We start from the raw sequence: 72,089 nt of genomic DNA on the forward strand, positions 1-72,089 counted from the left end.
GAAAATGCATTTCTCTAATTTTTCATCAAGTTTAGAACGTATATTAACCAAAGCATAAGCTACACAACCAAGGACTCTCAAGTGGATTACTCGTGGTTTCTGTCCCCTCCATGCTTCATATGGAGTTCAATCCAAAACAACTTTTGTTTGAGGAATGTTCAAGAGGTACATAGTAGCAGTCACTACTTCTCCCCAAAAGTGAACTGGAAGTCCCCTTCCTTTAAGTTGGCTACAGGCCATCTCAACTACTGTGCAAATTTTTTGCTGAGCGACTCTATTTTACTGTAGTGAGTATGGTGTTGTAAGATCCTTGAGAATTCCATTATCTTCACCACCATGATCAGTGAAAAAAGATTTTATGTTGTAGCCTGATTCTTCTCCACGAGGGCTTTGAACTTCCTGATATTCTCAAATGCTTCAGATATGAACTGTAGAAAGAAAGCCTAGCTCATACAGCTATAACCATCAGTAAATAGAAGAAAGTACCAACTCCCACCTAACAACTTAGTTTTCATCGAACCATACAAGTCAGCATGTACAAGCTTAAGACAAATACTAGCCCTCCATGATTTTCCTATAGGGAAAGATTCTTTACTTTGTTTTTCAAATATGAACCATTCACATAACTCAAGATCATCCACTTTTGGTGAACCAACCACCATGTTCTTTCTAGTCAATAATTTCAACCCATTAATGTTTAAATAATGATACCAAAGATGCCAAAGTTTAGTTTTATTAACATATTTAGCAACTAATGGTAACACCCCGATTCTGTACCCCAGATGCTACACGGTGCTAGTGATCCCGAAGGACCCCCATCTAATCCATGACTGGTACCTGCTGTGAGCGTTGAATAATAATAACACTAGAATAACAATATAATTTAGATAAATGCAGAAGTTTGGTTGTAAACACCATAAGGTTCATAACTGAAAATCAATACTAATTACTTATAACTGAATACTAAAACATCTATCTGAAATCCTCTAACTATATAAACATAGAGTTGAACGGACAAGCCCCCAAGTAACTCCGACTACTGAACTACTAATAAACTAAAATAATAATTCTGTCCTTAATCTATAAGGACTCACCACTAAGTGTTCTACTGATAGGTTGGGCTGCTAAGTACGGTCAGGAGCCCATGCATCTGAACCTATGACATAAGATAGTATAGCATAAAAAAAGTATGTGTGAGTACTTTAAATGTACTGGTATGCTAAGGTTAGATTATATGCATGGTTTCATATGCATAAACAATATCAAATTGAGTAATGTGAGCATAACTGAATGAGTATACATGCATGAATACGTAACTGTAACTGAGATCATAATAATACTGGATACTGAGTTTTGGTTATTGATTAAGTAATATTTAGATTTACTGATACTGTATTACTGATAACTGGATGCTTGTTTTTGACAATCCTAATTTTGAAGAACTGATCTTAATTCTATACTGAGATGGATGACTGTGTCCGACAGTCCTGAATCTGTGGAACAGAACTGAGTTCTATACTAAGACTGAAACTAAAACTGTGAGAGGTAGTTATTTAACTGACATGCCCCTCTCCTTTTGGATTAGGGTCCAACCTGTAACCCAGTTGGAAGGGTGTTAAATATGTTCCATGAGTAAAGACAAGTTGTGAGTAAACCCTCCCTGACAGGAAGCACTTTTGTCAACCCTCGCTGGTAGGAAAACTCATGTGAGATATATCAACCTTAGTCTAAAAGAAAGATATCTCAAGCTATGCTAGCTACATAGTTTTGTAACACAGGGATTGATACTAAGGGTCAAATCCTATACTGGCAGGAATGCCCCCATCCCTGGGTTCGCTCGGTGCTGATTCCTGCTCCTAACTAAATAGACATTGAACTGATTTCTAGACTATGCTAGGATTGACTGAACTATTACTGATCCTGATATTTAACTGAACTGGACTAGGTTCACTGATTTCTATTAACTGGCTTAATACAAATGAGTTCTGAACTGAATAATGAATTGAGACAATGACTTATTGTTGATTACTACTATTTGTAACATAACTGAAACTATTCTAAAACTACTGTAGCTCTAGGTAAATAGCTAGATTTTTTGGGTATTGAATACCCCCAGGACTCGACAGAATGAAAGTAAAACACTGCATGACTTTAGTAGCATAATAACACCTGCATACTAATAATGCATTCATTTACACCTCTTGTCAAGCACTTGATGTACATGAGCTTGTGCATGAATGAAATCACATAATAATATGTCATGCTCGTACTATTCAATTCACATAAGCATTTTTGTCCAACACTTGGGGAGCATGTGTGTTTCTCATATCAATTAACACGTAATAATGTCATGGATACTACATTCAACTTGTAATTAAAGAGTTCAACATGAAGTTCACATAATTCAATGCATAATTAACTAGTTTTCATGAAATTTGTGATAAAGCATAGAATTGAAAATGCATTTAACATCATAATCAAGATTACATTCAAATCCAACATGAAATCTTTGAAATCATCTAACTTTTAATTTAAAAGAGTTTTTTGAACTCCAAGGATTGAAGGAAACACTTGGATGAACACTTCAGATACCTTGGTGCTTGAATTAATGAAGTTTGATAGTGAGTTCTTGAATCTTGAATTTGAAATTAGATCTCCTAGGGTTTTTGTTATTGAGTATTTTGAGAGAGAATGAGTGAAATTAGCTTATTGAGGGATGAATTTTGTATTTTTGGGGATGAACAGACGTGGGAGAATGACTTAAATAGCCTGAAGGATGTGGAGTTTTAATGACTGAAAACTAACCGAGTGATGCACAGCCCGACATGACATGTCGATAGGGTCTATTCTATGGCCGTGTGCTTCATTGAGTCTGAATCGTTAATTGGTACTGAGAGCTGGAAAAAATGTTTAACGACGCGATAGGCAACATGGTGCGTCGATATCGCGTTGATCCACTAGTTTTAACTTCCAAACATATTGCATACAATGTTTGAAAAATCTGAAACTTGTCCAAGAACACCCACTGGCATGCATGATCATGATTCATCCTAAAAATAAATACTTTAAGGTCATAAGGGTCATGAAATAAGATTGCCAACTTATGAGGAAAAAATAATTCTAAGTATAGGACCTTAGCTGAAATTTTCTAAGTATGGTACCCCTTTTCAAGCTCTAAGGGGTGATTTAAGCTTAGAATTTTGCGAGATCTTACAATATCTCTCCCTTGGGAACATTCATCCTCGAATAAGACTAACTAAGTTGAGAACACTTATAGACTCAAATTACTTATTGAGCATGCATAACTGAAGTGTGATTTCATGACTGAACTGCTGATAGACTAAATTTTTTTCATACTGAACATGCATGACAGAATTCTGAGGGCATGACACATGACTAGGTATTTCGTGAGAGTATACATGATATGATAATGCTATGCAACTAAACTGATATTGAACTCATACAGGAAATCATAATATGGAACTGAATAAATTTAAGAAAGACTATTACCTTGAGCTGAGTCTGGGTTTTTGAAGAAGAGGTGAGGATACTTGGTTTATATATCTACTTCTGCTTTCCAAATATCTCTCTCAATGGACTAATTCCACCAAAGAACTTTTACTAGAGGGACTTCTTTGTTCCTCAGTTTGTGAATGTGATAGTCATGGATTTCGATTAGAACCTCTTTGTAAGAAAGACTATTCTGAACAACTATACCCTCTATAGGGAATACAAATGCTGGGTCACCTATGTATTTTCTCAGCAAAGATACATGAAACACTGGATGGAGTGAAGCTAAGAATGAAGGCAAATTAAGCTCCTAGGATACCTTTCCAAAATTGCTGAGAATTGTTTAAGGACTGACATACCGAGGACTGAGCTTAACCTTCTTGCCAAACGTCTTCACTCCTATCATTAGAGAGATTTTTCAAATACACATAATCCCCAATATCAAACTCAAGATCCTTTTTCTCACATCTGTGTATGACTTCTGTTGGCTCTAAGCCATCTTAAGCCTTTCCATGATCAATTGGACCTTTTCAAAGGTGTCAAATACCAAGTCAGGACCTACTACTGTGGCCTCAGAAACTTTAAACCAACCAATGGGAGATCTACATCTTCTCCCATAGACTGCCTCAAATGGGGCCATCCGAATGTTGGAATGGCGACTGTTATTATACATAAACTCAATTAAAGGCAAGTGGTCATCCCAACTACCCCTAAAGTAAATGGAATATGTCTTAACATATCTTCCAAAGTCGGAATGATCCTTTCTACTTGACCATTTGTCTGAGGATGAAAGGTTGTACTGAGGTGAACTTAGGTACCAAGACCCTTTTTGAAGGCCTTACAGAAATAAGAGGTGAACTGCATACCTCTATCTAAAATGATGTCTATAAAACTCCATATAACCTGACCAACTCTCTAACATAGAGCTTGGCATAATCCTCAACTGAATAAGTGGTATGGAGTTGTACGAAATGATCTGATTTGGTCATCCTGTCTATCATAACTAAAAATGAATCATTTTGATGATGAGTACGAGGAAAACCCATTTCAAAGTCCATGTTCACATCTTCCCATTTCCATGTGGGAATACTGAACTCCTTGATGGACCTACTAGGTTTCAAGTGATCAATCTTAACCTGCTGAAATGTAGAGCACTTAGCAACAAACTTTTTGATATCTCTCTTCATCCCACTCCACCAATAGATTTCCCGTAAGTCGCGGTACATTTAAGTGGACCCTGAATAAGTAAATTAGTGCACACCATGCGCTTCTGCAAGAATTCATTGCCTCAAGACGTCTATCCCTAGACCCTGGCAATTCAACACACCATCTCACTCTTAAGAGAAAACCTCTACTTTCTGATCTCTGACTGCCTCTTTTAACCTAGCTAAACTGGGATCTCTATCCTGCTTCTCCTTTACTTTGAAAATTAGAGATGATTTTGAACTGTTCTGAACCCACACACTACCCTCTACTGAATTGAATAAGAGGACACCTATTTGGGCAAGTTGATGGACTTCTTGAACTAACTTTTTCTTACCATCCTCCACGTGAGAAACATTATCCATAGACATCCTATTAAGAGCATCAACCACTAAATTGGCCTTGCCCGAATGATACAGAATACTCATGTCATAGTCTTTTAATAACTCCAGCCACTTTACCTGATGGAGGTTTAGGTATTTTTAAGAGAACACATACTGCAGGATCTTATGGTCAATGAACATATCAACTTGTACTCGATACATATAATGCCTCTGAATCTTTAAGGCAAATACTACAGTCGCTAACTCAAGATCATGAGTAGGGCAATTCATCTCATGGCACTTAAGATGTCTAGAAGCATAGGCTATGACCTTACCTCTCTTCATCAAAACTCACCCAAACCAATTCTAGAAGCATCGCAATATACCATAAACCTATCAGAACTATCTAGTAGAGTCAAACCTGGGATTGTGGTGAGTTGAGTCTTCAACTGCTGAAAACTCTTCTCATAAGAATTTGACAGCTGGAATTTTACTTTCTTCTGAGTAAATTTGGACATAGGAGATTCAAGAGACAAAAATCCCTCAGTAAACCATCGGTAATAGCTGGCCAAGCCCAAGAAGCTCCTGATATCTGATGGAGAGATCGTTCTGGGCTAGTTTATCACTACTTTAGTCTTTTGGGGATCACCAAAAATGATATGACCAAGGAAAGCAACTGACCTTGGCCAAAATTCATACTTACTGAATTTTGCGAATAGCTAATGGGCTCTAATGGTCTGCAATATTATTCTAAGGTGGTTTGCATGATCGTGCTCACTGCGGGAGTAGAAAAGAGTGTCATCTATGAAGACTATGATGAATATGTCTAAGTACTGCTTGAACACATGGTTTATTAGGTCCATGAAAGCTGCTGGAGCATTGGTAAGACCAAATGATATGACTAAGAATTCGAAGTAACCATACCAAGTTTTGTAAGCTATCTTCGAATTGTCAAACTGGAACCCTAAAGTTGGTCAAAAAAGTCATTGATTCTGGGAAGTGGAAACTTGTTCTTGATCGTGACTTTATTTAATAGATGGTAGTCTATACATATTCTGAGAGAACTTTCTTTATTACGAACAAATAGAACTGGTGCACCCCACAGGGATATGTTAGGTCTGATGAATCCCTTATCTTGGAGATCCTTCAACTATTCTTTTAACTCCTTGAGTTCAGCTGGAGCTATTTAGTATCGTAGAATAGATATGGGATGAGTATCTGAAAGAAGGTTTATTCCGAAGTCAATCTCTCCTTTGGGATGAACTTTAATAAGATCTTTCGGAAATACATCAAGGAATCCGCATGCTACTAACACTGATTAAAGATTATAGGTTTCTGATCTAGAGTATTGAACTCAAACAAGATGATAGACACATCCCTTAGATATTATATTTCTTTCCCTAGGTGAGAAATAAGTTGACCCCTGAGTTCTGAAGTACTACCCCTCCACTCTAGGATAGGTTCCTTTGGGAACTGGAATTGATCAATTCTATTTCTGCAGTCAACAGACACATAGGATAAATAAAACCAATCCATGCTGAGAATAATATCAAAATCTTTCATCTCTAGCTTTACTAAGTCTGTTGATGTAACTTTTTAAGATACCATAACTGGCAATTCCTGTATACCCACCGGGCTATGATAGATTTACCTGCTAGGGTAGATACTAAAAAATGCTCTGCTAGGATTTCAGGACCAACTCCAAATTTAACAGCTATATAAGGAGATACAAAGGACAAACAATCTCTTTGATATAGCAAAGAATAAACATGAAAATACTAAAATTGTAATGTACCAGTGACCACATCAAGAGAACTTTCCTGATCCTATCATGATTGAAGTGCGTAGAGACTATTTGAACATTGACCACTAGTGGTACTGGAAGTGGCACCTACTGGTTCGGGTGGCCAGACTGCACTGGAGAATGATTATGCTGAATCCCAGAACCCTTTTTAGAACACTATTTGTTCCTATGGCCTGGCTTTCCATATTCGAATCACATATCACTGCCAGCTCTGCAAACACCCTGATGGTTTCTACCATATTTCTGGAAAAGAGGATTTGTTCGTGCACTGCTAACACTACCCTAGGGTTTAGGGCCTGATGCGCTATCTCTATTACCATCACTAAATTTCGGTACTAAAGCACTGGCTGAGGATGGATATGGAGTGAAAGATTTTGAATAGAACTAAGAATGATTTCCACCCTCTGACTTAGGCTAAGCGCAGTTGAAGCTACCTATTTTAGCTCTTTTATTCTCTCTCTCTTCTTTTTTTATGCTTAGCCTCTTCTATTTACTGAGCATGAACCATGAGCCTGGATATGTCTATCTTCTTGATCAACATTACAGTCTTACACTTCTTGACCATACTGTTAGACACACCTGACATAAACTTACTCATCTTGGATCTGTTGTCTGCTACCACATGACGAGTATATCTGTCTAACTGAGTAAACTTGATAGAATACTCTTATACTATCATGTTACCCTATTTTAGATTTATATACTCAAAAACCTTAGCTTCCCTCAACTACAGGGGAAAAAACCTATCAAGGAAAGTAGTGGCAAACTCTTCCCATTCTATGGGATCGGCATCTACGGCCCTCTCTTCCTTACACTACTTGAACATTGGGTGATCTACATCCTATAACTGATATGTATATAACTCAACACTCTTACTAGTAGTCACCCCATAATATCTATGACTTTATGTACCTGATCAAGGTATTCCTATGGGTCCTCATCTGGCTTAGACCCGATAAATAATGGAGTGTTCATTCGAGTGAAGTCCCAAATTCTAGCTGCAGCAGTATTAGCCACTGGGTTGGCTAGAACGACATTTGAGTGTTCATTCTAGGCTACTACTGAATTTTCTAGAGTGGTAAATACAACCCTAAATTCTGCATGGGAGACATGCTCATCTAGAGGATCTACCTGGATGGGCTGAGTGGCTAGCTGATTTCCTGTTCTTCTTTTATTATTCTTGGAAGGCATGTTCTATAAATTAAATGAAATAAATGATTAGGCTAAGAGTTTAACTTGAGATCATGCTCACTCACACGACATCAATACTGGAAGAAGAGAAACTTTTCCTAAAATATCTTGTGTCCTCCTATCCATAAGTGTAGCGCGCTACACACCTATGCAAAAGACTCTATTTGATATGGCTTTCAGACATCCTAGGACTCTATTAAATATTAGGCTCTGATACTAAGTTGGTAATACCCCAAGTTAACACCCCCAGATGATACACGATGCTAGTAACCCCGAAGGACCCCCAGCTAACCCCTGTCTGGTACCTACTGTGAGTATTGAATAATAATAACACAGGAATAACAATATAACTGAGAAAAATATGGAAGTTAGTCTATAAATGCCATAAGATTCAAAACTGAAAATGAATACTGAAATATCTATTTGAAATACTTTAGTCGGAAAGCCTCTAACTGTCAGAACATGAAGTTGATGGGACAAGCCCCCAACTAACTTCGACTACTAAAATACTAATAAAATGAACTAATAATTCTTTCCTCAATCTATGAGGACTCATCGCTAAGTCTTCTGCTGATAGGCTGGGTTGCTAAGTACGGTCAGGAGCTTGTGCATCTGAACCTATGATATAAGACATCATAGAGCAAAGAAAAGTATGTGTTAGTACTTTGAATGTACTATTATGCTAAGTGAGGTAGGCTGATATGCATGCATTCATATGCATAAACAATAACTAACTGAGTAACATGAGCAAAACAAATAAGTGTACATGCATGAATACATAACTATAATTGAGATCTTGATAAAACTAGATACTAAGTTTTTGTTACTGATTAGTTGATATTTGAATTTACTGATACTGTATTTCTGATAACTGAGTGACTATTTCTAACAGTCCTGATTTTGAAGAACTAATTTGAGTTCTTACTGAGTTGGATAACTGTGTCTGATAGTCCTAAATCTGTAGAAATTTATTGAGTTCTATACTGAGACTGAAACTGAAACTGTGGGAGATAGTTATTTAACTGACATTCCCCTCTCTGATTAGATTGGGGTCAAACCTATAACCCTAGTTAGAAGGGTGTCAATACTATTCCCTGAGTAAAGACAAGTTGTGAGTAAACCCTTTCTCACAGGAAGCACTTTTGTCAACCCTCGCTGGTAAGAAAACTCATATGAGATGAATCAACCCTAGTCTGGTAAGAAGATATCACAACCTTCGTTGGCTATGTAGTTCTATAACACAGGTATTTCTACTAAGGGCCAAACCCTATATTAGAAGGAATGTCCCCATCCTTGGATTCGCTAAGTGTTGATTCCTGCTCCCAACTGAATAGATACTGAACTGATTTCTAGACTATGCTAGGCTTGACTGAACTATTACAGATCATGATGTTTAAATTAACTGGACAAGGTTCACTAATTTTTGTTAACTAACATAATACTAATGAGTTTTGAACTAAATACTCAACTGAGACTATGACTTATTACTGAGTACTATTATTCATGACACAACTAAAACTGTTCTAAAACTAATGTAGCTCTAGGTAAGCAGCTAGATTTTTTGGGTATTGAATACCCCCAGGACTCGATAGCATGGAAGTAAAACATTGCATGACTTTAGTAGCATAATAACACTTTCATACTAATAATCCATTCATTTAGGCCTCTTGTAAAGCACTTGATGTATATGAGCTTGTGCATGAATGAATTCACATAATAACATGTCATGCTTTGTACTAGTCAATTTACATAAGAATTTTTGTCAAACAATTGTGGAGCATGGGTGTTTCTCATATCAATTAACCTATAATAATTTCATGGATACGACATTCAACTTGTAATTTAAGAGTTCAACATGAAGTTCACATAATTCAACCATAATTAGCTAGTTTTCATGAAATTTATGATAAATCATGGAAATAATAACCCATTTATCATCATAATTAGGATTACATTCAAATCCATCTTGAAATCTATGGAATCATATTACTTGTAATTTAAAAGAGTTTTTTGAACTCCAAGGGTGGAAGGAAACACTTGGATGAACGCTTCACATACCTTGAAGCTTGAATTAATGAAGGTTGATGGTGAGTTCTTGAATCTTGAATTTAAAATTAGATCTCTTAGGGTTTTTTCTTCTTGAGTAACATTAGAGAGAATGAGTGAAATTTACTTATTGAGGGATGAATTTCATGTTTAGGGGCTGTACAAACATTGGAAAATGACCTAAATACCCTTAAGGACGCAGAGTTTTAATGACTAAAAACTGACCCAGTGACGCGCAGCCCGTCGTACCATAACGATGGGGTTGATTCTATTGTCAACGCTCTGCGTCGAGTCCACGTTGGTATACTAGAAATTGGCACTGGGAGTGGTAAAAATATTTACCAATGTGATAGGCGATGCGGTGTGTCGAGATCACGTTGAACCAGTGGTCTAAACTTTTAAACGTGTTTCAAACGATGTTCGAAAAATCTAAAACATGTTCGAGAACACCCACTGACATGCCTGTTCATGATTAAACCTAAAAATCAATACTTTAAGGTCATAGGGGTCACGAAATAAGATTTCTAACTTATTAGGATAAAATAATCCTAAGTATAATCACCGAGCTGAAATTTTCTAAATATGGGACCCCTTTTCAAGCTCTAAGGGGTGATTTAAGCTTAGAATTTTGCAGGGTCTTACAACATCACCCCCTTAAGAACATTCGTCCTTGAATGAGACTGACTAAGCTGAGAATACTGATAGACTGAATTTGCTTACTGAGCATACATAACCGAAGCGTGATTTTATAACTGAACTACTGATAGACTAAATTTTTTTCATACTGAACATGCATGACTGAATTAAGAGGACATGACACATGACTAAGCTATTTCGTGAGAGTATACATGATATGAGAATGCTATGCAACTGAACTGATAGTTAACTCATATAGGAAATATAAATATGGAACTAAATAAATTTAATAAAGACTATTACCTTAAGCTAAGTCTGGGTTTGCAGAGAAGAGGCAAGGATAGTTGGTCCGCATAACTGCATCTATTTCCCAAGTAGCTCCCTCAACGAACTAATTCTGCAAAAGAACTTTGACTAGAGGAACTTCTTTGTTCCTTAGTCTGTGAATCTGATAGTCAAGGATTTCAACTGGAACCTCTGTATAAGAGAGACTATTCTAAACATCTATACCCTCTATAGGGACTACAACTGCTGGGTCACCTATATATTTCCTCATCAAGGAGACATGAAACACTGGATGGACTGAAGCTAAGTCTGAAGGCAACTCAAGCTCGTAGGCTACCTTTCCAAAATGGCTGAGAATTCTATAAGGTCTAACTTATCAGGGACTGAGCTTCACCTTCTTGTCAAACCTCTTCACTCCTTTCATAGGAAAGGTTTTTCAACTATAAATAATTTCCAATATCAAACTCAAGATCCTTTTTTCGCACATCTACGTACAACTTCTGTCGTCTCTGAGCTGTCTTAAGCCTTTTCCTGATAAACTGGACCTTTTCTAAGGTGTCAAATACCAAGTCAGGACCTACTACTATGGCCTCATAAACTTCAAACCAACCAATGGGAGATATACATCTTCTCCCATAGACCGCCTCAAATGGGGCCATCTAAATGCTGGGATGGTAACTGTTATTATACGTAAACTCAATCAAAGGAAAGTGGTCATCCTAACTACCCCTAAAGTCATTGGAATATGCTCTTAACATATCTTCCAAAGTATGAATGGTCCTTTCTACTTGACCATCTATCTGAGGATGAAAGCTTATACTGAGGTGAACTTGGGTACCAAAACTATTTTGGAAGGCTTTCCAAAAATGGGAGGTGAGCTGCGCACCTCTATTTGAAATGATGGTCTATGAAACTCTATGTAACTTGAACAGCTCTCTAGTACAGATCTTGGCATGATACTCAACTGAATAAGAGGTATGGACTGTAGGAAATAAGCCAATTTGGTCATCCTGTCTACGATAACCAAAACTAAATCATGATGATGACGAGTACGAGGCAAACCTATTTCAAAGTCCATGTTCACTTCTTCCCATTTCCATGTGGGAATACTTAACTCCTTCATGGATCCACTAGGCTTCTATTGCTCAATCTTAACCTACTGATATGTAGAGCACTTAGCTACAAACTCTACGATATCTCTCTTCATCTCAGTCCACCAATAGATTTCCCATAAGTTGTGGTATATCTTAGTAGCCCCTGAATGAATAGAGTAGCACGCACCATCCACTTTTGCAAAAAATCATTTCCTCAAGTTGTCTATCCTTTGAACACATAGCCGACCTTGGAAATGCAATACACCATCTCTCCCTTGAGAGAAAAGCTCTACTTTTTGATCTCTGACTGCCTTTTTTAACCTAGCTAAACTAGGATCTCTATCCTGCTTCTCCTTCACTTTGGAAACTAGAGATGATTTTGAACTATTCTAAACCCACCCACTACCCTCTGCTGAATCGACTAAGAAGACACCTAGTCGGGAAAGTTGATGGACTTCCTGAACAAACTTTTTCTTACCATCGTCCACATGAGCAACACTACCTATAGACATCGTACTGAGAGAATCAACCACTATATTGGCCTTGTCCAAATGATACGGAACACTCATATCATAGTCTTTCAACAACTCCAACCACCTTCTTTGATGGAGGTTTAGATCTTTCTGAGAGAACACATACTGCAGTCTCTTATGGTCAGTGAACATATCATTATGTACTCCATACAAATAATGCCTCTAAATCTTTAAGGCAAATACTACAGGCGCTAACTCGAGATCATGAGTGGGGTAATGGTTTTCATGGGGATTAAGCTTTCAAGAGGCGTAGGATATGACCTTACCTCTCTGCATCAAAATACACCCCAAATAACATCTGAAAGAATCCCAATATACCACAAACCCATCTGAACCATCTGGTAGAGTCAAAACTAGGGTTGTGGTAAATCGAGTTTTCAACTCCTGAAAACTCTTCTCACAAGAATTTGACCACTACAATTTGACTTTATTATGAGTAAACTGGACATAGGGAATTGTAACGCCCCAATTTATTGAACCGAAATGCTACACGGTGCTCATGACCCTGAAGGACCACAAGTTAACCCATGACTGATATCTATACCTATAAACTGCATAATATCTCATAAAATATACGGAAACATGAACTGTAAAACCACAAGGTTCAATACTGATACATGTCTGAAAAACATGGTATAACAATACCAAAAAAAACATAAATACTGAAGTCTGAACATCTAATCTGACATCTAGTCCAAAAGCCTCTAACTGAACTGAATAAGGAGTTGAAGGAACATGTCTCCAACTAACTCCATGAACTGAAAAACTAATCTAAAATATGTAATAAAGTAATAATAAAATTTTCCTCGAATGATGAGGAGCACTGACTACTGAAATCTACAATGCTACTGTTGCTCTAAAACTTGTTCCTCTGTACCTATGGCATCAAATAAAACACCATAGTGAGAATGTATTAGTACGACTGAATATACTGAGTATACGAGTGAGGTAGGCTAAATGCAAAGGGTTTTATATGCATGAACAATGCTGACTGATATGAACGTGAGAATACATATGTAATTGCAACTAAACCCGAGGTGAGACTGACTACTGAGTCTGAATACTGATAACATGAGTTTACTGATCCTAAGATACTGAATGACTGAGTTTACTGATATTGAGATACTGAATGACTGAGTTTGCTGATATTAATATATAATTCAGAAATAAGTGAGGAACAGATACTGTATGACTGAATACTAGGAGACTGATTTTGTATTACTAATAAAGGAATGATTGTTTCTAATAGTTTTGATTATGAAGAATTGATTTGATTGACCGTATATAACAGACCTAAAATTGGGATCGTGATAACATTACTACTGAGTATGAATACTGATGACATGTATTTACTGATAAAATATCATGAATGATAACTAAATTCTGATAAGTTATATATCTGATAACATGAGTTCTGATAACTGATAGCATAAATGACTATATCTGACAGTCCTAAATTTGATGGAACTAGTTAAGTTCTGTACTGTATCTGAGTTGACTGTATCGATAGTCCTGATATCCGGAAGAACTATCTGAGTTCTATTACTGAGACTGATACTGAAACTGTGGGAAGTAGTTATCTAACCGACATGCCCTAAATATGCTATAATAGCTAAGCTAGGGTCCAATCTTTTCCCTGATTGGAAGGATGTCAATACCGCGCCACTGGTAAGGACAAACTGTGAGTGACCGTCATCTGGCAGGTACTCTAATGAGAATGGTAGAACCCTCATCTGAAAGTTTAAGCCACCCTATCTACCCTCAACTGACAGGTATTGATGTCTCAACTTAGGTTGGCTACATAGTTCAAGAATGCAAGGACTGCTTCTATGAATTACACCCTTTACTGGCAGGTGAGTTCCCATCCTTGGGTTCACTCGGTGCTGAATCCTACTCCCAACTTAATGACACTAAACTAACTATATTGAACTGATTTTCTAGTTCATACTAGAATTAACTAAACTATTACTAATTGTTCTATTTAACTGAACTAAACATGGATTGAGTTTATTGAGTTCCGATGACTAGCGGAACACAACAGAATTCTGTTAACTAACAAAATACTACTGAGTTCTATTAGCTGTCTGAGTTTACTTATGTCTGAACTGAATACTGAACTGAATTGTACTGATACTAAGATTTACTGAATTCCATAGACTAATGGAATATTACTGAGATTGCATAGATTACTGAGTACTGAGTAAAACTAAACTGATACTGCTTTTATATATCTTTTCCTGAGTTATGAGAATGACTGAAGTCTACTGAACATGGCTTGATTGAGAGTATCATAAAAACATAACATGGCTCTAGGAACACAGCTATATTTTTCAGGTACAAGTACCCCCAGGAATCAATTGAAGGAAACTGACACACATGACTAACTTGATCATAAGAGTAGAGTCCATAATTTATAATATCATAAGTAGGGATCTCATACTAAGCATGGTTATCAAAAATGTATTACATGGAAAGTATTTCATATCACATGGAAGTACTTGGACAATCTTAATATCATGTTCATTGCATAATCACATTGGCAACACAAACCAATAGCATAGAAGTTCATGTGGATTGCATGGTTATCATACATCTTGTTCATAAGTAGGATTTACAAGTAAACATAGAATAATACCATAAGAATAGTTCATGAGTATTTCAACAACATTTAGAAGGAACATTATCAATATAGAAGTCATTGGAACGTAAGGGCATATCATGAATCCTTCACTTAGTCACAATTTAGCTATATTACATAATTTCTAGTTTCTTAGGTATTTTATCAAACACCTTACATGCACATATTAAGAATAGGTGAAATCATCAAATTATACATCATGAACAACCAAATTTACATGTTTCCAACTCATATGATATCATGAATTCATAAAAACATATAAAGATTCCATCTTGAGAATCACCCAATATCGACAACATGATCATCAACAACCAACAATATATAAATCATACTGTATAGTGAATAATAGGGTTTTTGAGCTTTATGGATGAAAGAGTTCTATAAATCAACACAACACATACCTTAGTTCTTGATTTTTGGAAGATTGATGGGGAGATTCTTGGATTTGAGTCTTGAATTTGGATTCACTATTGAAACCCTAGCGTTGTTCTTGAGAGGTTTTTGAGAGAGGAGAGTATATTTTGTGTAATTTAGCAAAAATCCCATGTTTGTGGTATATATAGGGGTGGAAGATGACCAAAATAGCCCTAGGGAAACAAATAAGGTCAAATCTGTCCCTAATTGACTATCTGATAGGCTGAAGTAAATCAATAATAACTTTTTACTCATATTTCTAAATTGGATGAAACTAATTGAATTATAAAGAATCCTCAAATATATTTCCATTTATATATAGAAGTTCTCCCAGTTCATTATTTACAGGAAGTTATGATCATTTGCACTTGACCCATAAATGCTAAAAAAACTGGGTACAAAGGCTATAAGAGGGCTCTGCGGCTCAAATGCCTTTAGCTACTGGTTCGGGCAACCAAACATGCCCTTACAGTACTATAAAAATTCCTAAACTCACCCGGGATGTACTAAGAGTTTGACCAATCATAACGCAATTTGAAAATTAAAAAATGGAAGTCGAAAAGGTCGCCAAAGAAATCTTCAAAGTTTGGAAGTATAAAAATGAGACTAAGTCTTGAGAACTTAGCAAAATATTCTAAGTGTTAGAGATTGTAAAGCTTAATGAGAAGAATTTTACACTTAGGATTTTACGGGGTCTTACAATATCTTCCCCTTGGGAACATTTGTCCTAGAATAGAACTGACTGAGAGGGGAAAAGATCAACTGAACTGAACATGAATAAATAGAACATGATCTCATGACTAGCGTGACTGATGAACTAAATATAAATACTGAACATGTATATCAGATGCATGTATAACTGATTTATAAATATAGGTCTTAGTGTTCTGCTGATATCTAATGCTTAACTGATAAGGTGGATCCATGCATATCTGATGCATAATTATATAACTGACATGATATGTGAATGTATGACTAAAAGTGCTGATGAGCTGATCACGCATATCTGATGTGTGAATTCATGACTAAACTTACTCATGAACATTCAATGGTAAAGGTACCAAGTTTGAACTAAAAATCGAGCATGTAAGTGAATACAAAGTTTGGTATTGAAATATGAACATGTGATCAAGTAATTTTAAGGAAAACTATTACCTTTAACTGAAAATACTAATAAGTTTGAGATTAATTACTCCATATGCATGACCAAAAAGATGAGAACATAACTGAGTCTGGGACGTGGTAGATAAACTGAATATCATGATCTGAAATGAATCTTGAAAACATGGCATACGACTGAAGTTGGGCTTTGAGGGTTAACTTATGAGTACCCCTTCTCCAAACTGGATTCATTAAAAGAAAAAGAGTAGCATTTTTATGTCATGAAAGTTTGGGGGTATGATTATCTCCCCCTTAGGACACTATGTCCCTCAAAGAACATTCACTTGGATGAGCTACTGAGGGTAATTAAAATGATATGCAAGACACCTAGGAACTGAGTCATGACTGAACAGATAGGATCTGAAATTGAGACATGATACATGAACTGAGCTGAACACGAGTGCATAAATATACTAACTTATTTGATTAACTAAATAACTGATAGCTGAATACTGGATCTTCAAAGCTAAATTATACTTAGTCTGAATAGCTGGGCTGAGATTTTTGAGTTTTATGCATAGGAGACAAGGACTAACTAAGTATAATAAGGTATCTGAGCATGAATTCATAAAGTATGTATTATTTGCGAATGCGAGACCAAGCATACTACATAGCTTTAAAGTATTCTATAATTTGAGGTACTGAAACACTGATAATTAAGTATTGACAACCTAACTGTTATGGTCAAGCATGTCTGGAACTGAATTGAGTTTCGAATCTGGTTACTGAACTAAAAATGACATTATAACTAAGCCTATAGCTAGTATAGAAGTACTGAATTTTGAGGCTAAGTAACTGGTGACTGAAGCCATGGTTGTGTAGGACTATCTGAGTCCTTTACTGAATATTGATTTTTGAACTATCGCTGTAACTAAGTTTTAGATTGATACTAAAGTACTAAATTCAAAGACTAAACACTGATCACTGAGTGCTGGATACTGAAACTATACTTGAGTTGACAACTGAGTTTCTGATGGCTACATGTTGGGGACTGACATAAGTCAAGGATCTACATATAAACTTACACTTTGTACTTTCCCAACTTCTAAATACAACCCCTTTCTAGTCATTTACTTGCATATTTATCATGATATTTAAGCCTATCTTCACAACTACACCCTCGTGCAAAGTAAGTATGCAACAATCTTCTCTTATCTAAATAACTGATCATCACTACACTATTCCATAAGGAGAGCTAACTGGAGGAGTAAATTAGGAGGACCTAAAACATGAATAGATACAAACTAAACTTGACACATAACTGAAACTTGAGGAATAAAATATCAATAGTTTGGATTTACCAATAAGGTTTGAACTGAAGATATACATGACGTAGTCTAAATGTATCTGATCTATAGGGGGCATAGCATGAGTCATAAAAGTTAAGTATACTGGAAAGAATGATATGCATACATGATTCATGAGCTGTATGACCTAAGTCTAGAGTTTCTGTACTCATAGGACATGATTCGTGATACTGAGGGAGCTGGAACTGAACTTCTTATACTGGGAACTGAAGGTGCACATAATCCCATGGAAAGTGTGTGAAAGTAGATTATGCTCATGGAACATGATTCGTACTATGGAGTAAACTAGGACCCCTTATACTGGGAATGAAAATCATATATGATTTATGGGAAAAAGAAATATGAGTCTGGTTCATGACCATAGAGTTGACATGCAACTCCTGAGTGGATTTTCTTGTGGTAGCTGAGGTGCAAAACTCTACACTGAGATGAGAATGGATCTGGAATTGTCTACCCTTACTTCTTTCAATACATACTAGCTCTACTACTGAAATTTGAGGGTCTAGCTTAGGTACTTGATCTACCATCACATACCTACATTATGTTCAACACCTACCTGCCTTACTAAACACATTATTTGATTTTGTTTCCTCATATACTGCTAATATCACATTCACACCTTCATGCTTAGTCTTGAGTCAATAAACTTAAATTTTTAGCTGGTACTGTTCAAGCCTACTGATCTAATCCCCATGAATACATAATCTGATCAAAGAGAAATTCTACATGGTGCTCATGACCCCGAAGGACCACAAGCTAAGCCATGACTGATATCTGTACCTGTAAACTGCATAATATATCATAAAATATGTGAAAACATAAACTCTAAGGCTATAAGGTTCAATACTGATACATATCTAAAAAACATGGTATAACAATACAAAACAAAACATAAATACTGAAGTCTAAACATCTAATCTGACATCTAGTCCGAAAGCCTCTAACTGAACTGAAAAAGGAGTTGAAGGAACATGTTTCCAAATAACTCCATGAACTGAAAAACTAATCTAAAATATGTAATAAAGTAATAATAATATTGTCCGCGAATGAAAAAGTGCACTGACTGTGTAAATCTGTAATGCTACTGCTTCTTTAAAACTTGTGCCTCTGTACCTATGGCGTCAAATAAAACACCATAGTATGAATGCGTCAGTATGACTGAATGTACTGGGTATATGAATGAGGTAGGCTAAATGCAAAGGGTTTTATATGCATGAACAATGTTGACTGATATAAACATGAGAATACATACATACATACATATATACATACATAACTGCAACTAAACCCATGGTGATACTGACTACTGAGTTTGAATATTGACAATATGAGTTTACTGATGCTGAGATACTAAATGACTGAGTTTACTGATATTGAGATAATGAATGACTGAGTTTAGTGATATTGATATGTAATTCACTAATAAGTGAGGAATAGATATTGTGTTACTGAATAAAGGAATGATTGTTTCTGATAGTTCTGATTATGAAGAACTGATTTAATTGACTGTATATAACAGTCCTAAAACTGGGATCGTGATAACATGACTACTGAGTATAAATACTGATGACATATATTTACTGATGACATATCATGAATGATCACTGAATTCTGATAATTGATATATCTGATAACATGAGTTTCGAAAACTGATAGCATAAATGACTATATCTGATAGTCCTAAATCTGATGGAACTAGCTGAGTTCTGTACTATATCTGAGTTGACTGTATCTAACAGTCCTGATATCTTGAAGAACTATCTGAGTTTTTTTACTGAGACTAATACTAAAACTGCGGGAAGTAGTTATCTAACCAACATGCCCCAAATACGCTATAATAGGTACACTGGGATCCAATCTCTACCCTAATTGGAAGGGTGTCAATACTGCGCCACTGATAAGGACAAGCTATAAGTGACCCTCATCTGGCAGGTACGCTAATGAGAATTGTGGGAACCCTCATCTGATAGGTTAAGCCACCTCATCTACCCTCAAATGACAGGTATTGATGTCTCTACCTATGTTTGATATATAGTTCTGGAATGCAAGGACTACTTCTAAGAATCACACCCTCTACTGGCAGGTGATTCCCATACTTGGGTTCGCTCGGTGTTGAATCCTACTTCCAATTGAATGACACTGAACTGATTATATTGAACTATTACTAATTGTTTGATTTAACTAAACTGAACATGGACTGAGTTTATTGAGATCCAATGACTAGCGGAACACTATAGAATTCTGTTAACTAACTAAATGCTACTGAGTTCTGTTAGCTAACTGAGTTTCCTGATGTCTGAACTGAATGCTGAACTAAATTATACTGATACTTAGATTTACTAGATTCCATAGACTAACGGAATATTACTGAGATTACGTAGATTACTGAGTACTGAGTAAAACTAAACTGATACTGCCTTTAAATGACTTTTCCTAAGTCATGAGACTAACTAAAGTCTCCTGAACATGGCTTGACTGAGAGTATCGTGAAAATATGACATGGCTCTAGGAACACAGCTATATTTTTTGTGTACAACTACCCCCAGGAATCGATGGAAGGAAACTAACGCACATGACTGACTTGATCATAAGAGTAGAGTCCATACTTTATAATATCATAAGTAGGGATCTCATACTAACCATGGTTGTCAACAATGTATTACATGGAAAGGATTTCATATCACATGGAAGTACTTGCACAATCTTAATATCATGTTCATTGCATAATCATATTGGCAACACATACCAATAGCATGGAAGTTCATGTGGATTGTATGGTGATCATACATCTTGTTCATAAGTAGGATTTGAAAGTAAACATATCATAATATCGTAAGAATAGTTCATGAGTATTCCAACCACATTTACAAGGCACATTATCAACATAGAAGTCATTGGAACGTAAGGGCATATCATGAATTCTCCACTTAGTCAAAATTTAGCTATATTGCATGATTTATAGTTTCTTAGGCATTTTATCAATCACCTTACATACCCATCTTAAGAATAGGTGAAATCATCAAATTATACATCATGAACAACCAAATTTACATGTTTCTAACTCGTATGATATCATGAATTCAAAAAAACATATAAAGATTCCATCTTGGGAATCTCCCAATATCAACAACATGATCATCAACACCCAACAATATAGAAATCATACTTTATAGTGAAAAAGAGGGTTTTTGAGCCTTATAGATGAAATGGATTCATAAATCAACACAATGTATACCTTAGTTCTTGATTTTTGGAAGATTGATGGAGAGATTGTTAGATTTGAGTCTTGAATTTGGATTCCCTATTGAAACCCTAGCCTTGTTGTTGAGAGGTTTTTGAGAGAGGAGAGTATATTTTTCTTTAATTGGGAAAAAATCCCGTGTTTTTGGTATATATAGGGGTGGAAGATGACCCAAATACCCCTAGGGAAGCAAATAAGGTCAAATTTGTCCCTAATTGATTGTCTGATAGGCTGAAGTAAATCGATAATAACTTTTTACTCAGATGTCTAAATTGGATGACACTAATTGCATTAGAAATAAGATTCAAATATCTTTCCATTGATATATATCAGTTCACCCAGTTCATTATATACAGGAAGTTATGATCATTTGAAGTTGACCCTGAAATGCTAAAAAAACTAGGTACAAAGGCTACAAGAGGGCTCGGCGGCTCAAACACCTTTAGCTACTGGTTCGGGAAACCAAATATGCCCTTACACTACTATAAAAATTATTAAACTCACCCGAGATGTTCTAAGACTTTGATCGATTGTAATGCAACTTGAAAATCAAAAAACAGAGGTCGGAAATGTCGCCAAATAAATCCCCAAAGTTTGGAAGTACAAAAATGACACTAAGTCTTGAGAAATTAGCAAAATATTCTAAGTGTTAGAGTTTGTAAAGATTAATGAGGTGAATTTTAGACTTAGGATTTTACGGGATCTTACAGGGATACAATAGACAAAAATCCTAAAACAAACCATCGGTAATAGCCGACCAAGCCCAAGAAGCTTCTGATATCTGATGGAGAGATGGATCTGGGCCAGTTTCTCACTACTTTAATCTTTTGGGGATCCACTCTAATTCCATCACCGGAAATGATATCGCTAAGAAAAACTACTGACCTTAACCAAAATTCACACTTACTGAATTTGGCAAATAGTTGATAGGCTCTAAGGGTTTGCAATACTATTCTGAGGTGGTCTTCATAATAATGCTCACTGCGAGAGTAGAAAAGAGTGTCATCTATGAATACTATGATGAACATGTCCAAGTACTTCTTGAACACATGGTTCATCAAGTTCATAAAAGTTGTTGGAGCATTAGTAAGACCAAATGACATGACTAAGAATTCAAAGTGACTATACCGAGTTTTGAAAGTTATTTTTGGAATGTCACATTCTATAACACTGAGATGTTAATAGCCTGATCTGAGGTCTATCTTAGAAAAGTAACTGGAACCCTGAAGTTGGTCAAACAAGTCATCGATTCTAGTAATTGGATACTTGTTCTTGACCGTAAATTTATTTAATTGACTGTATTCTATACACATTCTGAGAGAACTATCTTTCTTATGCACGAATTAAATTGGTCCACCCTATGGGGATACGTTGGTTCTGATGAATCCCTTATATAGGAGATTTTCAACTATTCTTTTAACTCCTTGAATTCGGCTGGAGCTATTTTGTATCATAGAATAGATATGGGATGAGTATTTGAAAGAAGGCTATTCTGAAGTAGATCTCCTTTTTGCGAGGAACTCTGGAAAGATCTTCAGGAAACAGACCAGGGAATTCACATGCTACCTCCAATGATTCAAGATTATAGGTTTCTAATTTAGAGTGTTAAACTCAAATGAGATGATAGACACATCCGTTAGATATCATTTTTCTTTCCCTAAGGTAAGAAATAAGCTGACCCCTAATTGCTGAAGTACTATCCCTCTACTCTAGGACAGGTTCCTTCGGGTTCTTCAGTAAACTGAGGCATAGCTTGAATGAAGCCAATCCATGCTGAGAATGATATCAAAATGTGTCTTCTCTAGCTTTACTAAGTCTGCTGATGTAACTTTCTTAGATACCACAATCGACAGTTCCTCTTACCCATCCTTCTATGATAGATTTAACTACTGGGATAATGACTGAAAAAGGCTCTGCTATCATTTTGGGACTCACTCCGAACTCAACAACTATATAAGAAGTTACAAAGGACAAAAAAGCTCATGGATCTAGTAAAGCAAAAACATAAAAATGATAAAATTGTAACGTACCAGTGACCACATTAAGATAACTTTATTAATCCTATCGGGACTAAAGTGTGTAGATCCTATTTGGATGTTGCCCACTGGTGGCACTGGAAGTGACACCCTGCTAGTTCGGGCGATCGGATTGAACTGGGGAACTATTATGATGACTCTGGGAACTCATCTAAGAGAACTCTTTAATCCTATGGCCTAGCTTACCATATCTGAAACATACATTTCTACCAGCTCTGCAGACACCATGATGGTTTTTTCTATATTTTTGACAAAGAGGATTTTTTTGGGCCCTATAACACTACCCTGGGGTTTAGGGCCTGCTGCCCTATCTCTATTGCCATCTCTAAATTTTTGTACTGGAGCACTGGGTGAGGATAGATCTGGAGTGGAAGATTTTGGATGGAACTGAGAACGATTTTCACCATTTGACTTAGGCTAAGCGAAGTTAAAGCTACTTGTTATATGTCTCTTAGTCTCTCTCTCCTTCTCTTTATTCTTAGCCTTTTCTATTTGTTGAGGATTAACTGTGAGTCTGGATATGTCCATCTCTTTAATCAGCATTGCGGTCCTTCACTTTTTAACCATACTGTTAGACACATTCGACACAAACTTACTCATCTTGGATCTATTGTCTTCTACCACATGAGGAGCGTATCTAGATAACTGATTAAACTTGAGAGGATGCTCTTTTACTATTATGTTTCACTATTTTAGATTTATAAACTCCAAAATCTTAGATTTCTTCAACTCTAGGGGGAATAACCTAACAAGGAAAGTAGTGGCAAACTTCTTCCATTCTATGGGCCCTGCATCTGCGGCCCTCTCTATCTTTTACTACTTGAACCGTGAGTTAGACACATCCTACAACTAATATACTGCTAACTCAGTATTCTCACTAGCAGTCACCTCTATAATATCTGTGACTTTATGCACCTGATCAAGGAATTCTTATGGGTCCTCATCTGACTTAGACCCGGTAAATGATGGAGGGTTCATTCAGGTAAAGTCCTGAATTTTGGATGCAATAGTATTGGCAATTGGGTTAGCCGGAACGATAGCTAGGAGTTAATTCTGGGCTACTACTCAATTGGCTAAAATAGTAAATGCATCCCTGAATTCCGTATGGAAGACATGCTTGTCCAGAGGATCTGCGTGGATGGGCTGAGGGGTTAGTTGATTTCCTATTCTTCTTCCATTCTTCTTGGGAGGTATGTCCTATAAATTGAAGGAAGAAAAGGTTTATATTGAGAGTTTAACTTGAGCTTATGCTCACTCGCACGACATGAATACTGAAAGAAGAAAACTTTTCCTAAAACATCTTGTAGCCTCCTGTCCATAAGTGTGGTGCACCAGACACCCATGCATAATACTTTACTTGATGTGGCTTTCAGACATCCTAGGACTCTATTGAATCTTAGGCTCTAATACCAAGTTGGTAATGCCCCGAGTTAACACCCATAGATGCTACACGGTGCTAGTGACCTTGAAGGACCCCTAGCTAACCCATGACTGGTATCTGCTGTGAGCACTGAATAATAATAACACTGGAATAATAATATAACTGAGATAAATATGGAAGTTAGGTTGTAAATACCATAAGGTTCATAACTAAAAATAAATACTGATTACTAATAACTAAATACTGAAACATCTGTCTGAAATACTCTAGTCCAAATTCCACTAACTGTCTAAACATGGAGTTGATGGGACAAGCCCCTAACTAACTCTGACTACTAAACTACTGATAAACTAAACTAATAATTCTTTCCTCGATCTATGAGGATTCACTGCTAAGTCTGTTGCTGATAGGCTAGGCTTCTAAGTATGGTCAGGAGCCCATGCATCTGAACCTATGATATAAGACATCATAGAGCAAAGAAAAGTATACATCAGTACTTTGAATGTACTAGTATACTAAGTGAGATAGGATGATATACATGGTTTCATATATATGAACAATAACTCACTGAGTAACATAAGCATAACGGAATGAGTGTACATGCATGAATACATAACTGTAATTGAGATCATGATAACACTGGATACTAAGTTTTAGTTACTGATTAACTGATATCTGAATTTACTGATATTGTATTACTGATAACTGAGTGACTATTTTTGACAGTCCTTATTATGCAGAACTGATCTTAGTTCTATACTGAGTTGGATGACTGTGTCTGACAGTCCTGAATCTATCAAACTGAACTAAGTTCTATACTGAAACTGGAACTAAAATTGTGAGATGTAGTTATTTAACCGACATGCCCCTCTCCGATTGGATTGGGGTCTAACTATAACCCCAGTTGGAAGGGTGTCACTATTGTACCACGAGTAAACACTAGCTGTGAATAAACCATCTCTAACAGAAAGCACTTCCGTTAACCCTCACTGGCAAAAAAACTCATATGAGATGTATCTACCCTAGTATTGCAAGAAAATATCTCAACCTACGCTGGCTACGTAGTTCTATAACACAGGGATTGGTACTAAGGGTCAAACCCTATACTGGCAGAAATGTCCCCATCCTTGGGTTTGCTCAGCACTGATTCCTGCTCCCAACTAAAAAGACAGTGAATTAATTTCTAAACTATGCTAGGCTTGATTGAACTGCTACTAATCATGATGTTTAACTGAACTGGACTAGGTTCACTAATTTTTGTTGACTGACTTAATACTAATGAGTTTTGAACTTAAAGTACGACTTATTATTGAGTACTACTATTTGTGACACAACTATAACTGTTCTAAAACTACTGTAGCTCTAGGTAAATAGCTAGATTTTTTGGGTGTTAAATACCCCCAGGACTCAATAGCATGAAAGTAAAACACTGCATGACTTTAGTAGAATAATAATACTTGTATACTAATAATGCATTAATTTAGACCTCTTGTCAAGCACTTGAAGTACATGAGTTTGTGCAAGAATGAAATCACATAATAACATATCATGCTTGAACTAGTCAATTTACATAAGCATTTTTGTCAAACACTTGGGAGAGATGGTTGTTTCTCATATCAATTAACATGTAATAATGTCATGGATACTACATTCAACTTGTAATTCATGAGTTCAACATGAAGTTCACATAATTCAACCCATAATAAACTAGTTTTCATGATATTTATGATAAATCAAGGAATTGAAAAAAAATTTAACATCATAATCAAGATTATATTCAAATCCAACACGAAATCTATGAAATCATCTAACTTGTAATTTAAAAGAGTTTTTTGAACTCCAAGGGTGGAAGGAAACACTTGGATGAACACTTCATATACCTTGGTGCTTGAATTAATGAATTGATGGTGAGTTCTTGAATCTTGAATTTTAAATTAGATCTCCTAGGATTTTTGTTCTTGACTAATTTGAGAGAGAATGAGTGAAATTTGCTTATTAAGGGTTTAATTTTGTGTCTTGGGGGTTGAACAGAAGTGGAAAAATGACCTAAATACCCTTAAGGATGCAGACTTTTAATGACTAAAAACTGATCCAGTGACGCGTAGCCCGATGTGCTGCGTCAATGGGGTTGATTCTATAGCCGACGCGCTGCATCGAGTCTGCACCGGTTCACTGGAAATTGGCACTGGGAGCTGGGAAAAATGTTTACCAATGTGATAGGCAATACGGTGCATCGATATCGCTTTGATCCACTGGTTTAAACTTCCAAATGTGTTGCAAACGATGTTCAAACAATTTGAAACTTGTCCGAGAACACCCACTGATATGCCTGATCATGATTAACCAAAAAATCAATACTTTAAGGTCATAAGGGTCGTTAAATAAGATTTACAACTTATGATGCTAAAATAATTCTAAGTATAATCACTTGATTGAAATTTTCTGAGTATGGGACCCTTTTTCAAGCTCTAAGGGGTGAGTTAATCTTAGAATTTTGCGGGGTCTTCCATAACGCATTTTTAACAATTTTTGAAACATTAAGGGGAAACATATTGTTCTGAGTCATAGGCATAATTGCAACAGTTTGACCAGATTTCTGGTCACTAATAATGCCTGAATTATTATTAAACAGAATAGATTAACCATTAACCATCAATTGTCCAACACTTAGCAAATTATAAGCCAAACTAGGAACAAATTGCACATCACAGATAAGTTTAGAATTACCCTGCATTATTTTTATAGTTATGGTAACCCTACCTTTAATTTTTACTTTCTTGACATTACTGAGTTGAACTGCACTTTTTCTCGATTCATCATGATACCTAAATAGAGACTTTGAACCAGACATATGATTTAAGCATCCGCTATCAATAATCCAAACACCATAAAAATTATCAATAATTGAAGAATGAGACATGAACAACTTACTTTTATCCTCAAATTTCTCAAAGAGATTGGCATGCTTCTATTCATCTCTTTGTTTGGTCCAACAATATGCTTCAGTATGACCAGACTTCTTTCAATACCAGCCTTACAAGTCACTCTTGGGATAATGTGACTAACTAAATTGTCCTCTACCTCTGACACGGCTTCGACCTCAGCCACAAAATCCGCCTCTTCCTCTACCTCTACTAGGAAAATTTAAAGATATTTCTTTGGAGAAAGAAGTCTCATCTTCAACCTGAAATGTTTTTTCTTTAACCTTCTCATAAATCTTATATTCATGAGCTTACAAAGAACCATTAATTCATCAAACATATATTAAGATAAGTCCTTGGATTCTTCGATAGCAGCAACCACATTCTCAAACTTATTGGTTAAAGACCTCAAAACCTTTGCTACAATAGTTTCATTAGTAATTTTTTCTCCATAATAATTCATCATACATACAATTGCAGAGACTCTAGATATATAGTCTTGCATGGATTCACCTTTTGTCATGCTTAAAGTTTCAAAATCACAACGTAAAGTTTGCAATTTAACTACAATTACCTTCTTATCTCCAATATACTCCTGTTGCAAAATTTTCCAAGCTTCATTGGATGTCTCTGCTACTAAAATTCTGGGAAAGATATTATCATGAAGGGCATGTTGAATTAGGAACAACGCCATCGAATCCTTCTTGCAGTATTCCCAGAGTTGTTATGGGTGGCCTTCATCTGGGTCTGGAAATCCATTCTCCGCCAAGTCCCATAGCTCTTGAGAATTAAAAAGATTCTTCATCTTATGAATCCAAATAGATAATTCACCACTTTAAAGATTAGAAGAGGCTTAGAATTTGAATTGGTGTTCACTGCCATTTTTTTTTCTTATTTGAAGATGATAGATTTCCTTATGACCTATTACAATCTCTCTTTCTGACCTTCTCTAGCTCCCAGGTGAAGAAATCTAGCTGCTCTAGATACCAAAAATATTAGAAAAGAAAAGTAGGCATTGTGAAAAAGACAAATATTTCTTTGACTTCTTAATTCAACTGCTGAATAACAAGAAATCTACTGCCCTAGTATAGGCTTAAAACTCAACAACTTAAGCTAATATATAGGAACTAAAACAAGTAGTGGTGAAACATGACATAAATACCAACATTCCCACTAATAGAAAACAGAAAATAAAAAAAAGATTAACAAAGTAAAACATAATTCCACTAAGACTAAAAAGCAGGACCATAAAAAAGTATTTTACAGTTGCTGAGTTATTGAAGAACTAGTCAACAAAATAAAGTGGTCGGACAAAATATTGCTCCCTCTAAGGTACCAATAAACCATGCTACTATAACAGAACATACTTGATCAATTTTAGGTAAAAGTAGTAGAACTATGTGCCACATTTTGAATAGATGTCTGATTAAATCCATAGAAAAAAAAATTAAATATGAACTGTGAAAAGGAAAAGACCAAATATTAGCTACTTCCATCCCTTTAAATCTAAGTATATTGTTTGCATAGTGGTAAGAAAAACTAGGGTAAGTTTGACACTTGTAGTGATGAAGGCATCTTTTTGGGTTATTCCATTACTAGATGCTCTTTTAGAGTTTTCAATAAAAGAACAATTAGTTTTAAAGAATCTATACATGTGGTATTTAATGAATATAACCCTAGTATACAGAACTCTAGATTTGAATATGAGGGTTTAGAATAGTTATTTCTATATCCTATGAAAAAACGATTCATCCACATGCATACGTTCTAAAATAATGACTGCACAATTAACTATCACTGAGAACCATCAACTATATCTCTAGATCTCCCTAAGAGAAATATTCTTCAAATATGGGACACAATGTCACCTTTCCAAATGACTTTACCATTAAAGACACAACTTAGAAAATGCAAACAAGAGTATCATTAAAAAAACAAGCATTTGTATCTCTCAAATCTCAATTGGAAGTGAATCAAAAAGGGACAGTAAGATGAATCTTGGATAAAGGAAATGGAAGAAGAACTCGATCAATTTGAAAAAAATCAATTGTGAAATCTAATCAAAATATCAAAGAACTCAACACTGATAGGAACCAAGTGAGTTTTTCAAAATAAACTAAATCCAGAAGGTGAAGTCATAAGAAACAAAGCAAGGCTAGTGGTTTTAAGGTTATGCTCAATAGGAAGGTATTGATTATAATTAAACCTTTTCCTTTGTGGTAAGATTAGAATCTATTCACATTCTCTTAGCTTTTGCATTTTCAAATGTTTTAACTTTTTCAAATGGATACATAAAGTGCTTTTTAAATGGTTTTATAAAAGAAGAGGACTATATAAAACAACCTCTTGATTATGAATATTCCTCTTTTTTTAGTATGTTTTAAGATTAACCGAAGCTCTCCACAGACTCAAAATATGCCCAAGGAATAAAATTTTGAGAAATTTGTAAGTGGAAAATAATTTTCAAAGAGAAAAAATTGATAGAACTCTGTTTATTCAAAAAGTCTATTGTAGCATTCTTAATGCACAAATTTATATGAATGATAATAATTTTGAAAGTTCTAACCCTCTGTTATATAAGAAATTTGTTGACCTAATTAAAGAAAAAAAAAATGAGCCTCATGGAAAATTCACCCTTTTCTAATGGTTACAAATAATGTAGTTGACAAATGACACCTTCATTAGTCAAAAAAAGTACACCAAGGAACTCATCAAAAAGTTTGGTATAGAGAAAAGTAAGTCGTTTGGAACTTATATGAGCCTCTTAACTTGTCTCAAAATAAATACACCAGAAAAAGATGTTGATAAAAAAACTATCATGGAATGATCGAATCATTACTATTTCTCATAGAAAGTCAATCCGACATCTTGTTTAGCATATTCAAATGTGCTAGGTTTCAATCTACTCCAAAAGAATCTTATCTCATGAAGGTCAACAAAATTATTCGATATCTCATTGGGACATAAGAATATGAATTATGGTATCAACAATCAAACAATTTTGATGTAATATATTAAAATATTGATTTTGTAGGAGACAAAGATGATAAAAAATCACTAGTGGGATATATCAATCCTTAGAGAAACACTTATCCATTGGCATAATAAGAAAAATAACATATGTAGTCCTATATATAACAAGGTCAGATATTCGAGTTGTAGGTATAGTTGTAGTACTCAACTATTATGAATGATGCATCAAATGATTGACAATGAGCAGTTTACAAAGTGTTGTATATTTTATGTGACAATACCAGTGCGATTAGTATGCCTAAATATATCGTGCATCATTTTTATGCTAAAAATATAGATATACAACATCATTTTATACATGATCATGTTGAAAAGAGAATTTTTTTTATTGAATTCATTGATTTTGAAAATTAACATGTTGATATTTTAACAAAACCTCTTTTAAAAGATTGATTTTATTTTATTTGTGATATTCTAGGTGTTACCATAGTTAAATCTTAAACTCTTTACTTATTTATGACTTGTTTGTTTTTTGGTTATAATATGTTCCTTTTAATTGTTACCTATGATCTTTGTACTGTCTTTTCCTCTTTCCCATACCTTTTTCTTTCAAGAGTCACATCCTATCAGGCCTAAACCCTTCACCTTCTCCTATATTCTCTTTATATTCATACCCCTCTTCATCTCTTATAAATCCTCTCTTCACTAATATTTTCACAAGAAAAAAAGTACCCATGTCCTCCTTCACTAATCATTCTAGTCAAAGACTCCACAATGATTGTGAAATTGATATCCTTTATCTTAACTCCTTTGATTCAAAATAAAAAATTCCTATTTCCATACCTCATTAAAAGATAAATAGGCACTCTATTTATCCTCTATGAATAATTGAATCTAACAATAAATTGAAATATCATGATTCTTTCTCTCCCGTAGATATACGTCTCTTTTGTAATACTGAATAAGAAAGTGTGTGGCATCAAAAGATTGACCTATTATGAATAAAAGAAAAATTAACTTGGAACAATTGGAATACAATCACCATACTATAAGTACTTATTTCAAACTATAAATATTTACTTTGATTTTTCAACTTTGTGGATAACTGATCTTAGGTGTATTTATACTCATAACTGTCATTATCTATGCGCTTTTACCTTAGTTTTCAGGACTTTTTCGTGACCTCAATGAGTTATTAGGGGTGTAATTGTGTATTTATGTGTTTGGGAATATGTTTAGATTGTTTAAGGTTCAATTAAAATAAGTTAAAATCAAAAAGATCAAATAGAGTTTAGACGACAAAACTAGTTGCGCTAGCTTGAGCTATGCTTGGTTCTAATGTACTTTGTTGAACTCTATTGTGTTTTATGAAATAATTATTGTACTTTGATACTTTAGGAGACCATTTTAGGTTTTTTTTTACAAACATGTCATACAAAATGGGAAAATAAAGAGACAACAAATGATGAAATAGAAGTCAAAAGAAGCGATAACGACCACCTTGGGCTACCACTTGCGCCACACACCTCAAGGAAGATCAGAGGGGGTTCATCACGACCCATATAAGTTTTTTAATCTCCTTGGATATTATACTCAACTCCTAACATGCGTTAGAGGTCTCACGAAGAGCGACAGCCTTCGGGACGTCCAAAACTCTATTTTAATCCTCCTGAGTGAGGGGCAATAATATCAATTGATATATATCATGTTGGGGAACTTAAGGACGAACTAAAACACTATAAAATCAGAAATTAATCATAATTTTAAAACATCTTTGTAATAATTCACGAATTGAAGAGAAGGCAAGCAAGCAGGGGGCTCAAACTAGGGTTCTTTCTTCTTGAACTTTAGTTTTCTTGCAGTTTTTACTTATGAACTCATCCGTGGTGATTCTTTGTAAGACTATGAGTGGATAAATATCCTCATTATAGGGTTAATTCGATAAACATAATTTTTTAATTTTGTTTTATGGTTGGTTTTTATGTTTATCAAGTATGTGATTGTTCTTATGTTCTTGTTTACTTATTCTAAAGCATCGTGATCTTTAGGATAAATCTATGTACCAAAACAAATTGACCATAGGAGTTTAGGGATATAATGAAGAATTTTAGGAGTGTGGATCATGTATTTAATCATTAGAGTCTAATTGTTAAAGGGTGATTAGCGTTTAGGATAGCAATATACCTAAATGCCCCACTTAATTAACGAAACGAGAAGATAGTTTCATGGAAACGAATTAATGACTCATATCCCCGCTCAACAATGTAGTTGTGAGATTAGTTTGTGTCTATTACTTAGAGGATGACCATTCCCAAGTATTATTATCAACCCCATATATCAAAAATCATGATAAAGAACAATACCGTCTAGAAACCATTGTTACGCATGAATGTGAAGTAGATGCCTCAAATCTAGAAGTTCTCTTACATTGTTTATAATCCAAAGTTCTTACCGTTCTTAAATTTTTGTTAACTATTTTTAATAACTAAACTTAAACTCTAAATTGGTTATTTTTGCACTTTCTTAAATCGCATTAGTAAAAATTGAAGTGGATCGTTGTTAAACCAAGTCCCCGAGGGATCGACACTTGACTTTTAAAGGAAATTTTACTACTTGGGTGACCACATATACTTGCGTGTCCACTTGGATGCAACAAGTTTTTTGACACCATTATCGGGAACTTGAAAATTGGATACTGTCTTATTTTTAGTTTTGATATTTGTGTTTTATAAGTGCTAACAACTTGATCTTAGATTTTGAACATTCAAGTACATGTATGAATCTTTAGTAAACTGGCAAGAGGAAGGGATTTGGTTGACACATATCCTGAACTTGAGTGACAGTTACATCAGCTAAAGAGAGAAACAGTCCTTCTCTATTGCATACTACAAGTTTCATAGAAAGAAGCTATTCCTGCACAAGTGGATGAAATTCAACAAGACCATAGGACAGTACGCAAAGTGGAAATCCCACTCGCAACCAATGTTACCCCTGCTATAGGTAGATCAAAACTTAGAGGTAGATTAAAGCTCAAACAGAATATAGTGTAGTTGTGGCATGGAAGTGAGTAATTCATAGGCCTATCACATGAGTACCCTCAAGTTCACCTACAGATCTTCCTGGTGATCAGTCATACAATATCCCTACTAGTGTCTCGGGAGACTATGTGAGGCTCACTCTTTTTCCCTTCTCACTTTTTGAGGAATCGAAGAAATGGTTAAAGAAGAAACTTTAAACTTCATCACTACATGGGATGATCTGGAAAATAACATCCTCGTTCGATTCTTACCAATGTCAAGACTACAAGGTTGCATAGTAAAGTTTTATATTTTATATAGAAGAAAGAAAAGAACTTACATCATGTGTGGTGAGGTTCAAATCTGTTTTGAGGGATTACCTGCACCATCAACATAATAAAAAGGTATTGGCTCATACTTTCATTAAAGCTCTTGACCATAACACAAAAATTTTGTTAGAATCAACTACAGGTGTAATGCTTTGGGAGTACACCCTAAGTGTCACACGGTGCTTACAACCCTCGAAGGATCACAAGCTAACACCTGACTGGTCCCTGCTATGGGCACTGAATAAAACTGATAACAAAAAGATTTATTTTGCAAAATTTAACTTAAATTACCATAAGGTTTTAAGTTATAATTCTGATAATCTCTGCAAAGTAACACTGATAATAACAACTAAAAACTAACTAACTGTCTGTACTAGTCTGAAAGCCTCTAACTGAATAACTGAGGAGTAGATAGGAAAACCCCCCAACTAACTCTGACTGTCTGCTAAAATTGAGAAACTAAAATAAACATAATTAGTCCATAAAACATGAGGACTCACCACTGCTGCTGCTAATGGTGCACTAGAAAGTATAAGTACAATCGGGAATTCGAGCATTCGAACCTATAATATAAGACATCATAGTGCAAAAAATGAGTATGCGATCAGTACTTTGAATGTATTAGATGCTAAACAAGGTAAGAATAAGATGCATGGGTTTATGTGCATAAATACCCACTGAATGAATAGCATAGAATAACTGAACATGAAATAATAAGTAGCTAAATGATATGAAGTAACTTAGTAAGCATGAATGGAGCAGAGACTATCAAGTTAGCATGAGAATATTGAATATAAATGCATGAAAGCTAAAAAATCTGAGAATGCATGACCAAGCATATAATATGTTTTTAATATATTCTACACTGAAATACTAAAATCTAATGACTGAATAAATGATAAACTGTATGCTATGGTCAAGTAAAACGGAATTGAAGTTCTGAACTAAATAGTAAAACTAAAACTGTAGGAGGTATGATCCAATCAAAATGCCGCAGTCTGAAGTGATCGGGGTCCAACTTGTGACCCTAGTTGGAAAGGTGCTATTACAGTGCCACGGGTACTAAAAATGGTTATGGAGTAGTCCTAATCTAGCGAGTGACCCCTGAGATCAATCCTAACTAGCGGGTGATCCCTGAGAGTGTCAGTCCTAACTAACAGGTGACGTATCATAACCTATATTGGCTACGTGGTTATGCAACTTAGGGATTGCTTTTGAAAACCCAGTCCTAACTGATGGGTGAGCCCTCATCCCTAGGCTAACTCGGTGCTAAATCTTGTTTTCAACTGAACTGATATAGATTACGAGACAGAGCTAAGATTAACTAGACAAGTAACTAATCATGATGGTAACTTATTGAATATGATCATACACATATGAAACTATTTGGAAACTACTGAGACTAACTAAGCAGCTAAATTTTGGGTATTCATTACCCCCAGTACTCGATAACAATAACAACAGGGTCACATAAAAGCTTTGAAACCACGAAAGGAAATTATTGTTCACTTAAGCATTTCATCAAATACATGGGGACCAAGACTTTAACATGAGGATACCTCTAGACATTATGAGATAGCATGATTACATGACAAAATCATAAACTGAGGATATATTCCGAATTCTTATCAACATGATATGGAAATCACAATATTTAAAGCATAATATAATGTATTCCACTAGAAAAAATTTCCAAAATCTTAACTTATAAATATGTAATAAGTAGTCATTGTTCAAAACCCAATCATTTAGGTATTTCATTAAACACTTGTAATTTAGGTTTAAACTAGGCATGGGAATAGTTTTAAAACTTGTATTAATAGCATGATTTCACTTCTAAGATCAACAATTGGGATTTAGATTCAACGAACAACGCCATTCAACCATGTAAGGTCTAATATCACCAGCAATTTCATGGAAACATGATAAAAATTTGAAATTCATGTAATTTCATGGACATAATTCATAAAATATATAATAAGGGTTGTTTTCAATGCAAATAGATTGTAAACATCATGTATAATCAAGATTCATAAAAGCTTCCTGAAGATAAATCATTATAAACATGTAATTTCATGATTTAAAACATAAAAGATGAATTCTTGAGCTCCATGGGAAAAAAGGTCCCATGGATGAACATCTAACATACCTTACATCTTTAATCTTGAAAGAGAATTGACTTTTCTTGAACGTTCTTGGATAGGGAATTATAATTTCTTAATTGTATTGGAGAAACTTTGATGAAGTTCTTGGTGTTCTTGAGGGGCTAGGGTTTTCTTGGAGAGAAAAGAATGAAGTAGCATATAAACAATGCTTTTGAGGGATGGAATCCCTTGTTTAGGATGGTTTTGGGTGAGGGGAAGGACTGAAATGCTCCTAGAAAAATGTGACTGAAAGCTAGAAACCTCAGGGGTGAAATGGAGCGTGTGTCATATGCTAATCGCACGTAGCTATTGCCTCTCTCAAAAAAATCGTGATAATTTTTTGCTCGGGTATTAGATTAAGGCAAAATTGATATCGTTGTAAAGCTAATTAAATTATCTACAATTTGGTGCGTCTTAAGTTACAAAATTCTACGGATAGAAAAATTTATACACGTTCAAAATAGACACTTATAGAATCAAATACCAAACTTTAGACGAATCAAGGATCTTAGCTCAACTTGGCTCTAAATGATTTCTATGAACATTTTTAACCTTATGAGTATTTCACACACTAGTATACAGATTTGAAACTTATATTCATATGAGAATCACTTGGATTATAACTTATACACATAGAAATGATGGTTCATAGACTAGCCCAAAAATATGGGGTGTTAGAACAGGTGGTCAAGATTTGGAGAAAATTTATGATGAATGTTATACCTTTCTAAATAAAATTGCATAGGTAATCCTGATTGGCATAGTGACATTTCTAGAAGTGCGGTATAATTGAGAAGGATAGTATCACAACTTTGGTAGCTTAATTTTCAGCCTTACAGAATCAAATGATGATGCAATTTAGTAAATTGGGTGTGAACTAATCTCAACCCTAAGAATATCAGTCAAGCATACCCCAAATTGGTGTGAGATTTATGGTAATAGTAGTCACTTTGAAGACTTATGTGGAGCGTATCCATAGTCGGTGTATTTTATGGGCAATGCACAAAAGGGTAGTCAAACTTATGATAATACCTATAATCACCACCGAAAGAGTCAGCCCAAGACTCAACAATTTCAACAGTAGAATACCCAAGACAGTAATATTGAGGAGACATTGAAAATAATCCTAGCAAATTAAGAACAAATGGCTGCAGAGATTAAAAATTAGCAATTGTCCCAAAAAAATATAGAGACACAGTTGGGGCAGTTAGCTCAAACCCAAAATACTAGACCTCAAGATAGTTTTCCAAGTGACACAGGAAATTTAAATCAATTAATGAAAATCACCTTGAGGTGTGATAGAGATTTCTTTGACAGGCATACGATGTAAAAGACAAAAGTAAAAGCAGAGTTAGTCCAATAATAGGAAGAAGAGAAGCAAGTTGCTACCAAAGAATATGAAAATAATGAAAGTCTGAGTAACTAAAAACAAAAGTAGTTGAGCGAGAATAAGAGAGATCACCACTACCTTTTTCTCAGAAGTTTAAAAAGGCTAAGGAGGATGTATATTTCAAGAAGTGCTTTGAAAACATTTAGAGAACATCATATTAACATCCCATTGTTAGATGTTTTGCAGGGTATGCGTAAGTACGCTAAGTACTTGAAGGATGTGGTGAATAAAAATATCAAGCAAGGCGATATTGAGATGATGTCACTTACTAAGAATTGCAGTTTAGTCGTGGTGAGAAAAATGCCCAAAAATCTTAAGGACCTAAAGAGCTTCACCCTCCCTATACAAATTGGTGAAAGTGATGTAGTCCAAAATTTGAGTGACTTGAAGGAGAGCATAAATTTGATGTCCCTATCTATGTTCAACACTCTTAGTTTAGAGAAATTAATACCAAGCTCGAGGTGCTCCAAATGGAAAATAGAACATAAGTAACACCCAAAAGAATCATTGAGAATGTGCTTATTAAGGTTTGCAAGTCCATTATTCCTACTGATTTATTGTTTTTAATAGTGATGCAACTGATAGGTACTAATCATACTAAGGAGTCCTATAACACGTATCGTCAGTTAGAGTTTGAGCCACCATTCCTACGTATATAAACTTGAACCCAATGGTTTCTACTTATAAATAAGTGTGAATAATGATTATTTATTTTGGGAAAATCTTCAGAGATAGATTGAAGTCTTAAATGTCACTTAACTCAAAGTTAAGTAGAGCACTTTTGTATCTATTCAATTTTGGTATATGATTTTTCTTGGGTAAACTTGTTACTATTACTCGTAGAATATAATGTGTTATATGCATAATTATATATCAAATTAAATCTCTTTGAGTCCTCTTTCCAACTCAACTGACCGTTTGCTAATTCAAGTTCAGAGTCAAAATCTATGAGTGTTTTAGTAAGACACTATCCAAGGTCCATATTAGGCCCGCGCCTTGAAGGGATCATAAAAAGCCACTGAAATGGGTTTTCTATGGACTTGCATGTGCAAACCCATTGGTTTGCTTTGAAATTATGCTTCAAATCCTTTCTCGAGCATAAAAAAGTGTTTTATTTAAGTTATTTTAAGGGCAAAGGGGTCTTTTCACCCTCCCAAACCATTCCTAAACCTTTTTGGGTGAATATACGGTCTTAAACACGTTATTTTCACCTATGTAAATCTCTAAAGATCATTTCATTAGCAAGAAAGGGGAAACTACCTAGGGTTTGAGGAATTCAAGCTTTGAGGGTCCAAATTCTCTATGTTCTCTTTGATTTTTCTTCGTCAAAAGGTATGTGGAACTATCCTAACTTTCATGGGCGTAAGTTTAATGTTTTTAAAAATTTTTGGAATATAGAATTATATATATATGTAATGTGTTTTGGAAATCATTTAAATAGCATGTATCATGAACCCATTTTGATGAAAGTACGTATTAATCATGAGGTTTTTCCATAAGCTTTATTTATAATATATGCATATATGATTTGGGTTTTGAAAAGTTATTTATTAGAATGACTAGTGAAATTCCCTTACCCATGAGGAAATTTATGATCTTAATGTGTTATGAATTGTGAAATGGATTTGAGATCTTGAATTACAAGTCCCTTTTTTGATCATAAGATTATGTATAACTAATGTTGGGGCTATATTACGAATGATTATGATTCTTGATCTTAAGTTCCTCTCTAGTTATTATGCATCGTTATTTTACATGTTTTCAAAGAGGTGATTAGTATTCTAAATATAATTGTTTCTTGATAAAGAATCACATATATTCTAATTAAGAATTGACCACAACATGTTATGTATTAAAAAGAGAGCGTTTTGCATAATTACATACGATTTCTTATATAAGAACTCTCTCAAGTGATGTTTAAATCTTTTGGGTGATCATTAATATGCTTTTGAATAAAAAGGACTATGGATATGATGTGGTATAACATGAATTACATGCAAGTCTAGGTATGACCATACCCTGTTATGATATGCTCTTAACACGAAAGAGACAATTTTTTACAAGCATGAATCATGGTTTTGAAGAACTAAAATTAGGCTTGAATAGAGTTAGATGGTTATTCGAAGAAGGCGTTTGAGCGTAAGGGCTCATTACTGGAAACTTTGTTTTACCCATATAGGTATTATCCTAAAAGAGGAATAATTAGGACATTATGTAAGGGTAATGCTACGTTATACCTATAAGGGGTTATACCAACTTATGGAAACTCCAATTCTTGCAGCAAACTTGGATTGGATGCTTGGCCACCAAGTTTAGGGCGGACCCATATAGATTGTAGGTAATCAGAATTTTAGGGTGTGACATCTACCTCAAAACTAAAACAAAGAGTTGAGTTTGTTATTTACAAGAATGTTTTAAAGATCTTGAATTATGCCCATGTGTTTTTATAAATTATGCTAAACTATTTTCATAATGCTCTTAATTATTTTATATGAAATATATGTTATTTTTGGATTTTCTACATACCAATACTCCCTATGTATTGCCCCCTCATATTTTAGGTTCTACGGTATAGGCCCATTAGTCCACCATATTAGTAGAATATTTTGATATAACAAAATTAGTGAGCTATCTATCTTTTAAAAGGCAGTTTTATTTATATGATGACTCTTTCAATGTATGATCTAGTCAAGGTCCTTATCCTAGCCTAGACAATTAGTACTTAGTAGAGGCTTCATAGGTGAGATGTAAGTATTGTATTGTTAGAACTTGTTGACATAATTTTATTATAAGTTTCCTTTGAATGTCATCATATCTTTCACACTTTGGTTTATGTATGGATTTTGTTTATGATAGTATGTTAAGGAATCTCTTGGGCCTTCATATTTGGGATGTCTGTCGTGGACAAGGCCTCGGTTTGGGTCATGACAATCTTGGTATCAGATCCAGGTTCATTGTCCTAGGGTGTCTAAGAAGTTATGTCTAGTAGAGTCTTACTTATAGGTATGTTGTGTACCACACTTATAATTAGGAGGCTAGCGGGTATTTAGGATGTGTTTCCTATTCTCTCATACTCTAGATTGTGTTATTGAGTTGTCCAATGGAAGTAATCCAAATCCTTCCTTAGTCTGATTTTATTAGCTATGTCTCATTGTCGAGGTGATATAAGTGCAAAATCTTAAAGTCAAAATTATATGGTCATTTCTAATTAAGTCATAAAAGGTTATGATATAGCATAAATAATTGAGAGGAGTCCATTAGTGATTCAATGTGTGTTGATTCTAGTATATACCCCTATCTATATCAATCATGTATTTGAGCCTGAGGTAAAGACTGTATTCAGTCCCTTTCAGAATCCTTATTGCAGATATCATACTTAAAGATAGAGATATATGGCAGAATATTAGAATGGTATTACTATTGGAGTAGTATTATATGTTAAGATGTCATGACCTATTGGTAGTAAGATGGTCCAGAAGTAAACGATCGGAATTTATAAGTTTAGAAGTCAGAGTGAGGGTAACTTTTTCTTAAAGAAGCCGGGTTTAGTAGAATGCCCTTTGATTGAGGGGTGGGTTTCCCTTTTGTAGTGATTGACTAATGTTGTAGCAATATTTGTAAATTGTATGCTAGTTTGTGGATGAAGTTATTGGATATGATTGTTATTTATTAAAAATAAGAAAAGAGCTCAAAGTGGATAGTTATGGTTGTTGTATTAGAATGGAAATGGGGTAGATTAGCCAATATGTTCTAAGTAGACTAACTTAAGGAAAACTTAATGATTTGTATGGGATTTTGAAAGTAGTCTAAATGTATGCATGAGTAAGTAGATTTAATGTAAGAAAGTAGAATATGTTGATAAGATCGTAATGGGTTATATTATAAGATTAAGATCGACTACCCTTATTATGTGACTTTATCCCCTTGATTTTCTTTTCTCTAGTAGTTACAATCTAGTACATTATGTGAGAAGGTATGTAGTAGATTCTGAGGTATAGTAGTAATGTCATGGAGGGGTTGTGATTGTAGGTCATAGTTAAATGAAATGAGGAATTTGGTGTTGATTTCTTAAGGTGATCTACTAGTATAGTATGTGGTATGCTTCGTCAGAGGTACATGCTTAATTCTAAACTATAAGTTTTAACGGTAGATGTGGATTGTTAGATAAGGTTTTATGGGAATAAGTGTCATGTGTACCTAGTTCATGTTCTTGAATTTTATAGTATGGGGAAGTCTAGGGAATTGTTATATGATGTTCTTTAGAGCTAAATTGAGGAAATATTGATAGGTAATATGTGCCTTTGGTAGTTCTACAAATTTTGTTAAGTTGTGAGTCATGCGATTAAAGGTTTAATGCGAGTATTTTAAATAGTGGAGAATATATTTTTATGTGATAAGGAGTGTGAATATGTATGCTCATGAGAGTGTGAGTTGTAGGGTAATGGCTATAGAGGCTAGCCAAAGTTAAAGAGTAGTTCCCCTAGGAGGATGTCATAGCAATAACTTACTACTTGTAATATAATCCTGTGTTAGGGCGAGCCTAGAATTCATATGTATAGTGATACACCCCCCTCTTTGTGTTGAGAGTTGTGGGTATAGTTTGATGAGAGTTTATATCCTTAAGTCTAGGATTGTGACTTGCATCTAAGGGGGAGATGGTGTGTTAAGTTAGTTCCTGAATTTTCTCATAGTGGTAAGTTTTAGGGAAGAGTCTTGATAAATTTATTCCAATTCAAGCAAACTACTCCTACTTCAATTTAAGAGGACATTCTACTAATGTCTTATGCGTTCAAGTCATGCCTATGCCTAAGGTTCGTGTTCTCTATGAAACCTATGTCTATGTTCTGACCTCCAAACTAGAAGCAATAATGTCCCTCAACAATCCAACCTTCTAATTATTCAAGCTCTATATTATGATGCTCATGATCCATAAAAATCCACGTCTCATATCATGCTTAGTTCTATGAAGCTATGTTATCTATATGTTACCAATTTATTTTATTTCAAGATTAGTCAAAGTGACAAAGTTTATGCAAATTCATGACTATCTCAGCTCTGGAAATGAGAAGCAATAGCTTCAAGAAACAATCCTTGTCTTATTCATTGACTACATGAATTCTGACTTTATACTATATAGCTCATGATAAATGCTCTCATGCTTCTCATTATTCCCAATCATAACCACTCATGTTATGTTTATGTTTATGGCCAAATGACTCTTTATTTATGACTAAAACACTTGATATATGAATAGCTTCATGTCTAGTGTATCATACCTTCACTCGAGTCCTACCTTGAGTAGTGCAATAAGTATAAGTTATAATCGAAAAGTGTTACTCCCATTCATGATGCTTATGCTCGAGTCCCTCAATGACCCTCCGTATAGAAGTATGATGGTTGTTATGAAAGCATAGTAATGTGTTAGATAAGAGAGTAGATGTTTGTATTGTTTTAAATTTTGGTGTGACTACCTTGATCTAAGATTATAGATGAAGATGGAGGCGGGAGATGAACTTTCGTTATGTAAAATAATTAGGAAGTTCATATATGGTGAAAATCCTTGTAAGAGTGATTAATTTTGTTCATTTTTAGTAGGGAGATCCATAAAATGGATGTAGTAAAGATAGGCTTGAATGTTTTGATTGAAGAAATCACAAACCAATGTGTTATCTAGTTATTACTCCTTGATTTAAGACCTGAGGTTGTTTGATTTTTGTGACAAAGTGAAGTTATATTCTTAAAGGGATGTAGAGTATGAGGTCCCATAGCTTAAACTATCACCTTTTTACTCTGGGTTACGCTTCAACATGGAAGTACTATATAGTGGGACTCAAGTAAGTTAGAAATGATGAAGTATGTTATTTATTATTTGGGGCATAAGCGAGTAGTGTCTCTAAGTGTAAGGTCTATCTGTCGTATCATGTAAGATAGAGGATACCCCTATTACTATGTTCTGCAAAATCTCATCTCATGTTTAGAGTCAATTTAAATTAAGACCCATGACTACCAAATAAACTCATACTTTATTCTGTGATGATTATGATTCATAGAACTCATGTGCAAGATCATCTCTATATCAATTCTCATTATCTTATGCTCCGTGCTTACATGATTCACTGGGTGGCGTCATGAAGCTCTCCTTGAATGCCTACGTAGGTTGCATTGAGTAAAATTCCTTAGGTAAGGTTATGTCCTTTATTCCATACTTTTAGAGCTTTAAGAAGTTCCTACCCATCATTCGAAGATGAATGATACCAAGGGGAGATAATGTAACACCTCGCATTGTCAGCTAGAGTTTGAACCATAGTTTCTACGTATACAGACCCAAACCCAATGGTTTAAACATATAAATATGCGAATAATGATTCTTTAGGGTGGGAACATCTTCAGAGATGGATTGAAGTCTTAAATGTCACCTAGCTCAAAGTTAAGTTAAGCACTTTCCTATCTATTAAATTTTGGTATATGATTTTTCTTTGTTCAATTTCCAGTGACCATTACTCTTAAAATATAATGAGTGGTGTGATCCATTATAAATTAAATTAAATCTCTTTGATTTTTCTTTCCGATACAATTGACCATCCGTCAATCCGAGTTTGGAGTTAAAAGTTATGAGTGTTTTAGTAAGACACTATCCAGGGTCTGCTTAGCCCCGCACCATGGAGGGATCGCGAAAAGCCACTAGAATGGGTTTGCTATGGTCTTGCACCACAAACCCATTGGATTTCTTTGGCCTTGCACCGCAAAGCCTCACTCAAGCATCAAAAAGTGTTCCGTTTTGAGATATTTTAAGGGCAAAGAGGTCTTTTCACCCTTCCAAACCATTCCTAACCCTTTATAAGCGAATATAGGGCCTTAAACACGTAATTTTCACCTCTATAAATCCCAAAATGTCATTTCATTAGCAAGAAAGGAGAAACTACCTAGGGTTTGAAGAATTCAAGCTTTGAGGGTCCAATTTCTCTATGTTCTCTTTGATTTTTATCCGTCAAAAGATATGTGGGACTATCCTAAATCTCATAGGCATAAATTTAATATTTTTAACAAGTTTTAAAATATATAATCATGTATAAGTAATAGGTTTTGGAAATCGTTTAAAGAGCATGCATCATGAATTCATTTTGATGAAAGTATGTATTTATCATGGGGGTTTTCCATAAGCATGTGTTATGAATTGTGAAATAGATTTGAGAGCATGAATTACAAGCCCCTTTTTTATCATGAGATTATGTATAACTAATGTTGGGGTTGTTTTATGAATGACGATGATTCTTGAGTTTAAATACCTCTTTACTTATTATGCATAGTTGTTTTACTTGTTTTAAAAGAGGTGATTAGTATTCTGAATATAATTGTTTCTTCATAAAGAATTGCATGTGCTCTAAGTAAGAATTGACCACCACATGTTAATGTATTGAAAAGAGAGTGTTTTGTATGGTTTCATATAATCTCTCAAGTGATGTTCAAATCTTTTGGGTGGTCATTAATAAGCTTTTGAATAAAAAGGGCTATGGATATGATGTGGTATGATATGAATGACTTGTAAGTCTGGGTATGATGATTCCCTATTATGAAATTCCCTTAACACGAATGAGACAATGTTTTACGAGCATGAAGTATGGTTTTAAAGAACTATAATAAGGTTGAAGAGACTAAAACAGTTACCTAAAGAAGGCATTTTAGTGTAAGGACTCATTGCTAGAAATCATGTTTTGCCGATACGGGTATTATCCTGAAAGGGGGATAATTAGGACATCATGTAAGGGGATATATCGGTATACCTGTAATAGGGTATACTAACTTATGGAAACTCCGATTCTTGCAGAAAACTTCGATTAGAGGCTTGGTTGCTGAGTTAAGGGAAGACCCATATATTAGGGTGTGTCATGTACCTCAGAACTAAAATAAAGAGTTAAGTTCATGATTTACAAGATTGTTCTGAAGATCTTGAATTGTGCCTATGTGTTTTTATGTATTATGCTAAACCTTTTTCACAATGTTCTCAATTATGTTATATGAAATATATGCCATATTTTGATTATTCTACATACCATATTTTGTTCTCAATTATGTTCACAATGTTCATCTTATGTGGCATGTGAATTCCTTGTGAGAGTGGGTGAAATTTGATTCTTATACCCATTATTGTGATGAATTACATATCTGTGACTGGATATGGGTAAATATATTATGGTGAGGGCACATGTTTCATGATCGTTAGGTGATTTGTATGATCTCTTTTTTGAGTATTATGCATGATCTTTCCAACTTTGTAGAGTCAATACTTGAGGCAAGAGTGTTTTCAAGTAGTATTCATGAGTTTCAAATGTATGTAACATGCTTGTCGAGGAAATTTCTATTGCAGTAGTTAGGTTAGTATCTTCCTTGATGATTCTTGATGTAAAATAGTTGTTTGAGAATGAACAAGGCTTTAAGTGTACGGGGTGATGATCTTAGGCATATTTATACTTCTAAGTATCATTATCTATGCATTTTTAGCTTAGTTTTGAGGATTTCTTGGTGAACTTAATAAGTTATTAGGGGTGTAATTGTGTATTTATGTGTTTAAAAACATTTTTAGAGTCTTTAAGGTTCAATTGAAGCAAGTTAAGAATCAAAAGTATCAAATAATGTTTAGACGAGGAAACTAGTTGCACTAACTTGAGCTATGCTTGGTTCTATTGTATGTTGGACTCTGTCGTGTTGTAAGAGATAATGCTTGTTATTTGATATTATAGTATACCACTATCCATTGTAGGTGTTTCATAAGATAACTCAAGCTTACAAAAAAGTACAAAGAAGTAGTAAAACAAGGAGACAACGCACACCAAAATCGGAGCCAAAAGGAGCGAAAACAACCACTTTGGATACCCCTTACGCCATACCTCAACGAATACCAGGGGTTTTTTAATTACCCCTCACTGTTTTGGCCTTTCCTTTGGTGTGCTTTGCTACACCTAATGCGATTTAGAGGCCTCGCGGCTTGGGGCAGCCTCCGGGACGTCCAAAACTCTATTTTAAGCCTCTTAAGTGAGGGACAATGATGTCAATTGATATATTTAGAGCTGAGGAACTTAAGTACGAAATAAAATACTATAAAATAAGCACTTATTCACAATTTTAATACACCTTTGGATAAATACACGAATTGGAGAGAATGCAAGCAAGCAAGGGGCTCAAATATTGTTCTTTCTTCTTAAACTTTAGTTTTCTTGTAGTTTTTACTTATGAACTCATCCGTGGTGATTCTTTGTAAGACTATGACTGGATATAAACCTTTATTCTAGGGTTGAGGCTACAAACATTATTGTGTAATTGTGGTTTATAGTTGGTTTATATGTTTATCAAGTATGTGATTGTTCTTATGTTCTTGTTTAACTATTCAAAAGCGTCATGAACTTTAGGATAAATCTAGGTCCCAAAACAAATTGACCATAGGATTTTAGGGATGTAATGAAGAATTTAATGAGTGTGTATAATGTATTTAATCATTAGATTCTAATTGTTAAAGATGATTAGCATTTAGGTAGCGATACACCTAAACTCCCCACTTGGTTAACGAAACAAGAAGATAGTTTAATGCATATGAATTAAAGACTCACATCCCCACTCAATGATGTAGTTGTGAGATTATTTTGGGTATATGACTTAGAGTATAACCATTACCAAATCTTATTATCAACCCCGTAGATCAACAATCACAATAAACAATAACACCTTCTAGAAACCATAGTTACGCATGAATATGATGTAGATGCCTCAATCCTGAAGGTTCTCTTGTATTTCTTACAATACAAAGTTTGTGCCATTGTTAATTATTAAACTTAAACTCTTAATTGGTTACTCTCACACTTATTTAAATCACATTAGTAAAGCTATAACTTGATCATCGTTAAACTAAGTCCCTGTGGGATTGATACTTGGCTTTTAAAGGCCACTTTAGTACTTGGATGACCACGTAAACTTGTGTGTCTGCTTGAACGCAACAACAATATTCATATATTTTTTGCAAATCTAAATTCTCTAAAGATAGTCAGGAATTAGAAACTCTCATTTGAATAAATTAATTTATTATAAATGATTTTGCATCAGTCTTATTTTTGGGAAAAATTCTATGGGTTTATATTCTTCATACTTGGTAGCTGGACAAAGGATTCTGAGGTAATTTTTGATAAAGTCAAACTCTTTGTTGCGGAGAATGGGTAGAACCTATTTTCTTTTGGTCACTTTATTATGTGTTTTAAAAATCACATATTAGCTCACATTATGGCAACAACTTTACTTCTTAGGAATGGTTCTTTGAGTTGCAAAACTTACAGGGATATATTTGTTCCCTATCGTCAGTTAAAAAGGTAATGGATTGAATAGGCAGAATAAATCAGTGGTTACATAAGTGAGAGCATTTTAGAATCTTAAAGTCATACTAGTCTTCCTTATGGATTGATCATCTCTCATACACTAGAAGATCCAGAGATTGATCTCTCACCTATAATCCAGCTAAAGTCTCTATTGCCTATGCCTCTTAAGTTTTTTAGCATTGCAGGATATGTTCTGGTTCAAAAATGATGCAAGGAAGTTTAGTCCTGAAGTGACAAAGGCAACTAGGGTAAGTGCATATTCAACTACTAAGTTAATAAAGGAAATGGTTGAAGTTAAGGATGATGGACTCTACTGGAAGATAGAATACAACTCATACAGGTGAAAATGGACAAAGTTCTTCAACTCTATAAGGATACAAGTGTTGAAGTTGGTAAACTCAGGATTGCTCCTGAGGGATTTTAACATGAATGAATTAAAATTGTTAACAAGCTGCTCTACTAATTCGACTTTATCAATCAAGGAGCTAGCTCATCTCATACTGATTTTGAAGTGACCATCCACACCTTATATTCTAACCTTTTCGGGAATGTTGAATGATCCTACTATATCTGTAAAATGATCATCAATACCCTCAAGTACTACCTGGATAGTATTTTATTTCCTCTGCTTCTGTGTCTTCTAAACCATTTGTTTCTGAGCTATTTTCTCACCATCTTATTGTAACGCCCCGAGTCTGTACCCCATATGCTACACGGTGCTTACGACCCCGAAGGATCACAAGCTAACCCATGACTGGTACCTGCTATAATATCTGAATATTAATAATAATAAAATGTAAAAAATAGGTTGATATTGCCACAAGGTTCACAATTGAACATCAAATATTAAATACTGATAAATCAATACTGAAAACTGAATATCTATCTGAAATACTCTTATCTGAAAGCCTCTAACTATCTAAATATGGAGTTTATGGGACAAGCCCCCAACTAACTTCGTTTACTGAACTACTGACAAACTGAAATAATGACTTTGTCCTCAAGCTCTAAGTACTCACCCCTAAGTCTGCTGCTAAAAGGCTAGACTGCTAAGTGCGATCAGGAACCCGTGCATCTGAACCTATGATATAAAACATCATAGCTCAATATAAAAGTATGTGTTAATACTTTGAATATACTGGTATGCTAAGTGAAGTAGGCTGATATGCATGGGTTCATATGCATAAACAATAATTGATCGAGTAACATGAACATAACTAAATGGGAGTACATGCATGAATACATAAACTGTAACTGAGGTCATGGTAACATTGGATATTGAGTTCTCAATATTGATTAACTGATATCTGAGTTTACTGATACCGTATTACTAATAACAGAATGATTATTTTCCATAGTCCTGATTTTGAAGAACTGATCTGAGTTCTACACTGAGCTGGATGATTGTGTCTAACGGTCCTTAATTTGTAAAACTAAACTGAGTTTTGTACTGAGATTGAAACTAAAACTGAAAATGTGGGAGGTAGTCATCTAACCGACATGCCCTAAATATGGTTAATAGGGGTCAAACCTGTTACCCTATTTGGAAGGATGCTAATACGGTGCCACGGGTACTAACACTGGAAAACTAGGATGCCAAGCCTAACTGATGGGTGACACCTGGGTGGAGTCAATACTAATCTAACAGGTGACCCCTGGGAGGTATCCAAGCCTAGTATGACAGGTGACTCCTCATCCTATGCTGGCTATATAGTTCTAGAGTACAGGGACTACTACTAACGACTCTGCCTCTCTGACGGGGAAACCATCATCCCTTCACTCGCTTGGTGCTAAATCCTAATCCTAACGGAAAAACATTGAACTGATTTCTAAGTTGTACTAGGATGGACTGAACTATTACTATTCATGTTAACTAACTAAACTTAATAGAGATCACTGAGTACAATAACTGATCGAGAGTTTTGAGTTCTATTTTCTGATTGGATATACTGAGTGTTGTACTGACTGAATACTACTGTACGTAAAATCACTTAGACTATTTTGAAACTACTGTAAGTCTTGGTAAACAGCTAGATTTTCGGGTATTAGATACCCCCATGACTCCATTACATGTAAAGTAAAGCATATCATGATCTTGAAAGCATTATAATGTTCATAACTCATTCATAGAGATATTTCATCAAACACTTGTGAGAAATAAGCGTGCACATATGCTAGCATGTCATGATTTCTCCATTTAATCCACATGAGCAATTTATTAAACACTTGGCGAACATAATCTATGCACATAATAATAATCAACATGTAGGCATCATGATTTCCAATCCCAACTTACAAATTCATGGGCTTTAACATATATTCATATAATACTACACACATGTCAAATAAACTTACATGAATCTTGTAATAAATCATGAAGTAGAAACCCAATTAACATTATAATCATGAATACATTCAAGCCCAATATGGAATCCATGATTTCAATAAACTTGAAGTTTTAAAAGAGGTTCTTAAACTCCAAGGGTGGAAGGAAAACCTTGGATGAACACCTAACATACCTTGGTGCTTGAATTTGTGTAGATTAATGGTGAATTTCTTAGATCTTGATCTTGACTTTGATGGGTTAGGGTTTGTCTTGAGAGAATTTGAGAGAAGGTGAGTGTATTTTGCTTACAGAGGGATGACTTTTGTGTTTTAGGGGTTGATTAAGGGTGGAAAAATGACCCAAATACCCCTATGGATGCGGCTTTTAATAACTAAAAGCATGCCCAGTGATGCGCAGACCAACGCACCACATCGATGAGGTTGACACGATGGTCGGCGAGTTGTATTGAGTTTGCATCGTCTCATTGAATTTGACCCTAGGAGATTATGAAAATATTTATCAACGTGATAGGCGACGAGGCACGGCGCGTCGAGATCGCGTCCATCCACTTTTTTGGATTTCCAAACATGCCTCAAATAATGTTCAAAAATTCCAAAACTCATCCGAGAACACCTATTGAAATTCTTGATCATGAACTAACCTAGAATTTGACATTTTAAGGTCGTAAGGATCGTAAAATAGGATCTCCAACTTATGAGGGCTAAATAAATTCTAAGTGCAAACACTTAGCTGAAATTTCTATGTCTAGGACCCCTTTTTTCTCGCATTAACGGACTGAATTAAGCTTAGGATTTTGCGGCGTCTTGTAATATATCCTCCTTAGGAAAATTCATCCTCGAATGAGATTGACCGAGCTGAGAAACACTGATAGACTGAGCTTACACACTGAACATGCATATCTGGTGCATGGAACACCTAACTGAAACTACTAATAAGCTGAGTTTTTCAAACTGAATATGCATAACTGATACATGAGTACTTGACTGAACTGATTCATGAATGCAATAATTGAATATGCAACGGTAATGGATACCGAGTTTATAACTGTAATTGAACATCGAACTAAGCTAATCTAAAGAAGACTGTTACCTTAAGATGAGAATACTGATAAACCTGAGATCATTTACAAAATATGCATGAATGGGAACATGAGAATATAACTGAACCCGAAACGTGATACATGAACTGAACTGATCCCCTGAATACATGCCTTATGACTGAGATTGGGACTTGAGTGTCCACCTATGAGTACCCACTTCTCCAAACTGGATTCATTACATGAAGAGAAGATGGAAGGTTTAGGTCATAAAAGCTTAGGGGATTATAGTGCATCTCCCCCTTGGGACATTATGTCCCCTAAAAAATATTGACTTGGCTGAGATACTGAGGAAAAGCTGAGACGATGCAGAGGGCACCTATGAACTGAATCGTGACTGCATATCAGGGATCTAAAACTAAGGCATGAGATACATACACTGAGCTAAACTCGCAACTACCTGGTTGATCCATCTTGGAATAGTTACATTCATAAGACTTTGGGTAGTGCGATTAGATGGAAAGATGAGAAACCAAAACATAAGAACTTGTCTGTCTGACTGTTAAACTGGATTGTTGGCTTTGCAGACTAACTCATGCTAGAAACTTATACTCGACTGGAGCCTTTCTTTGACACCTTTTCTATAGAGTTCTAATGGATTTAGGGAGCAAGAAATCTTGGCACGGGATGAATAAAACATTTGAATAAGAAATCACATCCTGACTAAAATTTTGTAGTGTGATGTGAGGCCTATGAAACATCATATAAGATATAGTGACAGCCCTATGCACTGCATCTACAAATTTTCAAGCTTAGACATATTTATTGAATACCCGCTCAACTATATTCTCTACCTTAGTACGACGCTTCACTTGAGACTATTGAAAACATTCACATGGGTGCTGAGCATGAATGCAAAAACATACTAACTTATCTGATTAATTGAATGGCTGATATTTAAGTACTGGCCATGTAAGACTGAAGTGTACTTAGTCTGAATAACTGGATTAAAACCATAGAATATTATGCATATGAGGTAAGGACTGACTGAGTAACATGAGATAACTGGGCATTAATTTGTAAAAACTGTATTATTTGAGAATTCAAGACTAAGCATATGCAATTATTCTGAAATAGTCTATAAACTGAGGTACAGAAATGCTAATAACTGAATAAATGATAATTGTATGCTATGGTCAAGCAAACCTAAAACTGAATTGAGTTATTGATCTGATTACTAGACTGGGACTGGGACTGAGAATGTAACTAAGATGGTAACTGAGAATGTAACTGAGACCGTACTGGAACTGAGTGCTAAGTTCTGGTAACTACGTGATATATACTAACATAAATAGAGGATATGAATAGACACTCATATTCAACATTTCCTTAACTTCTCATCTCATGAAAAATTCTGATTTCCCTTCCTTCAACAACTAAATACAACTTTTTGCTAGCCTTTTACTTAGCATACTACCCTGATATTCAGGCCTATTTTCATAACTACAGCCTCGTGTAAAATAAGCATGCAAAAATAAATCTTTCCTTATCATGAAACATTTACTCTCTCCCATCTAAGTAATCGCTCATCACTACATCATTTCAAAAGGAGAGTTCATTAAAGGGTTAAAACATGAGGACCTGAAGCATGAATGGCACTATACCGAACTTGACACTTAACTAAGGCCTGAGGAATCGGACATTAATATCCTAGATTTTATCAAAAGATCTAAACTGAGGATATACATGATAAAATCTAAATTTAGCTGATCATTAGTAGTATAGCGTAAGTCATAGGAACTGAGCATACTGTAAAGAATGACATGAATACATGAATCATGAGCTACATGACCTGAGTTTGGAGTTTCAGTATTCATGAAACATAATTCGCAATACTGAGTGAACTAGAACTGCTCATACTAGGAACTGTAAGCATACATTATTTTCATTAATGTGCACGAATATGAGCTATGATCATAAAGTTGACATGTAAGGCATGGGTATTTATTGTGATAGCTGAAGTACAAAACTTTGCACTGAGGTAAGGACGGTTTGTGCATCAACCTCTCTCACTGCTTTTATATACATACTGACATTACTAGTAAAATCTAAAAGTCTGACTTGGTTACTTGTTCTACCGTCTCTCCCTTAGATTAATTCCATTTTGGTAAGCTTCTGAGGCACTTAATAAACTCTAAATCGAACTGAAACCACTTTTCTCTAGAGTCAGAGATATGATAATGCTCATAAACACTAAACTCATTCTAAAGGAATACTCCTGACAATATAAGGTTCACTTTTAGTAATCCCTTCTAATACATGATTCTTAGCTTTCTATTGCCCCAATAATCATCATATAGCAACCTCAACACTGACTAACTTAGAACTCTCAACTTTTCTTTCTACTAGTTTAATCTAGAGATTCAAACTTAAATCAACTAAAACTGAGGTACTACCCCTTCATTCAATGGTTGGTTAATCAAGAAACTATAATGGAATAACTCGACTCCATTACTAAAATTAACTAAATTAATTTTTTAAAATACTGTAACCGAGCAATTTTTGTATACTCGTCCGACTGGAATAGATTTACCTACTGGGGTAGGCACTAACAAGGTTCTGTTAAGATTTCTAGTCTGACTTAAAGTTGACTGCTATGCAAGGAGTTACAAAATATAGAGAAACTCCTGGATCTAATAAGGCATGAATATGTAAATAGGAGATCTATAATGTACCTATGACCACGTCAAGAGAACTTTCCAAATATTGTGGGGACTGAAGTGTATACAACCCATTTGGGCATTGCCCACTGGTGGCACTGGAAGTGGCACCCTGCTGGTTAGGGCGGTCAGACTAAGATAAAAGATGGTTGTACTAACCCTATGAACCTGACTGAGGACAATATCTGACTCTATGGCCTGGCTTGCCACACCCAAAACATACATCATTGCCAGCTCTACACACATCCTTATGATTCTTACCACATTTCCAGCAAAGTGGATAGTACTAGCACCCTGACTGAAAGTGAAACTGGGGCTCAGAATCTCTGATGGAACTGGGGGCAGTTACTACCCCCTGATCTTGGCTTAGAATTATTTGTTCTAGCCCTCTTACTCTTCTTACACTTACCTTCCTTACTCTACTGAGTGCAAGTCAAAAGCCTAGATAGGACTACAGTCTATAAATTATTTTGAGCAACTACTGAATAAGATAAGTTAGTGAAAGCAACTCTAAATTCTGCATAAGAGACATACTCGTCCAGGGGATCTTTCTGAACGGACTGAGGTGCTGACTGATTTTGATTACCTCTTTTATTAGCTTCTCTAGAAAGTATGTTGTATAATCAAAAGGAAGAAAAGGATTAGAAGGAGAGTTTAATTTGAGCTTATGCTCACTCGCACAACATGAATACTAAAAGAAGGGAAAATTTTCCTAAAAACATCTTATAGCCTCCTATCCATAAGTATGGCGCGCTACACACCCATGCATAATACTCTACTTGATGTATCTTATAGACTTCCTAGGACTCTGTTGAACCTTAGGCTTTGATACAAAGTTTCTAATGCCCCGAGTCTGTACCCCGGATGCTACATGGTGCAACGACCCCAAAGCATCACAAGTTAACCCATGACTAATACCTGTTGCATTATCTAAATATTAATATTAATAAAATGTAGAAAATAGGATGATATTTCCATAAGGTTCATAACTGAACATCAACTACTGAATACTGATAAATGAATATTGAAAACTGAATATCTGTCTAAAATACTATAGTCTGAAAGCCTTTAACTGTTTGAATATGGAGTTGATAGGACAAGCCCCCAACTAACTCCGTCTACTGAACTACTAATAAACTAAAATTATAACTTCATCCTTGAACTATGAGGACTCACCCTTAAGTCTGCTACTGCAAGGATGGGCTGCTAAGTACAATCAGTAGCCTATGCATCTGATTCTATGATATAAGATATCATAGCACAAAAGAAAAGTATGTGTCAGTACTTTGAATATACTGGTATGCTAAGTAAGGTAGGATGATATTCATGGGTTCATAATAACTGACCAAGTAACATGAACATAACTGAATGAGAGTATATGCATAAATACATAAACTATAACTGAGGTCATGGTAACACTAGATAATGAGTTTCGAATACTAACTAACTAATATCTGAGATTACTAATATTGTATTACTGATAACAAAATGATTATTTCTAATAATCCTAATTTTGAAAAATTGATCTGAGTTCTACACCAAGCTAGATGACAGTGTCTGATAGTCCTGAATCTGTAGAACTGAACTGAGTTCTATAAGAGACTAAAATTAAAACTTAAACTGTAGGAGGTAGTCATCTAACCGACATACCCTAAATCTGAGTTGATAGGGGTCCAACCTGTCATCCCAGTTGGAAGGGTGCTAATACCATGCCACGAGTACTAATATTGGAAAACTAAGATACCAAGCCTAACTGATGGGTGACACCTGGGTGGAGTCAAGCCTAATCTAACAGGTGACCCTGGGAGGTAGACAAGCCTATTTTGATGGCTAACTCCTCATCCTATGCTGGCTACGCAATTTTGGAGAACAGGGACTGCTACTAATGACTCTGTCTCTCTGATGGGGAAGCCGTCATCCCTGCACTTTCTCGGTGCTAAATCCTACTCCAAACTGAAAGACACTGAACTGATTTCTAAGTTGTACTAGGCTGTACTGAACTGTTACTGTTCGTCTTAACTGACTAAACTGAACTGAGTTCACTAAGTACTATAACCAATGGAGAGTTTTAAGTTCTATTTGCCGATTGGATATACTGAGTTTTGTACTGACTGAATACTACTGTATGTAAAATCACTGAGACTATTTCAAAACTACTGTAAGTCTTGGAAAACAGCTAGATTATTGGGTATTTGATACCCCCAGGACTCCATAACACAAAAAGTAAAGTATATCATGATCTTAAAAGCATTATAATGTTCATAACTCATTCATAGAGATATTTCATCAAACACTTGTAGGAAATAAGCTTGCACATATGCTAGCATGTCATAATTTCCCCATTTAATCCACATGAGCAATTTATCAAACACTTGGGGAACATAATCTATGCACATAATACTAATCAACATGTATGCATCATGATTTCCAATCCCAACTTATAAATTCAAGGGCTTTAACATTATAATCATGAATACATTCAAGCCCAACATAGAATCTATGAATTCAATAAACTTGAAGTTTTAAAAGAGGTTCTTGAACTCCAAGGGTGGATGGAAACCCTTGGATAAACATCTAACATACCTTGGTGCTTGAATTCATGAAGATTGATGGTGAATTTCTCGGATCTTGACTTTTATGGGTTAGGGTTTGTGTCTTGAGAGAATTTGAGAGAAAGTGAGTGTACTTTGCATATTGAGGGCTGAATTTCATGTTTTAGGGGCTTATTAAGGGTGAAAAAATGACCTAAATATCCTTCTAGATGTAGCTTTTAATGACTGAAAGTGTGTCCAGTGACGTACAGACTGATGTGCCGCATTGATAGGGTCAGTGTGATGGCTGGTGCGATGTATCAAGTTCGCATCGACTCATTGGAATTTGGAACTGGGAGTGAGAAAAATATTTATTGACATGATAGGCGATGCGGTGTGTCGAGATCGCGTCGATCCACTATTTTGGATTTCCAAACGTGCCTCAAATGATGTTCAAAAATTTCAAAACTCATTCGCGAACACCTATTAACATTCCTGATCATGAACCAACCTAGAATTCAATATTTTAATGCCATAAGGATCGTAAAATAGGATCACCAGCTTATAAAGGCTAAATAAATTCTAAGCGCAATCACTTAGCTGAAATTTCTAAGTCTGGGACCCCTTTTTTCTTACATTAACAGACTGAATTAAGCTTAGGATTTTGCGGGGTATTATAGTTATACTACCTATAATTGGGGAATCCTATACTCCTAACTATATTATGCTATGTTTGTCTAGTATTATTATCTATGCCTTGCATTGTATTTTTTTCTTTCTTTTGATAATACCAAAGGGGAGAAGACTTATTAGAGAATAAGAGATCATCACTAAAGGGGATCTTGACACAAATAGGAAGATCAAATCATTTGAAATAAGATGCAAGGAGGGTGATTTAATAAATACAAGGAAAAAGAGAAAGGAAAAGGAAAGTGCCAAAATCCATCGAAGGGAAAAAATATAAATGTATCTAATACGTATGTATAATATCAATCAGGAGTCAATGATATGTTCAGAATCCGTAGGAGAAAATCACTTGGTTTATCCTTAAGAGCAACATCAAAATCAGACAACAAAAATCTAATTTCATAAATGTACGCCCCGAATCTGGTACCCGAAATGCTACACGGTGCTCATGATCCAGAAGGACCACAAGCTAACCCATGACTGATATCTGTACCTGTATACTGCATAAAATACTTTATAATGCAAAAACATGAACTGAAAGGCCATAAGGTTCAAAACTGAGACATAATAGCTGATAAAAATATAACATCTGGAAGGGTATCAAATACCCAAAACAACTGAAATAAACTATCTGAACATACTATAGTCTGGAAAGCCTCTAAAACGTGACTGTATGAATAAGGAGTTGATGGTAAAAATCCCCAACTAACTCCAACTAATAAACTAAATAATGAGATAAATAATAAATGATCATATCCTCGAAGGATGAGGACTCACTGCTAACTCTGTCTGTGGATATCTGGGATCTACTGATGCTTTGGAGCTCGTGTTTCTGAACCTATGGTATAAGACACCATAGCGCAAATGCATCAGTACTTTGAATGTACTGGTATGCATGTGAGGTAGGCTAAATGTATGGGGTTCATATGCATGAACAATGTTTATTAACTGACTAATATGAACGTGAGAATGCATGCATAAACACATTGTAACTGTTACTGAGATCGTGAAAACCTTATAGCTGAACCTAAATACTGTTATGATAACATGACATACTAATAATTGATATCACTGATAACGTGAATAACTATATCTGACAGTCCTGGATCTAATGAAACTAGCTGAGTTTTGTACTTATTTGAGTTGACTGTATGTGACAGTCCTGAAATCTGATAAACTATCTGAGTTCTTTTATTGAGTCTGATACTGAAACTGTGGGAAGTAGTTATATAACCAACAGCCCCAATTGATACATTATAGCTGAACTGGGGTCCAATTGGTGCCCTGATTAGAAGGGTGCCAATACCGTGCCACTGGTAAGGACAACATGTGAGCGACCCTCAACTAGCAGGTTGCTCTAATTAGAATGGTGGTAACCCTCATCTAGCAGGTTAAGCCACCTCATCTACCCTCAACTAGCAGATATGATGTCTTAACCTATGCTAGCTACGTAGTTCTGGAATGCAAGGATTACTCCTAAGAATCACACCCTCTACTGGCAGGTGTGTTCCTATCCTTGGGTTCGCTCGGTGCTAATTTCTACTCCCATCTAAATAGACTCTGAACTTGATTAACTAAACTAAATTGGACAAAGTTAACTGAGTTCCATTGACTGACGGAACATTACTGAAATTACTGAGTTTTCCTGAGTCATAAGACTGATTGAATTCTACTAAACATGGCTTGACTTCGAGTATCTTGAAAAATTACATTGGCTCTAGCCATACAGCTAAATTGTTGGGTACAAGTACCCCCAGGACTGGATTGAAAGAAACTAACAAAGCCTGAATTTCTTGAAGACATGACCAACATCAACAATTCATAATATAATAAGTTGGGGATTTCACGAAGTACATGGTTATCATACTATCTAACATGGATGGCAATGCTTATAATCATATCATAATCTTATGCTCTTATATCATGGCCATTCCAAAAACATACACATTTACAAAGATAGTATGAAAACCATTTAGACATAAGAGGATGACAAGCATATCACATTTAATTTATGTTTTGAGCTATAAAGCATGATTTCTACTCTTTCAAGCATTTTATCAACCACCATGCATGCAAATTTAAGGCATAAGTGAAATCATCAAATTACACAGCATAAGCAACTAAATTCATGGACTTTATCTTGAATGTTAACATAATATCATGAAAAACACACAAAGATTCCAACTTTGAAATCAATCGATGTCAACAACATGATTACAAATAACCCACAACATAAATACCATGATTTAAAGATAAAACAAGGTTCTTGAGCTTCATGCATGGAAGGAACCCAGGAATGAACACAAAACATACCTTGGTTCATAAATACACAAAGATTGACAGAGAAAATTCTTGATTCTGAATCTTCTATGAAAAGCCCTAGGTTGTTCTTGAGAGGTTTTTGAGAGAAGAGAGTATATTTTTAGGTAAAAAGAGGATGAATCACGTGTTAAAGGGCTTAAATAGTGTAGGAAAATTGACACTTTTAACGTTGGATGCGTCTTGTAATTTTAGTAAAATTTTCCCGAGCAGGATCCCTTGTACAACACGGCGCTATCGCGCCGTGTCACTGGATTTTGACCATTGGGAAACTGAGGGATAGCGTAACGCAGAGCCTTCATGTTACCACTTCCTTTATGACATGGAAGTTTGGTGTGACGTGGGTGAAATTGTACTGAGACACTGGAATAGGAAAATTTCCATTTTAGCTTGTGGCGCAGTACGCCACTGACCAACATGGCTCTATTTTATGATGGGAATTTGAAATAGTCATAACTTCTTACTCGGTTATTGGATTTAGGCAAATTTTATATCGATGGAAAGTTTATTGAATTTCCCATGTGAAAAAAAGTTAAAATATTAAAAATTTCAAATGTACAAAAGTGGATTCATCTTGTAAAGAAAGCTTCTAACATTTGTGAGACGATTTTAAGCTAAGAAAGAGTACGGGGTATTACAATATCTCCCCCTTGAGAACATTTGTCCTTGAATAAAATTGAGAGTGAGGGGAAGAACATAAACTGATGCACATACTGAACATGGACAACTAGAACATGATCCTATGGCTAACATGACTGATAACTAAACATATCATACTGAACATGCATATTTGATACATGTGTAACTGATTCATGAATGCATGACTGAGTGTTCTGAGGAACTAAGTTTCTCACAATGAGAATGTATGTCTGTTGCATAATTATATAACTGAACTAATACATGAATGCATGACTGACTATGCAATGTTGCTTGATACCAAGTTTTTAATGAACACTGAACATGAAACTGAGTAAGCTTAAGGAGAACTGTTACCTTGAGCTTGATATGAGTTGACAGAGAAGAGGTAAGGATACTTGGTACACATGTCTGCTTCTACTTCCCAAGTTGCTCCCTCGACGGACTAATTTCGCCAAAGAACGTTAACTAGAGGGACTTTTTTGTTCCTCAGTCTACGAGTCTGATAGTCTATAATTTCAACTGGAATCTCTTCATAAGAGAGGTTATTCTAAACATCGATACACTGAATAGGGACTACAAATGTTGGGTCACCTATGCACTTCTTGAGGAAATAGACATGGAAGACTGGATAAACTGAGGCTAGATGGCAATTCAAGCTCATAAGCTACCTTGCCAAAGCGATCGAGAATTTTGAAAGGAATGACATATTGGGGACTGAGATTTCCCTTCTTGCCAAATATCTTTACTCTTTTCATGGGAGAGATCTTTAGATAGACAAAGTCACCAATCTCAAACTCGAGATCCTTTCTACAAAAATCTATATAAGATTTCTGTCGGCTCTGAGAAGCCCAGAGTTTTTTTCTGATCAACTGGACCTTCTCTTAGGCATACTAAGTCAGGACCTATGACTAAGGACTCACTAACTTCAAACCAACCAATTGGATATCTACATCTCCTACTGTAGAGAGCTTCAAATGGATCCATATGAATACTTGAATGATAGTTGTTGTTGTACGCAAATTCAATCAAAGGCAAGTGGTCATCCCAACTTCCCTTGAAATCCATTGCCCACGCACACAACATATCTTTTAAAGTCTGAATGGTCCTTTCTACTTTACCATTTGTTTGAGGATGAAAGGTTGTACTGAGATGAACTTGGGTATCAAGACCCTTTTGGAACGCTTTCCAGAAATAAGAGGTGAACTGGGTACCTCTGTCTGAGATTATAGATAACAAAACACCGAGCAATCTGAAAAACTCTCTAATGTAGAGTTTGGCGTAATCCTCAGCTAAATAAGAGGTATGAACTAGAAGAAAATGAGTTGATTTGGTCATTCTATCTATAATGACCCAAACTAAATTATGCTGATGACGCATACGAGGTAAACCCATCACAAAGTCCATGTTCACTTCTTCCCACTTTTAAGTAGGAATAATGAACTCATGTATAGGATCACTAGGCTTCTTCCCACTTTTATGTAGGAATAATGAACTCCTGTATAGTCTCCTGTATAGAGATGATTCTGAACTACTCTAAACCTATATGTTACCCTCTTCTATATCGACTAAGAAAACTCTTAGTCCGGCAAGTTGTTGGACTTCCTGGGCTAACTTCTTCTTACTTCCCTCAACATGAGCAACACTACCCATAGACAGTCTACTGAGAGCGTCTGCCACTACATTGGCCTTTCCTGAAAGATAGAGGACACACATGTCATAATCTTTCAAGAGCTCTAATCACCTTCTCTAATGAAGATTGAGATATTTCTGAGAAAAGACATACTAAAGACTCTTATGATCTATGAATACATCTACATGAACTCTGTAGAGATAATGCCTCTAAATCTTCAAGGCAAAGACTACGGCTTCTAACTCAAGATCATAAGTAGGATAATTCTTCTCATGGGGTTTAAGCTGTCTGAAGGCGTAGGCTATGACCTTACCATGGTGCATGAGGACACAACCCAAACCTACTCTGGATGCATCATAATACACTACGAACCCATTTAGACCATCTGGAAGAGCTAAGATTGGAGCTAAGGTGAGTCGAGTCTTCAACTCCTGAAAATTCTTCTTGCAAGAATCTGACCACTAAAATTTGACTTTCTTCGAAGTCAATCTGGACATAGGGGATGCAATAGAAGAAAATCCTTTAACAAACTATCTGCAATAGCCATCCAAACCCAAGAAACTCTTGATATCTGATCGAGAGACAGGTCAAGGCCAATTTCTTACTGCTTCGGTCTTTTGAGGATCAACCCTAATGCCATCACCGAATCTGAGGTCTATCTTAGTGAAATAGATAGCACCCTAAAATTGGTCAAACAAGTCATCGATTCTAGGAAGAGTATACTTGTTCTTGACCATGACTCTATTGAGCTAACGGTAATTAATACATATTCTGAAAGAACCATCTTTCTTGCACACGAATGGTGCACCCCATGGGGATACACTAGGCCTGATGAATCCCTTATCTAGGAGATCCTTCTACTTTTATTTTAATTCTTTGATTTCTACTGGTGCTATTCTGTATAGTGGAATAGATATAGGTTGAGTATCTGAAAGAAGATCAATACCGAAGTCTATTTCCCTTTTGGGAAGAATTCTTAAAAGATCTTCGGGAAAGATATCTAAATATTCATTCACTACTAGGATGGATTCAAGACTGGGAGTTTTGGAACTGGAATCCTTAACATGAACAAGATGATAGACACATTCCTTAGATATTATTTTCCGTGCTCGAAGGTAGGAAACAAGCTGGCTTCTAAAAACGAATACACTACCTTTCCACTCTAGGATGGGTTTATTTGAAAATTAAAACTGGACTATTCTATTTCTATAATAGACTGTGGTATAACAGGAATGAATCCAATCCATGTCAAGAATAACATCAAAGTCAGTATGTCTAATTCGACTAAGTCTGCTAAAGTGACTTTCTGAAATATCATAACAGGGCAGTTCCTATATACCCATCGGGCTATGATGGTTTTACCCACTGGGGTAGAGACTGAAAAGGGCTCTATTAGAATTTCATAACTAACTCTAAAATCAACTGTTATATAGGGAGTAATAAAAGACAAGAAAGCACCTGGATCTAGCAAATCTTAAACATGCACATGAAAGATTTGTAATATCCCAGTAACCACATCAGGAGAATTTTCCTGATCTTGTTGGGACTGGAGAGCATAGAGTCTTTTTGGGCATTGCCTACTAGTTGCACTGGAGATGTCACCCTGTTGATTCGGGCGACCGAACTAAGCTGAGGAATGGTTTTGTTGAACCTATGGACCTGAATGCAGACAATCTCTAACTCTATCGCCTGGCTTGCCACACCCAAAAAAGGTATCACTACCAGCTCTGCAAGTACCCTGGTAGTTCTTGCTAGAAGTTTAGCAAAGAGGATAGGTGTGGGCACTGCTAACACTGTCCTGAGACTTAGAGCTTGGCATTTTATCTCTGAACTTAGGCACAAGAGAACTAGATGAAGAAGGAGCTTGAACTGATGACTTAGGACGAAACTGAGAACGGTTTTCTCCTTCTAATTTAGGCTTAGCAAAGTTAAAACAACATATCCTTTCTCTCTTATTTTGTTTCTCCCTCATCTTAATCATTTTCTTCTCTATCTGCTGAGCATGAGTCATAAGCCTGGCTAAAGTTATGCCACTATTTATCATGGAAGATCTGCACTCATTAACCACGCTATCATTTACCCCTGGAATGAACTTACTCATCCTGGTCCTGCTATCTGCAACCAGATAAGGGGAATATCTGGCTAATTGAGTAAACTTAGGAGAATACTCTTTCACCATCATGTGGACCTACCTGAGGTTGATGAATTCTACTAACTTCTCTAAGCTCTAGGGGAAAGAATTTATCAAGGAAATCAAAAGAAAACTCCTCCCACTCAACTGACCCTGCATCAATGGCTCTCTCTAACTTCCACTGCTTGAACCAAGTGTGAGAAAAATTCTTCAACTAATATGCAGATAACTCAGCACTATTAGTAGAAATAACCCCCATGATATCTGTAACCTTCTGCACCTGATCTAGGATTTCCTGAGGGTCCTCATCTGACTTAGAAACAAGAAAGAATGGAGGATTCATTCGGGTTAAATCCTGAATCCTGGCTACAATTGAATTGGCCACTGGATTGGCCAGAATGATAGTTGGTCATTTATTCTGAGCAGCAACGGACTGAGCAAGAGTAGTGAATATAGCTCGGAACTCTGCATAAGAAACATATTCTCCCAAAGGTTCTTCGAGCTGAGGGGCTGGTTGATTCCCATTTTTTCTTTTAGGAGGAATGCTCTGTAAAAGAAAGGGAGAAATGGATTAGACTGAGAGATTGACTTGAGATTATGCTCACTGGCATGACATGAATACTGAAAAAAGGGAAACTGTTCCTAAAACATCTTATAGCCTCTAGTACATAATTATAGCACGCAACACAACCATGTACAAGACTCTACTAGATGCAAATTTTAGACTTCCTAGGACACTATTGAACCTTAGGCTTTGATACTAAGTTTGTAATACCCCAAATCTAGTACCCAAAATTCTACATCATACACATGACCTAGAAGGACCAAAAGCTAACCCATGACTAATATTTGTACCAGTATGGTACATAAAATACTTTATAATACGGAAACATGAACTGAAAGGCCATAAGGTTCAAAACTGATACATAATATCTAATAAAAATATAATATCTGGGAGGGGTATGAAATACCCAAAACAACTAAGATAAACTATCTGAACATACTGTAGTCTAGAAAGCCTCTAAAACATGACTGTCTGAATAAGGAGTTGATGGGACATATCCCCAACTAACTCCAACTAATAAACTAATTAATAATATAAATAAGAAATAATCATGTCCTCGAAGGATGAGGACTAACTGCTAACTCTATCGGCGGATATCTGGGATCTACTGATGCTCTAGAGCTCGTGTCTCTGAACCTATGGTATAAAACACCATAGCTCAAATGCGTCAGTACTTTGAATATACTGGTATACATGTGAAAAAAATAATATCATGAAAAACACACAAAGATTCTAACTTTGAAATCAATCAACGTCAACAACATGATTACAAATAACCCACAACATAAATACCATGATTTATAGATAAAACAAGGTTCTTGATCTTCATGCATGGAAGGAACCCATGAATAAACACAACGCATACCTTGGTTCATAAATACAAGAAGATTGATATAGGAAATTCTTGATTCTGAATCTTCTATGAAAAGCCCTAGGTTGTTCTTGAGAGGTTTTTGAGAGAAGAGTATATTTTTGGGTGAAAAAAGGCTGAATCACATGTTAAAAGGCTTAAATAGGGGTGTAAAATTGACCCTTTAAACCTTGGATGCATCTTGTATTTTCAGTAAAAATTTTCCAAACTGGACCTCTGGCACAACGCGGCGCTATCGCGCCGTGTCACTGGATTTTGACTATTAGGAAACTGAGGGATGGCGCGATACGGAGCCATCATGTTGCCCCTTTATTTGTGACATTGAAGTTTGTCACAACACAGGGGAAATTGTACGGAGACACTGGAAAAGTAAAATTGCTATTTTAGCTTGTGACGCGGTGCGCCACTGACCAATATGGCGCTATTTTACGATGGGAACTTGAAATAGCCATAACTTCTTACCCGGTTATCGGATTTAGGTGAATTTTATATTTATGGAAAGGTTATTGAATTTATCACATGACAAAAAGTGAAATTATTAAAAATACCACATGTATAAAAGTGGATTCATCTTTCAAATAAAGTTTCTAACATTTGTGAGACGATTTCAAATTAGGAAAGAGTACGGGGTATTACAATAAATGAAGATAGTATAATCTAACTCGATGATATGAATTAGGATCCCATATTTGAAGATCTCAAATCATGCCTCAATGGTACATTATTTACAAGGACTTGTAAAATGAGATAAAAGATGAGAAGAAAGAAATATCAATTGAGAAAATGCTTAGTTTCTTCTACCTCATATACAATACACTATATTCCTTAATAGGTTATTAGTTTTTCTAAAATACATAAGATACTAAGTATCTTTATAGGTATATTTTGTAACTACCATGGAATAGAGACTTAAATCTATTTAGCATACTGTGGTTGTATCCATTCATTCAAAGCTTTAAGGAAATCCTCATAACCAAAGAGACTAGACTAGGCACCAAACTGATGATCCAGATAGGTATAAACTATTGTGTCTTTTACTTCTTTTTGTTTTTTGTATTTACATATATTTAGCTATCCCTTGTTCTATAAAATATCCTTTCTTTTGACGTATGAAAAGCTAAATGATATGCATATTTAAGAAATATTATTTGTGAACTAAATATGTAGAAAAAAATGTTCTTTCATTATCTCTCATTCACCTCGCTAGTTATCTCAAAGAGTTATTTTTCTATCCTTTGTGAATTTTTCAACATTTATTTTTCTGCAACTTAATACTTTCAACAAGTGTACATGGAAAAATTGTGGAACCTTGAGGGTGATCAGTGTCAATGATTTTTACCAGAGTTTGGCTGAAATCACTTTCAAGGCAATGGCTTTCCATGATATAGTATTTTGACTATTCAACTACTATTTTTAATTCTAGTTCGATATCTAATTACCAAAGATTTGGTATAGTTTAATGTCAGGAGAATGCTAAGATTAAATCTCGCTCAAGGTTTGATTTATTAGCGGTTAGATCAGCTAACTATCAAGAGAAACTAATATTAACTTAGATACATTAATGGATAAGTATACAAATGAATGTGGGTGATCCTAGGTCATTTCTAAGTGCCCTCGGGGGTTGGGATTGTTCTACCTGCGAGACCTAATTAACATAGAAAACTATTGGATAATTCAAGAAGGTAAAAAAGCTTATAGACCAACCAAGTAATACTATATTGATATGAAGTGTGAAAATGAAGTAAGTATATCCCTTTATAAGTGAGGAAGGGTGGCTATTTGTGGTGTACAAAGGTACTCCTGATCCATTATTTTTTTAGAAATAATTTTGTAAAGGAGTTATACCTTTCTGAGTATGCCACCTATTCTAATTTGTTAGTCAGCTAGCTAGTATTCTCCTGACTCTATTCTATAAGAGCTCATCCATGTTTTTGGTAACTTCTCTCCCTGCATATCTATAACACCTCGAATCTGCACCCTAGACATCATATGGTGCTTACAATCCTGAATGACCACAAGCAAACCCATGACTGGTACCTACTGTGAGCACTGAATAATAATACTGAAATAATGCGAAAGTTAGGCTGAAATGCCTTAAGGTTCATAATCTGAATAATAATAGTAATACTGAAAAACTGAATATCTATCTGAAATAGTCTAGTCTGAAAAGCCTCTAACTAAACTATTTGAATGTGAAGTTGATGGGACAAGTCCACAACTAACTCCGACTACTGAACTGCTAGAATACTAATATAAATAACTCTGTCATTAAAATATGAGGACTCACCACTATATCTGTTGCTGATAACCTAAGCTGCTTGGTACATTCAGGAGCTCGTGCTTCTAAACTTATGATATAAGACATCATAGAATAAAGAAAGAGTATGCATTAGTACTTTAAATGTAATGGTTTGCTAAGTGAGGTAGGCTGATATACATGGGTTCATATGCATGAACAATAATTGACTAAATGTTATGTATATAGCTGAATGAGAGTACATAGGTATCTGAAACTGTTGTACATATTGATTATTAAAGACTATGCATATATACGCATACTGTAATTGAGATTATACTGAAATTGAATACTGAGTTCTGATAACTGGGTAACTGATATCGGAGTTTATTGATAACTGTATTACTAACAACTGGGTGACTATTTTTGACAGTCCTAATTCTGTAGAACTAAACTGATTCTATACTGAGTCTGAAACTGAAACTATAACTGAGGGAGTGCTAACCTAACAGACATACCCTAATTATAAACTGAGTTGGGGTCCAACCTGTGACCCCATTTGGAAGGGTGTTAGCACCTTGCTAAAGGATACTAACAATGTTGGGTCAACCCTAATCTGGCAGGAATACTCATGAATCATATATACAGTTGCATCAACCCTAGTATAGCAGAAAGACGTCTTACCTTATGCTTTCTACATAGTTCGGTAATGCAGGGACTGCTACTAAGGGTCAAATACTCTCCTGGCAGGAATGGCCCCATCCCTGGGTTTGCTCGGTGCTGAATCATATTCTCAACTGGATAGAAACTGATAACTAGATTTTACTAAGATTTACTAAACTGATACCGATCGTGTTGACTGACTGAACTAGACTGAGTTCATTAATTTTTGTTACTGACAGAGTACTACTATTCTTGACTTTTTTACTTGGTCTATTCTATTTTTATTTTGAATAAGTAAACAGCTACAATTTGGATATTAAATAACCCCAGGACTACATAGCATAAAGGTAAAGCACAGTACTTCTTTAAAGAACAGTGATAGTTAATTGTTCACAATCCAAACACTGAGGTAATTTGCCAAACACTTGAAGTCCATGAACTTATACATGAATCACAACACATACTAACATATCATGATTACATTATTCAATTCACATGGACATTCTATCAAACACTTGGGGAGCATGATTGTTATACATAATAATGAACAACACATAAGCATCATTACTACAACTTAAACTTTCAAGTTCAAGGATTTTAATATGGGAATTACATAAATCAACATACATGCTATCTTAGGTTCATGTAACTTATAACAAAATCTTGAATTAAAACCCATACAACAACACAAACATGAAAACAACCCAAATTTACATATGTAAATTCATGAATCAATAAACTCGTAGTTTTAAAAAGGATTCTTCAACTCCAAGGGTGGAAGGATTCCAAGGATGAATATCTAACATACCTTGATTATTAATTTTGTGGAGATTGTGGTGAATTCTTGAGACTTGATTCTCGAGCTTGATGAAACTAGGGCTTGTTCTTGAGAGGATTGAGTGAAAAATGAATGCAATTTTCCCTATTTGGTATTTAATTTTATGTTTTAGCTTATTTGGGTGAGGGGAAAAGGACTAAACTACCCCTAGGACTATTTTCCCATGTAAATGACCCTCGAGGCGCGACTTCCAGACATAGGAAATGGACCTCGCATTGCAACTCCCAAAATGGGGAATAGACCTCGCATCTAAAAACCCGAAATGGGGAATAGACCTCACAATGCAACTCCCAAAAATGGGGAATGGATCTCGCATTGCGAGCTTATCGCGAGACCTTACTTTTTTGGACATCCAAACTCACTCTTACACTAGTTTGAAAATTCTAAAACTCACCCGATACGACCTATTAACATCCCTAATCATGAATCAACTAAAAAATCAACAATCAAAGGACGTAAAGATCGAAAATAAAGTTATTGAAATATTGATCCCAAAAAGAAACTAAGTTTCAATACTTAGCTGAATTTTTCTAGGTCTGGGACCACTTTTCATGCTATATAGGACTGAATTAAACTAGGAATTTTATGAGGTATTACAATATCTCCCCCATGGAAACATTCATCCTCGAATGAGGTTGACTAAGCTGAGAATACTGCTAGACTGAGCTTACATATTGAACATGCACAACTAAAGCATATTACTTGACTACAACTACTGATAAACTAAGTTTTCATACTGAAAATGCATAACTAAAGCATGACTGAATTCTGATGACATGAAACATGACTAATCTATTTTATGAAGATATGCATAATATGAGAATGCTATACAGCTGAACTAATACCAAGTTTATAAGGGTAATCTGAACATGGAACTTAGTAAATCTAAAAAAGACTATTACCTTGAGCTAAGTCTGAGTTTTCGAAGAAAAGGTGAGGATACTTGGTTCGTATATCTACTTCTGATTCCCAAGTATCTCCCTCAACAGACTGATTCCGCCAAATAACTTTAACCAAAGGAACTTCTTTGTTCCTTAGTCTATGAACCTAATGATCAAGAATTTTGACTGGAACTTTCTCACAAGAGAAACTGTTTTGAACATCTATACCCTCTATAGGGACTACAACTGCTGGGTCACCAATGCATTTCTTTAGCAAGGAGACGTGAAACAATGGGTGTACTGAAGCTAAGTCTAAAGGAAACTCAATCTCGTAAGCTATTTTTCCGAAATGGCTAAGAATTCTATAAGGACCGACATATTGGGGAATGAGTTTCCCCTTCTTTCCAAATCTCTTCACTCTCTTCATATGAGAGATTTTCAAATACACAAAATCGCCAACATCAAATTTGATATCCTTTCTCCTCACATCTGCATATGATTTCTCTTGGCTCTGAGCTATCTTGAGCCTTTATGGTCTCTGAGCACATCAATATGTACCCCATATAAATAGTGCCTCCAAATCTTTAAGGCAAACACTACAGCTACTTACTCAAGATCATGGGTGGGATAATTCTTTTTATGGGGCTTAAGCTGTTTAGAGGCATAGGCCACAACCTTACCCTTCTGCATCAAAACACACCCCAAACCAACTCTAAAAGCATCATAATACACAACAAATCCTTCTAAACCATCAGGCAAATTCAGAACTAGGGTTGTAGTGAGCCGAGTATTCAACACCTCAAAACTATTCTCACAAGAATCTGACCACTGGAATTTGACTTTTTTTATGAGTCAATCTAGATATGGGGGATACAATAGATAAAAATCCTTTAACAAACCATCAATAATAGCCAGCTAAACCCAAGAAACTTTTAATATCTGATGGAGAGATGGGTCTAGGCCAGTTTCCTACGACTTTGGTCTTTTGAGGATCCACTCTAATTCCATTACCAGAAACTATACGACCAAGGAAAGCTACTGACCTTAGCCAAAATATACATTTACTGAATTTGGCGAACAACTGATGGCCTCTAAGAATCTATAAGATCATTTTGAGATAGTTTGCATGATTATTTTTGCTGCAGGAGTAGAGAAGAATGTCATCAATAAAGACTATGATGAACATGTCCAAATACTGCTTAAACACACGGTTCATCAAGTCCATTAAACCTGCTCAGGCATTGGTAATACAAAATGACATGAATAGGAATTCAAAGTGACCATACCGAGTTCTGAAAGACATTTTTGGAATCACATACTCTGAGTCTGAGATGATGATAGCCTGATCTGAGGTCTATCATAGAAAAGTAACTGGCACCTTGAAGTTGGTCAAACAAGTCATCGACACTGGGAAGAGTATAACTGTTCTTGACTGTGACTTTGTTCAACTGACAATTGTCTATACACATTCTATGAGAACCATATTTCTTTCGCATGAATAGAATCGGTGTGCCCCGCAGAGAAACACTAGGCCTTATGAACCCCTTATCTAGGATATCATTCAACTGCTTCTCTATCTATTAAGCATGGACCATTAACCTAGCCAAGTCCATCTACTTAATTAGCATTGTGGTTTTACACTTCTTGACCACACTGTTAGATACCCCAGACACAAACTTACTCATCTTAGATCTTCTATCATCTACCACATAAGGAGTGTATCTGGCTAACTGAGTAAACTTGAGAAAATACTTCTTCACTATTCTATAGGCCCCGTATCTGCGGCCCTATCTGTCTTTCACTACTTAAACCAAGTATGAGCCATATCCTGTAAATTATATATATATATCTAACTTAGCACTCTCACTAGCAGTTACCCCTATAATATCTGTGACCTTTTGCACCATGTCAAGGAACTCCTATGGATTCTCTTAAGACAAACCCTGTAAATAATGGAGGCTTCTTTTGGGTGAAGTCTCAAATTCTAGCTACAAATGTATTGGCTACTGGGTTGGCCTGAATAGCAACTAGACGTTCATTCTGAGCAGCAACAAAATGGG

Source organism: Capsicum annuum, chromosome 10 (assembly GCF_002878395.1).
Source record: "Capsicum annuum cultivar UCD-10X-F1 chromosome 10, UCD10Xv1.1, whole genome shotgun sequence".
In the NCBI taxonomy this organism is placed as follows: Eukaryota; Viridiplantae; Streptophyta; class Magnoliopsida; order Solanales; family Solanaceae; genus Capsicum; species Capsicum annuum.